At 45.4% G+C, this 71,412-nt stretch overlaps 4 protein-coding genes across 20 annotated transcripts in view; all 4 read right to left on the reverse strand.

The window, feature by feature from the left end:
• LOC103718253 (protein-tyrosine sulfotransferase) overlaps positions 1-455 on the reverse strand; it is an 11,015-nt gene extending 10,560 nt beyond the window's left edge. The window contains exon 1 of the mRNA XM_039115027.3: positions 13-455. Coding sequence (XP_038970955.2) covers positions 13-154 — 142 coding nt within the window. The 5' untranslated portion in view covers positions 155-455. The remainder of the gene's footprint in view (positions 1-12) is intronic.
• A 7,260-nt stretch (positions 456-7,715) lies between these two features.
• On the reverse strand, positions 7,716-12,314 carry LOC103718252 (uncharacterized). Its single transcript, XM_008806979.6, has 3 exons — positions 11,092-12,314; positions 9,820-10,126; positions 7,716-9,021 (listed from the first exon to the last, which is right to left on the reverse strand). Exons 2-3 carry the CDS (start codon positions 10,111-10,113, stop codon positions 8,119-8,121), a joined length of 1,197 nt encoding a protein of 398 aa, XP_008805201.3. The 5' UTR covers positions 10,114-10,126; positions 11,092-12,314; the 3' UTR covers positions 7,716-8,118.
• A 23,414-nt stretch (positions 12,315-35,728) lies between these two features.
• LOC103718251 (Acyl-CoA N-acyltransferases (NAT) superfamily protein) lies at positions 35,729-40,540 on the reverse strand. 4 transcript variants are annotated; one of them, XM_008806978.6, is made up of 4 exons: positions 40,515-40,540; positions 40,038-40,375; positions 38,708-39,104; positions 35,729-36,282 (listed from the first exon to the last, which is right to left on the reverse strand). In XM_008806978.6, exons 1-4 carry the CDS (start codon positions 40,523-40,525, stop codon positions 35,994-35,996), a joined length of 1,035 nt encoding a protein of 344 aa, XP_008805200.3. In that variant the 5' UTR covers positions 40,526-40,540; the 3' UTR covers positions 35,729-35,993. The 4 variants fall into 4 exon arrangements, with proteins under 4 accessions (XP_008805200.3, XP_088569010.2, XP_089784101.1 ...); XM_088712884.2 differs by lacking the exon at positions 35,729-36,282 and adding an exon at positions 36,322-36,483; XM_089927975.1 differs by lacking the exon at positions 35,729-36,282 and adding an exon at positions 36,322-36,486.
• A 1,259-nt stretch (positions 40,541-41,799) lies between these two features.
• On the reverse strand, positions 41,800-56,421 carry LOC103718249 (uncharacterized). Of its 14 annotated transcripts, none has more exons than XM_089927970.1 (20): positions 55,884-56,421; positions 54,258-54,361; positions 51,872-51,958; positions 51,656-51,731; positions 51,474-51,548; positions 51,307-51,360; positions 50,427-50,486; positions 49,958-50,074; positions 48,687-48,781; positions 48,388-48,593; positions 46,771-46,868; positions 46,260-46,363; positions 46,015-46,180; positions 45,793-45,915; positions 44,177-44,259; positions 43,677-43,818; positions 43,548-43,577; positions 42,835-42,902; positions 42,486-42,741; positions 41,800-42,368 (listed from the first exon to the last, which is right to left on the reverse strand). In XM_089927970.1, exons 1-20 carry the CDS (start codon positions 55,920-55,922, stop codon positions 42,000-42,002), a joined length of 2,352 nt encoding a protein of 783 aa, XP_089784096.1. In that variant the 5' UTR covers positions 55,923-56,421; the 3' UTR covers positions 41,800-41,999. The 14 variants fall into 14 exon arrangements, with proteins under 14 accessions (XP_089784096.1, XP_088569007.2, XP_089784095.1 ...); XM_088712881.2 differs by having other exon boundaries at positions 42,835-42,905; XM_089927969.1 differs by having other exon boundaries at positions 42,486-42,744; positions 42,835-42,905.
• Positions 56,422-71,412: the final 14,991 nt, after the last annotated feature.

A 71,412-nucleotide genomic window follows, 5' to 3' on the forward strand; every position in this document is an offset into this window, starting at 1 on the left:
AAGAAGTGTTACCGGCCTCGGAACGGGACACCTCGTGCTCATAAATCCGCGCGGCGTGATCGAAATCCGGCAGACAGGGGGCCCGAGGACAGAGGAGCCGCAGAAACCAACATCCGATGCCTCCTCCTCCTCTTCCTGGGTAGCCGCGCCGCATGCAGCAGTCGATCCCCGACTGGAAGAGAGGGAAGAGAGAAAAGATCGATTGCCATTATTATGGTTTCGGACACAAGGAGAGGCGCATCGTTGACCGGCTAAGGGCATGACCCGGGCCGACGAATCCCCGCACGACCGCGCTCCGACCCAGCCACGTTCTATTACTCTTCTGGCCTAGTCTAGCCTCCGTCCCAGGAGCAGGAGGAGGAGAATTGAGAAGCCAGAAAAAACAAAAAAAAAAACCAAAAAAGAAGCAGTAACCCTTTGACTCACGGTCTTGCCCCGGGTCGCCTCGTTGAACCGAATGACCCCGACCCAACTGATAATTAGATAATTAGATAATTAGATAATAGATGTGGATTTTAGACACTGCAGGAACAAAGGTGAACCGAGGGGCCAGATACGGTCCACCCACTACATTGTGGTTAGAACCAGACCGAACCAGCCCATTCAACTGATTGAACCAGAAACCAGCCAACCGATCCGGTATATACCTCCTAAACCAAAAACCCGATAAACCAGTTCGACCGGATAAATCATAGAAATTTAATATCTAGGCTAGAATTTTGAGCTTAAATATTTTAATCTTAAAACTTGAATTACTAATTTATTACTCCAAACCCAAAAGCCCAAACTAATAAACAAATAGAATCAAAAAAAAAAAAAAACTCTGCTGCACTTGTCACTATAGGACTAGGGTTATAGCATTTTCTTCATTTTCACTTTTTTTTCTATTTTTAATTTTTATGAATTTAGATAATAAAATCTTAAATTATGACATCATGTTCTATGAACCGGTTGAACTTGGAACCGGCCAATAAAACTGTTCGACGTCCGATCTAGTTTTTAAAATATTAATCCGCTCTCAGGCGAGCGAAGAAAATGGAAGAAATCCATTCGCGCAGGGGATACTACCTGTATTTGTTTGCTTGCCCTTTTATAATTATGGATGAACTATTTCTAATATATTATTACCAAAGTTGGGATGCGTAGTTGATTAGTTGTTAGCAAACCCATAACATAACACATACAATACGCATTTCTAACTAAAATAAATTAATAAATTCTACAAATACACAATCTAAATATTAGTAAAAGTTAATTGAAATAAAAATGATAGTAGATAAATATTGTAGAAAGAACTTGAACGTGGCGAGCGTGCTCTCAAATTATCACGCATGCTTGCATAAGAAGCAATACTTGAGTAAATACAGAAGATGTATAGGAAGAGTTAGAAATGTGGATAGTCAAACGCTTGTCATGTGTGACACATCATGAAAGTTGGCATTGCATAATACTACATATGAGGCATCGTGCCTCACTTCTCTATTTTTACGTGTTGCAAGAACACGGCTAAAAATGAGTCTAAGGCTAGCCAATTTGGGGACAGACTTTTGGACCCAACCTTAATGGCTCAAATTGAGCTTGGACTAGATCTATGATCAAATTAAAGTTTAGACCAACTATGAGTCTAGCCTTTGCATAATTTAGAGTCCAGTTGAAGTTGCCGAAACACCCCCTCTATTGCCTATTATGCCCAAACATATTGCTTACACCATATCTTGACCAAAGATTGAGATGTGATGCAAAAGTGACATGTGACCCATCACGGACCATTGTTGAGTCGCAGTATTAAAGCAAGCCAATTAATCTCAGCCAAAACAAGGGGTTAGGTACCAAGTAGACCTGCTTATGAGGCCAAGTTCAGGCTCAGCTTGGCTCGGCTCCAAGTATGACCAAAATTAGCCAAGCTTGAGCCTAGCCGAACTCGGCCTTCGAGCTTGCTTCCTAGGCTTGAGCCTGATAGCTTTGGCTTTTGGATAGGGCCTCAAGTTTTTTGAACCATGTGGGCTAGGGTGATGAGAGATGATCATCAAATAGCAAAAGAGGAGGAAGAGTCGGACCGAAGAGGAAAAGAGAGATTTCTAAGGAGATATTAGGATGCAAGGATTTGAAGAAGGGTAGTGCGAAGCATCGTCATAAGGTCCTCCCTCCTTTGGGACAACATCCACAGCATTTCGCACAGCATGAAGATGTGAAGCGCATCAGCGACTTCATCTATGAGGAGACAAGAGGCATCCTTAAGGTCTTCCTCGAGAACGTCATCACGGTGCCATCAAAGAAGCAAAAGTGAAGGTTTGGGCGCCAACGATGGAGAATGCTGAAATCTGAATTGGCATATCAATGGCTGAAATACTGGATGGTCGAGAGCTCGCACAGTGGTGAAGATCATCAAAGCCTAGTTGGCCTCTATCTACTAGATATAGCAAATGATTGGAGACTAGAGTCTATGATGGCTAGAAATTCGAATCCTTAGATGGCGGTGATTAGCCACACTCTTTGCTTCCCGGTGGTGATTGGAAGATCTAATTTTTCGTGTGTGAGAAGGAATTTGCACCCACTACAGCTTCACAATCCGGCGAACCCCAGCCCGATTTCCATTGCCCTCTAATGCCGTCACAACTTGGTGGACCCTAGCCCGATTTCCACTGCCCTCCATGCCCCAATGCCAAACCCTATAATGACTTAGAGGGAGAGGGAGAGACGAAGGCAAAGAAGAAGAAACCTAAGCTCAGTGGTGGAAGGCACTACCGTGGTGATAATATGCCATCAATCATCATCGAAATAGGCTAGGGCATCAAAGTGATCTAGGTCGAGGTGAAATATATTATTTTTATACACATTATAGGCAGGTGCCATGAGCGGGTTTAGATTTCAAGCTTAGCTCGGCCTACCGAGCTTAAAACCCAAGCCCAGACCCGTCCGGTATTTGAATAGTTCCAGTACCAAGACATCCCAAATAAGGATAAGGTGTGCTAGAAAGGATAGATCGAAAATCTCAGTGGAGGTGTATCAGCCTGAGAGAAATGTTATCTAAGCGTACAAGATAAATGGAGTCATGCATCAAAGTCCAAGCTATATGAGACTAACCCAGCTAGTTGGGAAGGCTTAAAAACTAATGCGCGTTCAGTTCACGTATTATTGAATTGCAGGCTAAATACGAATGCCTACAAGTGCCCCCCAGGCAATTACCTAGTGGTACAATATGATTGGAGGAAGATTGAGAATTTGAAGTCAAAGTTAATAACTGGCGAAGAAACAAGGGGGATAATGGCCGCAATCAACTGGTGTACATGGCAAAAGGGAGAAAAAACATCTACAAACGATTAGAAGAGGAATGTCGTAATTGGAGACGTATTAATAAAAAATTATAATATTGAGGGAGGACCTTTCCTTTCGTCAGCCGAATGAATCTGTGGAATTATTAATTTAATTTTATCTTTCAACTTCTGATTTCTTTTTCATCATACCCATATCTTCAATAGTTTAGGTACTATTCTGATTGTTAAAATTTTTTTTAAGTTGAAGAGAAACGGATCCTCCTATTTCTCCTCTTCATTCCGATGCACGTCTGGATACTTATCCATCTAGCTCATGCATATATCTGTTCTTCTTTCCATCCTGTTCGGAAACAACGAAAAAAAAAACGCATATGCCTCGGAGTGCATCGTAATAATCGCCCATCATGTGCATGATCTTGGCGTCGGTGATCTCAATCAAATCCACACGACCCTCCAGAGATGGAATGGGGTCATAGTTTGAGGTAGAGGCCTCCACGCCTGCGGCAGCAACAGAGTGGTACGCAAATCCATTAGAGCATCATTATATCCATTTCTCGATGTTCCTACTGGATTTCTTTGAATTTGTTAGTTTAATTATGTTACATTTTGTTTTGCCTCATCTCACTTTACCGATTCAAAGTCAAACACAATACTCGAGACTCCAGCATTTTGTCAAGTATTGTTGAAAAGCAGCATAAATCAAGACATAAATAATTCTACCAAATAAATATATCAAAAGGATAGTTTGTTTGGATGCGTGGAGCATGACGTCTCCGATGGATTTGACTCGAATTGTATTAATAAAACGATATAAAGGTAAAAAGAAAAGCAGCATGCAGATCTGTATTACATATTTCATGCTCCTTTAAAATAACAATACTTATTTTGGTGCCAACCAGCATGATTCTCACTTCTTTGCTGTTTACCCAATAATTTATATACGTGGCTATGCGACTAATGAAGCTTAATTATGAAGCCACGATTAGGATATTCGAGTTTGAGATCGATTAGTGTTTGGTGTAGAGAAACAAGTTATCAAAAGTTAGCATATGGGTGGTGAAGTGGCTCAGCAACTAACTGGAAGTTAAGAAGGAATGTGACCTTTGATAGTAGGTGAGGCAATCACCTGTAACTGATTTCTTGCAATCTTCGAGCTTCAAATGGAGTGAAGCCATAATTAGAGCACCATCTCCCACACTTTAACAACTATCTAGATTTTCATGGTGCGAGCTTTCCATAAATCTCTTGTATCTTGATTCTTTGGTGTGATGATCATTTAACTCTGAAAGATCCCTTGTTTTGGACTCAATTATCCTTGTGATAGTTGGTCTGTTACACTTTGCTATAAATTATTGCTTTTCTTTTCGGATGATTTTTTTTTTTATTTTATCCTCGTCCTATAAGAAATTTGTAAAGTCATTTTACCAAGGCAAGGTTGATCCCTGTGTCTTGATAAACCAAAGTCATTGATTGATCAGTTCGATATGACATACCAAACGGATCCAATGCACCATCATTTTAAATCTCTAAAAAATATTTTTAGCACAACCAGTAGGATAGAATGCCAAAAAATCTCTAAGATAGTAAGTTAGGGTGAAACTTTCCAGGAGAATGACTACATGGAACCCATTGAACCATCAATTAATAGACAAGAGAATCCTCTCTACTAGGATGATCTGATAATTATCGATAAACAATGCAAGGAAAGGACTTTTGACTTGCAAAGCTATCACCGTTGACCGGGCGATTCCTATTCAATGGAAAGAAATGCCCATCAGATGAATTTCACAAGTTTTCCAGAGCAATTATCTTCTTTTTTTCGATCGGAAGGGCATAGTAAAAATTTGTCCACCTTTCGCTGTTTGTTCCAGAAAGTTCTAACTCTCTTTTTATAGAGAGATACCTCTTTCACTCCGGAGTTACCCCCCCTCACAGGGGGAATAAATTGAAGAATGAAGTGCTTCCCACGCACCCGCGCAGAAAGCACTTCCCCCCTTCTAGGTAGACTTATTCACCGGAAATCCCCCCGAGGGGGACGAGGCCGCAGGCCGAAGGGATGTTCCCCAACACAAGGCCATGAAATGGCTGAAAATTTTCAGCCTAGCTAAACCATGGCTATACACAAGTGTTAGAATTAGGGTGCGTTCTAAAAGTAGTCTGCATATATAATATAAAGAATACTTAATTTCTCCTTTGAAGTCCAAATCCAAGAAGAACTACATGAAAGTTCTGACTGAAAAGTAACTCATGGCCAAATGTAAGCGACCAGCCAAGCTGAATCATTAGAGCTTTGTCCAACGGTCTTGAATTTAGGAATACGCAAATAACCAAAGCTGCAAAAAATAAAGTAGACCACTAACCACATTGTCGAGTTCTTATCAACCATGCTAGATAATGATCGATAAGAGCTTGCAGAAGAAAAGGAGCTAGAGCGAATCAACATGCTGATGCCAAAGTGACCACGATTTTCACATAAGTAATTGTGATTTGAAAGAACATACTCAAAATACATACTTATACAACCGCATCAAATCGAAAGGGCAATGTTCGAATTCAATTATCAATGGGTCCCCTTTCTGGATATACTCTAGGAATTGCCATATTCCTGCATCTTTGGGATTTCATATGAAACATCGTGGATCATCTCTAAGGCTGGAAGTTATCTAAATTCTGGTCAGAAACAAGCCTTTGAGAGCCCAATTTATGGCCGGACCCATCATGCCACAAGAGAGAAGGAAAGGACTAACATATCGAGACCAGACATAGATCACTGCTGCAATGATATCTTCATTATGACTGATCGAGTATTTTAACATGTAGATGAGCTCATAAATCCCGAGCAATTTTCACAAATCGCTTTTAGCTTTCTTCATCTTTGTAACTAGGACCTCCAAATTGCTAGAAAATTTGGCTAACTCTTAGGTTTCGGCCATTATGTCTCATTGTAAATATTTTTTTTTCCTTCGTAGAATTTTTTCTTCTTTACATAATCGATATGCATTTGAAGCCTCTAGAAGGTGTTGTACCTGTCAAATGTAGGCCAATGCAATCCCCGAACTCGCCATCAATTCTGGCAGGCGACCTCTCTAGTCATATTTACTGGGAGAAACAAGAGACTGAAAGTAAGCATGCGGGTGGTCAAGCGATTGTAGAAACTAGATAAAAGTTAATAGGCCAATAGGGAGCGTGGCCTTCACTACTTAGTGTGGCAGTTCTTTGAAATTAGTTTCTTGCAGTTGTTGAGTCTAAAAGGTGGAGAAGCCACGATCGGAGGGACATCTCCAATACATGAACAACCATCCAGATTCTGTGCAAAGAGTTTTCACGAAGAATCGAACCTATTGTATCTTGATTCTTCAGCATGATGATCGCTCTATCTTGAAGAATCCCTATCTCTTATACCCAACTATCCTTATGTTGATCCATCTGATTAGTTAGTTTTACTTACGCATGAATTAGTAATCTTCTTTTTTACTTGGTTTTTTGTGTTATTCTTGTCCTACTAGAAATTTTGTGACATCCTCCTTTTGAGACAAGACCGAATCACAACTCCTAATAGATTGAGAGTCGATGTATTCAACCTAGCAAACTTGCAATCCGATCGACTATTATTTTAGTTTCCTCGAAAACACATGCATTTTTCACATTTGAATGGGAAGAAGCTAATTATTCCGAAGGGTTGGACATGGACCTCTGAAAGCGATTCCGCCCCCGAAAAAGATACCTTTTCGTAAAACGCAGCGCTATAGAAAAGAGCTGACAAGGAAGGTGCGATTGAGCAATCATCCGCGGCTGCATTAGTCTCGACTTTCATGCGGGTTATCGTGCACTTTGAGATGTCATTTGTTTTCTAAGCGATCGTTATGCCTTTGTTAATCTTTGTCTTTTGGTTTGCTCATCGCCATTTTAGGCGACACCATGAGCTAAGAAGAAAAATATTGTTTAAAATAAAGAATCCAATGAAATAATATATGATAATAATGCGGGATCTAGCCATCTAGGTTAAAAGCCTAATGTCATTTCGAAACATACGCAGGCCATGAATAAGGATCATAGAATTCTCAGGTTATTTCTATAAAACCCGCACGCAGGAGAACGAGAACGACGCCCCATCTCATATCGGCAAGAGCGGCTTTAATATATGGAAGGTTCATTTTCCTTCCAATCGCAGAACCAAGCTACCGGCGGCCATGAAAACCTTGCCGATATATAAAGCAACGTCACACACTTTTGCGACGCAGCAGCTCCGTCTCGGAAAACTTTCTTGGCGACCTACTTACGAAGCCCCATCATGCACGGTGCTGGATGTTTAAAATATATATATATATATATATATATATATATATATATATATATATATATACATGTGAATATGGCCGCTGAGAGCTAATAATTATTGAGATCAAGGGCAGTCGACAGCAAGGGAAAAAAGCAATTGAATGGAGGTATAATCAAACCATTTATAGTGTTCCTAGTAATCAATCGTTCGACTGCAAAAAGAATTCAATACAACAAGCTCCATTAACAAACTAGACCCCTCCTCCTTAATAGCCCCCTTCTAATTAAGACTCATTTGGCCCTCCCTGCCTCTAACTACCGCTCAATCTAATTATCTCTCCCCCCCCTGCTTCATGTCTCAGCTACCTAATGGTAGTGGGTCGCCTATCACTCCTCTTATCCTCCCTCCTCTGTACAAAGATAAAGGAAATATTGAAAAAATTAAAAGAAAAAAGAAACAATGAACCAAGCCGACTCTGGAACTAAAAGGAAAGGAAAATAAAAAAAATGAGAGGAAGTTCACACGAACCACGGCCAATGTGGCTCATCCTCCTCCCTCTCTCTTTCACACCCTCCTCCGGATGTAAGCAAGGAGATCGCAGCTGTCCCCAGCGGCAGACTCGGGCGACAGCATCCCAGCGGCAGCGGGCTTCTGGCTGGCTTTGATCCGCAACTCGACCACCTTCTTGTGAGAATTGGAGTGGACGGAGGGGACGAAGGTGGGGCTGGCGGCCGGGCGGTACTCGGGGAAGAGCCTTCCCGACTTGTAGCGGACCCCGCAGGCATTGCAGAGGGTCTTCGGCCCCATCGGCCCCGCCCTCCACTGCGGGGTCTTCTGGATCTCGCAATGCATGCACTTCCTCGCCGGCGGTGCCTGCGGGCCCGCCTCGTCTCCTCCGGCGGCAATAGCAGCAAAGCTCTTCTTCTTTTTCTTCTTCTTCATCGGAGCAGGGCTCGGACTGGACTCGCCGAAGCTCTCAGGATCGGAAGAGGAGGAGTCCACGGGGACGCCGCCGGAGGAAGGGGGAAGGAAGGGGATGGTGACGTGGGGGCGGGCGGAGAAGGTGGCGGGACGGGGGCGCTTGCTGCGAGCACGGGCGGGGACCACCAGGACGGGCTCCGGATGGCTGACGGGAGGACCCTCGAGCGCCCGCGCGCCGCTGCTTCCTCCACCGGTGCCGGAGCAGGAGGAGGAAGATGAGGAGAAGGATGACGAGGAGGATGAGGAGGAGCCACCTCCGCCGCTGCCGCCAATGCTATGGCTGTTGGGCTCGAGGACGGAAACAGGGCTGGAGGTGCGAAAGAGTGAGTCCTCCTTGCCGTTGCTGTTGTTGTTGCTGCTGTTGGTGGCGCCCATGGCGGCAGCGGTAGGGGTAGCCGTGCACTGGGGCAAGTCGAGGGTGAAGGAATCATTGTCGTCGAAGAAATTGGACAGCCACTCCAGTTGGCTCATGTCAATGTCGTCGCACTGGAATGGTCAAAAAAAAAAAAATTGTAATAAGAAGAGGGAAAGAAAAAAAAAACAACACGGAGAAAATAGACTAGGAAGACAACATGGGTTATCAAATCGAATCGGATTTCCATCTAGTAGAAACTTCTTGCTAAAGACAACAAACATTGCCGCCGTATAAGAAATCATATAAATGTCCTGTTCAATGACAACTGGCTTTTTAAATTCTAAAAAGAAGTACATTATTTTTTTCAAATTATTTCATAATAATATGTGATAAATAAATAAAAATTGATTATTATTTTTTTACTGTCAAGTGTCAACCCATACGGGTTCCAATACGAAAGCATTAGAAGCCTCCTACCTACCTACGGGATCCACCCTTCTGTAGAAAGAAGGTATTGTTTGTGACGTCAATTTCCGATCACGAAACTATATTGATGGAAGACATGCAACACACCTACTTGAATATTCGAGTGCCCATCTCGAGCACCGTCGGGCCCATGAGAACATACCAGCGGGATTGCGATGGGTGTCGGTCTGGGTGCCACTTTGAACGGGACTTATAGATATTTCTATTATTAAGATTTGGTCACACTAAATGTGCGGGCCCTCGGCGACTGCACAAAGCCGGCACAGTAGATGGTGGATGGATGCAGGACGGGTGCGATCGAAGGGGCCCGGAGGTCTCCGCTAATAATCTCCTCTACCCATCTTTCTATTTATGATTTAAAATTTTAAATTAGAATGACGGGATGGCATGGTAAAGTAACAGGCCGAAAAAGAAAAAAAAAAGGCAAAGGACCAGAAACGTACCGGACCAAGCTCGGCCACCTCACGGTCGCCGCTGCCGGCGACGTCAACAGAGCCATTGGTGTAGTGCCCTCGGCCGCCACCGCCGCTCAACAGGTCATCGGCCTCAAGGGGAGGGAGAAGCGGAGCGAAAGACGGAGCGGGGGCGGGTCCACCATGGGGGTCCACCATCCCCAGCACGTCATCGTCGTTGGGGAAGTCCAGCAAGTCGTCGATGTGATCGAAGAGACCGCCGCTCATCACGTCCACCGGCTCGGGCATGGCGTCATCCACGTACTTCTTCATCGCCGTCGCCATTCCACCCTCCAACCTTGAAAATAAATCACGCAAGGAGAAGAGCAAATGAATCGTGCAGCAAATCAAACACGTTTGCGCCAATCATATATGCGCATCTACGCCCACATTATGGAGATGCGTGTAAGAGTATGTAGGGGAACAAAATCTTATCCGTAAATTTCTTGCCATTTTGAATTGTTCCATAAAACTTTTATGCACATAGGAATTAGGCCTCGCACCGCGATTTGCAGAGACGCCGCAGCAAACGGTCCCGTTTTCGGCCAAAAAAAAAAAAAAAAGCGATTTTTACACCGGAGATATGCTCAGCTGTCTCGCCGCTTAAAAATTAATAAACCTCGCGCGGGGCGTACGCGGCGGACAATTATTGCCCGGAAGGCGCTATCGATAATTACAGCGGTTGCAATCTCAGGCGATCAATTTTGAAAGGACTGATTTGCCCTAACATAATTGGACATGTTGGTCCAGCGATAGGGAGAGAACCGCTTCCCCTCTTAGGGGTATTTATGAGAAACAGAAAAGAATTCCTTTTTATTCTTTTTTTTTCCTTGAGTAAAAGTTGAGTGTACAGCATCTAGCGTGCGACGATCACCATCTAGTAAGCGGTGATGCAGCGTCTCGGACCAGCGAGAGGCCGCGGAGGGAGAAGAGAAGGAGATCTCCTTCCTTCAGTTGCTCCTGCCCTACCCACCGATCGGTTCGCGAGTGTATTCCTCCGTTCTTTTCATATTAAAAATTTTAAAAAAATAAAAATAAATAAAATAGTTGGGCAAAAAAATCTCTCGTATCAAATTGAGCATATAAAATGCAAGACATCTTAACAAATTCAAAAATGAGACACTTGGAGAAAAATTCTCTCTTCAAAAAAAAAAAAAAAAAAAAAAAAAACTAGCTTTTGAAATAGAAATTTTAAGAAGACGAAGGCGATTTTATCGGGAATTGAAGAATCGAATAGGAAACAAACAGAGAAATGGTGGATACCTTTTTCCTTCTGGTTCGAATCGAGTACGTTCGACCTTGATTCGAGAGCAGCAGCTTCAATTCAAAACAGGCCAGGAGACGAGAGCCAACACGAATGATAACAAGAGTAGAAAAGAAAAACCAAGTCCACCACTAACACCTAATGGCGCGAGGCAGAGGAGAAACAGGGAGACCTATGGATGGTGAAACAACTCCTGATGATTGACGATGGTGCCCAATCAGCGGACGAGAATGCTAGAATTCGAAGTAATTGAAGCGAAATTGAACCCCCCACCCCACCCCCCGGTCCTCAGAGGAGAACAAGAGAGAACTGATTGCAGCTGCCTATCTAATGTATGTATCACCTTGCAGAGAGAACGAAGGAATACGAGGAGATACGGGATGGGGGAAGCCTGGAAGATGTACCGATGCTCTTTCACTTTCTCGGTTCTGCGGTCGGGCGGTCCATAATTGAGCAGCAGCAGCAGCGGAGACAGATGAGAAAAGAAGGCAATCCTTTGTATGGTGCCTACGCTTCCATGGTGGAGGGCGAGCCCAAGTGGAGGCAGCAAACTAGCGGCAGAGAAACTGGAGCTAGCGGAAGATGGAGACGGAGAAAGGAAGTGTGGGGGTGGGAAGTAAATAAGAAGATTGTGCCGGTGGGGGGGGGAAATGGGTTGGGGAGAATGACACGGTGGGGGGGGGGGCAAATGGGGGAACGCCTAAAAAAAGAGCTCGAGGAGGAGAACGTGAGGGAGGCGAAGTCGAAGTTTGGGGAGCTCCCACTACTCGCCAGCACTGCTAATCACCGCTCCGCTTCTGCCTCCTCTCTTGTCAAAGACCCAGCTGGTATTACTACCGCTACGGTAGGTGAGCCTGCCTCTCTCATTGCTAGCTGTCCTCGCGAATCCGCGCTGTCGTGACGTTGAAGTCTTTCTCTCGGTTGCGGGGCCCACACGAACCGCACCGCGGACTCCACCGCTCCCCCGGGTTTTGATTTTTATCTCTTTCAAGTTTTCTCCCCTCTATTTCTTTTGGCGCTCCGCCTCATGGTTTCTCTTCTCCTGCCGGCTTTAAGATTCTAATAAAAATTAGAAGAAAAAAAAAAGGAAAAAACGGCGGCCCAAACCCGGGACCCGCCATCCCGCCATATGCGATGGAGTGTGGGATTGCGACCGCGCTTGGGCACCACAGCTTGCGAGGGTGAAAAAAGGGATGGCGGCACGATCGCAGCCTTTCTTCTTTTTTTCTTTTCCTTTCCCGTGGTTATCGTATTTACGGCTAAGACTGTCGGTTCTCCCGTGGGTTGTCGGTCCTCTCTGCTATGTGGTGCGGTGGGAACGTGATGACCGCCGATGCGGGTGAGCCCGTTGAAACACGGGTCCGTGCGCGTTAGGACATTAGAGGGTTAGGACTCCGGTTTATAACTCTCTACCAAACTTTTATGCCCTGTACACGTGACAAGTCATTCTGGTTCTACCGCGTGCTGATCTCGCTCGATTCGCTCGGTCACGATAACTTTGGTGGTTCTATTTCTCTCTGACTTCCATGGCATGGTAAATCGATCGGCATAGCATAAGCTTATTTTTCAATACCTCTATCAATCAAAAGAACGAAATTCTTTTACTATCCTGAAATACGGGAATAGGAAAAAGAGGAAAATGACAGCAAATAATGTTATGTCCAAGAGCAACCTGTCATATTTTTATTTTTATTTTTATTTTGGTTGGGATAGATGTGCCGTTCAGACAATAAATAAATAATTATAGATAACGACGCGGGCCTAACATGAAATTAGTGGAGAGATGGCAACTGATATTTGCTTTAAGGATTTGTAACAGGAAAGGGGGATTGAAATAATTGTCATTTACCACTCAGTCATTATAAGATGTGGCTACTCATGTATGATATATATTTTAAAAAAAAATATGGCGGTAATTCACTGCCGCTCGCTCAAATTTGAATCCTAAACATCCCACTTGAAAACATAGTTGCAATACATATCTATTGATTTTTTTTTATTGTCGTTGAGATATCCATCGGCATGATTGACTGGATAAGGAATCACTTACGTCGAGAATATGCCCGAAAACAACTTGTACTGCACTTTTTTTACTAAAAAAAAGGACATCAACCAGAGCAATCCAGAACTCACATATAGGAAACCCCTTTTTTAAGGTTCAAAATTGCATGGATACATGTTTTCGGTATATCACGCAAATGAAAATTTGATTCAAGCACTTCGACTGACTTCACTTTATTTTTACACAATATGATGCTGGGCTCCATGAGTGCTAAATCCAAATTAAAGAGGTATTCTGGCTTGTAAATGTAGTAAAATAATAGATAGAGAGAAGGAAGAACTTATAAGTTGAGGCGTGATTTTACTGTCCTTAAGAATAAGATGGCGCCCCTCCTCTCCCCCCCCCCCTCGCAGGCGTGATAATCGAGCGCGACGCACCCGGTTAAACGTTTCCAAATCGGATTCGCCAATTTTGGCTTGGACCTCCATTGGGCTCATGCACGCGTGGGCTACTTTCTTTCTTTGCTTCACGAAGTTAAAAGGTTGAATACTATATAAAGATCTTTTGAGTTTTATTCCTTTCCAATGTGGGACTAAAGAAAGTACACTAGACAAAAAAACAAAAGACAAAGAAGGACAGACTCGGAATTTTGAAATATTCCAACAGGAAAAGATCTAGCTGCATGATAAAGGTAGCACGTCAACCCCATATTCCCTGTGCTGGCGCATCCACAATGCATGCGGATCGATAATTTATTAAAGTTAATTTCATCGTTACAGGACAAAACTTCAACTAGATCTGAGACTTCCATCTTGATCTACCGCATGCTCCGCCACCGAATCGCCATGTGTGATGCACGGGCGGAAGACAAATTTTAGCTTCTCCTTCCCATGTGGACAGGGCAACGAAGCATTAATAAGGCATCAGCATATGCTTAGGTTTCCAGCATTGCGTTGGCCGTTTTCTCCGTGACCGGTGATGACTCATGATGGTGCCAAAGCAGCGACTCTCCGCTTCTAGATTATTTTATGACCGCTCTGTGAACTGGTGCTTTCTTAATCTTTTCCGACCCGCAGCGCATCACCGAACCCCTCCATGTCTCCCCAAACCCCGCTTTTACGGGATCCGGAGACTTCGAAAGATGACAGCATGGAGGGAGTTTGGTGTAGAAGGATGATCGGAGATGGTGCGCACGGAGATAATAAGATTATTGTGTTTGGTTGTACCATCCTGATTTTCCGAATTACCATCTAATCAAATTGCGGGATATTTATTTTTGAAGCCGAATGTCTAAAACCATTTGTTAAAAATCAAGAACAAGAACATCCCTTAATTTACCAAAAAAAATATTGGTATGTGGATATACCATTAGTATATTATATCAATATTATATTATATTATACCACTAATTATATTATTCAATGATAATTTTAAATTAAAATAAAAATATATTATTATATTTTATTTTTGTATAATGAATTTTTTAATACATTATTTCTGTTTGCTTTATTTTTCTAACCAAAACATGTATCAGTATTAAAATTAATATATTAATGAGTATAAATAAAAATATTATTTTTAATAACTACTACTATATTTTTAGGAATAATAAATATTTTTTTTGAAATATATTAACAAATATATTAATTTTTTTAATAATAATAAATTTGTATGATTAATATTTTCTTAAAAAAATTGGTACTACATGACTGGCGACCTTAGATTCTTAGTGAAAGACCATATAGATTATTTATGAATACTTGATAGTTTTTAATTAGTGAAGTATAGCATACTGAATATAATGATCCGAGATCATTGAGGATCGAAGGTCAGCATGGATGAGCAAATGCCACCGTAACGAATCAGGAACGGAGAGAGATAAATAATTTAAAAAATAATAATAAATTAAATGGTAAAGTGACCGCACAACCGATGGTGGTAGTGCTTCTCGAAATGATGGCTCCGCTCCCCTGCTCCCACTTTCTTTAACTCATAACTTGAGTTGTGCTCCATGCATCGATCCCTTCCATTCTACGCGCCCTTTTTCCCTTTCCCAAGAAAATAATTGTTCCTAGGAATGGGCGAACTATAGTCCACACGATTCGGGAAGACCTCCAAGCGGAGAATAAAGGGCGAGAGGCCGATCGGGCTTGCCAGTCCCTCTTTTACCTGGGCAAGAGATTGGAGGAGGAATTAGCCCACAAGCACGCAACTCAACGCTTGCACGATCCCAGAAGGAAGCTCCTGGGGCATTCTTTTGGTGGAGCCGTTCCATCGCACGGCGTCAGCCAGAGAGGGCCCAGGTTGTCGCGGCCAGCAACTAGAAAGAAACTCATAAATAGGAGCCCTGGAGAAGGAGAGGGATTGGTGGAAGATGCGGGTCCTCCCACAGGTGCCACCGACTGGTTTGAAAAATTTAAAATGATATATAGTGGGAATGAGTAATCGAAGATTTTAAAATCCAGAGACCAGGCCCAGCTACTGAATATCATGCGAGCAAGGGGACATGTTACTTGCTCAAAAAAAAAAAGAGGAAAAAAAGAAAGAGAACAACTGAACAAGGGGACATAAGAGAGCACCGACAGAGTGCATGGTGGATTCAAATTCACGCCTAGTGTCTCCCGCACAATTAATGGAGGCAATTAACGTCCATGTCTTCGCATGTAATTGCTGCATGTGCTGCGAGGAGTCGCAAACCGGATTCACGTGCTCTCCAAATTGATCGAATGGTGCGTGATTAGTCGGTGGCTCAATTAGACGTTGCGGTCTTGGATATCGGGCTACTTCTTAATTAGGATTTTTTTTTTTAAAAAAAAATCTAAATCAGCTCGCGTTGTGGCTCTTCCTCGGGTTTAATGATCGATGAGTCTAGGACTCTAGGCTAGCCAGCAGCGGAGGAGTTGCGACACATGTAGCCACCCGGCCGGGTGTTCCACGAAAGAGGCGGGAACATGGGACTGCTCAACTGCAAATTGTTAAGAGAGAAACCTCAAGCATCATGCTTTGGCTTTAAAATGCGAGCAGGACTTGATTTGGTAACTCCACAATCTTGGCGACCGCAACTATTCAAAGATACAAGCTCTAGTATTAAATTCTCATACTTAGATCTCCTGGAATATATAGAATAATCACGACGACTTCTCAAAAAAAAAAAGAAAAAAATAGAAAAGAAAGAAAGAAAAAAAACAGATCATGATGCTGTTTATATTAGCAACACGCCAACACAAGCAATGGTTTATTATAAAGTAGTCGAGCTCAATGCCGACTGCTCATCACCATGTGGTTGCAAGCTCATTTTCGCTCGCTGCTCTCGCACCTTCCCATCCTCATTCTCAGGGTAGATGGCTGATGGGAAACTGTGACCTCTCTCTCGCCACGAAGATATCATCCGAGGGCATTCCCGTCTTTCTACAGGAATGAGTTGCCGAGTCACGTCACGGCCGTTCGGGAACAGCCATCGCCCCATATCCCCCATGTGCACCGGGGTCCACGAGGATCAGCGCCGTTCAATGGCAGAGATTATATATCCGACCCTGGGCGCACCGGATGGACGGTGGACGTGGCGCTCGGGGGCACATGGAAGGAATCCGGCGCGAAAGACGGGGGGCATGCTGGAGATAAAAATAAATAAATAAATAAATAAAAGAAGAAAAAGGTGCAACGTGCATGCATGAAGGGCAGAGGCACGTTCCTTTCCTGGAGGGCCCCAACGCACGTTCCGGTAATCGCAGCTGACACGTGTAGTGTAAACGGTGGGTCCCATCAGATAATGTGTCCGCCTTCACGGCCCACGACCGTGCCAGCTGGGTTCCAGGGCCGCAACGCGGTTACGGCACGTGATCGCCGTCTCATGACTCACCTAGCGTCCATCTCAATTACATGTTGGCCTGCTCCCCCTCGCCGCTCCCCGACCGGATGGTTGAGCCCCCCATCCGGCATTAGAACCCAGCAGGGGAAGAATCCACTTCCTTCTTATTTTCAGGGAAAAAGAAGATAATTTAAAAATTAAAGGAGAGCAGGGAGAGTTGAATCCCATTTGGGATTGCTTTTGGAAGGGCCAAAAAATATTTTTCTAGGGCCCAAAAACTACTTCCAACCGATATACAGATGTTTGATAAAAATATAAAATAATGTTATGATGTTTCGACAAGCTAAAAAAAATACTTAGCAAAAGCTTTAATTTGAAGCTTCCTCCCAAAAATATTTTCTTAATATCAGCATAATTTTAGGAATCACGTAACAACCTTCGTTAGCCCATAATATTTTTCTTTGTTAGCGAGATCCTGTATCGGTTAGTATTATTTTTTTATATTAAGTTTGTACATGAGTTTATATAATCTTAGAGATGTATCGAATATGATGGAACAAAAAAAAAATTCTTTCTCCCTCTCTTCTTCTTTTATTTTCTCCTTTTCTACAAATACATTAATACTTAAGCCTGTCAAAAGCCGTTTGTAGGAACAAAATACCCCCAAACTATACACTACATCATATTAGTATGAAAGTAATATCATAATATAATACTATTATAATATTATACTAATATAATATGTGCTATGTGATAATGTATTGATGTGTAATAATAGTATTTGTAATATTTAATATCAAAACATTGTATTATAATTATTAACTAATAATACATGCATTATATTATATTATATTTTTATACAATATTATAATATGCTATATAATATTATATTATATTATGTTGTAATATATTATAATATATTATAGTATAGTATATAATAGTATATGTCGGGGGGAAAAATAGACCACCCCACACGTACAATTAAAGCACCCAAATCTGACAACAAGCCTGAGCTCACCATACAGGCCGAGCTCATCATGCAGGCCGAGCTCAGGGAGCCGAGCCGAGCTCATCATGCAGGCCGAGCTCAGAAGCTGTCGAGCTCATCCAGGCCGAGCTCATCCAGGCTGTCGAGCTCAGAAGGCTAAGGCCCAGAAGGCCGAGCTCAGAAGCTGCCGAGCTCATCCAGGCCGAGCTCAGAAGGCTAAGGCCCAGAAGGCCGAGCTCAGAAGCTGCCGAGCTCATCCAGGCCGAGCTCATCCAGGCCGCCGAGCTCAGAAGGCTAAGGCCCAGAAGGCCGAGCACAGAAGCTGCCGAGCTCATCCAGGCCGAGCTCATCTAGGCCGCCGAGCACAGAAGGTTGCCGAGCTCATCCAGGCTGCCGAGCTCAGAAGGCTAAGGCCCAGAAGGCCGAGCACAGAAGCTGCCGAGCTCATCCAGGCCGAGCTCATCCAGGCCGCCGAGCACAGAAGGCTGCCGAGCTCATCCAGGCCGCCGAGCACAGAAGGCTGTCGAGCTCATCCAGAAGGCTGCCAAGCACAGAAGGCTAATCATAGAAGGCCGAGCACAGCAGGCCGAGACCAAAAGGCTGAGCTGACCTCAGAAGGCCGACCTCGTCGTCTATATGCTGCGGCCATCCCCTGCAGCAGCCTCACCGCACCATGCTTTACTTGCCGGCCACGCCACGACATATTAATCAGGGACCATACCCTGCTACGACTGTCAACACCTCACCATTCCCAAGAATGTACTGCACTGCACGCCACAAGCAAGCTCTTGCTGCACGCAACCTCCTCCCATGATGGGAACGGGCCGTCCACGGCAACTCATTACTTCACACGCCCACGTCCAATCGTGACGGTAACCCATTAATTCGCCCAGTCACATCACAGGTAACCCTGCTACTCTTCCTATAAAAGGGGAGCTTCTCCCTCTAAAAAAAAGGGGGCTGGAGGCTTCTTCCTCCCAAGGGAGGCTTCGGACTTGGAAATACAGTCCCTCTCCTTCTCCAAAATTAAGCCCCCCTCTGACTTAAGCATCGGAGGGCCGGCGCCGGAAACCCCGGCCACCGGCTTTTTGCAGGCCCCCCACGGAGGACGCCGCTCGCCGACGGATCACCGCCCGCCTCCTCCTCGGTTCGCGGCCGCCCCCGGGTCCAATTTCCAACAACAGCCCCCCACGGAGGACGCCGCTCGCCGACGGATCGCCGCCCGCCAGTGTTCGCCGGAGCTCCTCCTCCTCCTCGGTTCGCGGCCGCCCCCGGGTCCAATTTCCAGCAACAGTTGGCGCTAGAGGAAGGGACCGAGTTGCGGCCATGAAACTAAGGAGCAGAGGAGTCTTTAACGCCTCTCAGCATCATGCTCCAAGCCCCGGGCGCTCAGTCCAGAATCCACCACCAAGACCTCCGGCAGATCAAACTCCACAAGTCCAACCCGAGCACTTCGACGCGCTAGTGCAGCAAGTCCAAGCGCTAGCCATTGCAGCCCAAAGCCTGCAACAAGTGGAGGCTCCTCCTGTGCCGCCTCCACGGGTTCATGTTAAGCAGAGGAAGAAACTTTCTCCCGAGCCATCTCGAATCAGGCATGGCTCCCGCTACAACGACGTACGTGGGGGCAACTAGTGAGAAGTAGTAGCCCAAGTCTCACATCAACGAGTTGGAGGGAAAGAGAAATAAAAGCTGAGGTCTGGAGAAGGAGAGTTATGTACTCCCTCCTCATGGGTGTAAGTCCTTACGACGGCGCTCGTGACGTTGCTCTCCTTCAGAGCGTCGCCATCACCGAAGCCCCGGCCGTGCACAGAGGGCTGCCGAGCTCATCCAGGCCGAGCTCGTGCAGGCTGAGCCGAGCTCAGAAGGCCGAGCTCGTCATCCACATGCTGCAGCCACGACCTGCAGCAGTCTCATCCAGGCCGAGCTCATGCAGGCCGAGCTCAGAAGGCCGAGACCAGAAGGCTGCTGAGCTCATAAGCCCGAGCTCAGAAGCCCGAGTGCAGAACACCCCTCCCAGAAAATCGAGCCAAAGAAGGCCGGTGCTGAGCCAAGTCCTGAGGGACTTCGAAGCTCGAGAGCCATCAAAATATCTCCAAAAGGTACAGGATGCCACTTTGGCTTCAAATAATTTCAATATTTCATCTATTTTCAGGTCGGAGAATCCAAAAAACGACCTACGGGTATCCCTATCTCCAACGTCGCCCCGCTCCGAATAAGGGCGCACGATCGCCAACGAAATCCATCTCCTGTATGTATCTCCAATGATGCCCCGACTAAGTTCGGGATGCCCCGACTAAGTTCGGGATGCCCCGAGTGTCGACAGTGCGTGCCCAGACCCCTCGACACTTCGGGAAGACGGGGTAGTACCTTCGCGGCCCTCCGTGGCGCTCAACACCAACAACGGGGTAGTACCTTCGCGGCCCCCCGTAGCGCCTCCTCGACTAAGGTCGAGATGCCCCGAGTGTCGACAGTGCGTGCCCAGACCCCTCGACACTTCGGAAAGACGGGGTAGTACCTTCGCGGCCCTCCGTGGCGCTCAACACCAACAACGGGGTAGTACCTTCGCGGCCCCCCGTAGCGCCTCCTCGACTAAGGTCGAGATGCCCCGAGTGTCGACAGTGCGTGCCTAGACCCCTCGACACTTCGGAAAGACGGGGTAGTACCTTCGCGGCCCTCCGTGGCGCTCAACACCAACAACGGGATAGTACCTTCGCGGCCTCCCGTAGCGCCTCCTCGACTAAGGTCGAGATGCCCCGACGAGTCGACAGTGAGCCCGAGCTCCCTCGACCTCGGGATGACGGGGTAGTACATTCGCGGCCCCCCGAAACGTTCGTGATTGACAACAAAGCACCCTCAAAATGTTCGTGGATAACAACAAAGCAACGCCCACACAGATCTCCAATGCTGGGAGAAGTGCGACGCGGAAGATCTGCCGCGTCGTCTCGACGTTCTCGAGAGCTGAGTCGACCACAAGCCAAAGAAGGCTGCTGAGTCGACCTGAAGCACTTGACTCCAACTGCATGAGAGGTACACCCTACTTGGCACGCACATCTCCATATATATTTGGCTATATCACAGGATGATCAACGACTGGACTACTTCCTTCGTCCGAGCCAAAAAGCAGCTCGAACTCGGAAGTCGGGGGGTAGTGTTGGGGGGAAAAATAGACCACCCCACACGTACAATTAAAGCACCCAAATCTGACAACAAGCCTGAGCTCACCATACAGGCCGAGCTCATCATGCAGGTCGAGCTCAGGGAGCCGAGCCGAGCTCATCATGCAGGCCGAGCTCAGAAGCTGCCGAGCTCATCCAGGCCGAGCTCATCCAGGCTGTCGAGCTCAGAAGGCTAAGGCCCAGAAGGCCGAGCTCAGAAGCTGCCGAGCTCATCCAGGCCGAGCTCATCCAGGCTGTCGAGCTCAGAAGGCTAAGGCCCAGAAGGCCGAGCTCAGAAGCTGCCGAGCTCATCCAGGCCGCCGAGCTCAGAAGACTAAGGCCCAGAAGGCCGAGCACAGAAGTTGCCGAGCTCATCCAGGCCGAGCTCATCTAGGCCGCCGAGCACAGAAGGCTGCCGAGCTCATCCAGGCTGCCGAGCTCAGAAGGCTAAGGCCCAGAAGGCCGAGCACAGAAGCTGCCGAGCTCATCCAGGCCGAGCTCATCCAGGCCGCCGAGCACAGAAGGCTGCCGAGCTCATCCAGGCCGCCGAGCACAGAAGGCTACCGAGCTCATCCAGAAGGCTGCCAAGCACAGAAGGCTAATCATAGAAGGCCGAGCACAGCAGGCCGAGACCAAAAGGCTGAGCTGACCTCAGAAGGCCGACCTCGTCGTCTATATGCTGCGGCCATCCCCTGCAGCAGCCTCACCGCACCATGCTTTACTTGTCGGCCACGCCACGACATATTAATCAGGGACCATACCCTGCTACGACTGTCAACACCTCACCATTCCCAAGAATGTACTGCACTGCACGCCACAAGCAAGCTCTTGCTGCACGCAACCTCCTCCCATGATGGGAACGGGCCGTCCACGGCAACTCATTACTTCACACGCCCACGTCCAATCGTGACGGTAACCCATTAATTCGCCCAGTCACATCACAGGTAACCCTGCTACTCTTCCTATAAAAGGGGAGCTTCTCCCTCTAAAAAAAAGGGGGCTGGAGGCTTCTTCCTCCTAAGGGAGGCTTCGGACTTGGAAATACAGTCCCTCTCCTTCTCCAAAATTAAGCCCCCCTCTGACTTAAGCATCGGAGGGCCGGCGCCGGAAACCCCGGCCACCGGCTTTTTGCAGGCCCCCCACGGAGGACGCCACTCGCCGACGGATCACCGCCCGCCTCCTCCTCGGTTCGCGGCCGCCCCCGGGTCCAATTTCCAGCAACAGCCCCCCACGGAGGACGCCGCTTGCCGACGGATCGCCGCCCGCCAGTGTTCGCCGGAGCTCCTCCTCCTCCTCGGTTCGCGGCCGCCCCCGGGTCCAATTTCCAGCAACAGTATACATTAGTATATTATAGTATGCTATATTATGATTGGAATATTCTTAATAAGTAAATATGGAAAAAAAAATCTAATAAAGATAATTTGGTCACTCTTAATTAGAGAGCGCGAAAAAAGTGACCAAAAAATATTAGTATCATTTAGGCGCAAGGTCCCATGTTGGAAGTCTATGGAAGGTGCATGTTAGTGGCTAGGCCTTCTCTATGGAGCTTTGGATTTGATTCTTTGGGACATGCGGATTTTTTTTTTTTTTTTTTTTGAGAGAGAGAGAGAGGGGGCTTTCAGGGAAAAAAAATGTTATATTAAAAAAGAAATTAATCTGTATTTTCTTTTGGGAATAGAATTAATGTCTTCATCCAACCATTAATTGTGAACTACTTTAATATTATAATATTTATTTAGGTATATGTTTATCCATGATTGATGATATTGTAGAAGATGAAGGACGGGCATTGGTACATTATTTAAGTCAGTTTTATTGAAGATTGAGTGACTTCTTCGGAGCTTCTTATGGGACTCACATGGAGGGGATCGTGGGGTGCACATGGTGGCATGGGAGCGTATCTGCCTCCCCCTCAGGGAGGGTGGTCTAGGGGTGGTATCTCTTCTGGAGAGACGAGAGCTACTTCTTGCCCAGCATGCTTCCCGTTTCATCCTGGAGCCGCAGGGGCTCTGGAGCCGGATTATGACTATCCGCTATGGGGGGACAGGCCTGGAGGGCTGGGCCCGAGGAGGGCGGAGATGCTCCTTTCTATGGCGTGAGATAGCGACGTACTTGCCATTGGTGTCAAGTCACACCCGATGGCTGATAGGCGACGGACGTAGCATCGATGTAGCTGGAGACCCATGGGTCGACGGCCTCCCTCTGCGGCTTTGGCCGACTATGGTTAGTGTCGAGGCTGGGGAGGGTCTACAGGTTTGTGATCTCATGACCTCCGGGGTGGCTGGCTGGGATGAGATTCAGTTGGCCCGTTTGTTCGGGCAGCATTTGGCGGAGCGGGTCCGCTCACTACCGTTACCACAGAGTGGCAGACCAGATGTACGTGTGTGGGGTTCCTCGACCAGATCCAGGGTCAGGATAGGCGATCTCTCCCATATCCTTCGGCGGGAGTGCGAGCCTGGCCCGGATTTTGCCTGGATCTGGCGATTGGGGCTCCACCCGAGGGTTGCGTTGTTCCTCTGGAAGGTGGCCTGGGACCGTCTCCCTACGAGAGCTGTATTCGCAGGTCGAGGTGTGAGGATCCGATTGGTGTGTGGGGCTTGTGGTGTGGCCGAGACGGTGGACCAGGCCCTGTTTCGGTGCACATGGGCTAGGGGCACCTGGCGGCTGGTAGGGGTCCCACCGGTGGTATGGTGATGTAGGGACCTGTTCTTACAGGCCATGCGTCAGGGATCGGAGTCCCTGGTGCTTCGTCAGGAGGTTGTCCGAGCTACCTGCATTGCCTACCAGATCTGGTTGGCCAGGAATGCTCGTACCTTTAGCGAATGACGTATGTCGCCGCGATTTGTTGTCGAGAGTGCTCGCGTTCAGGCGACAGAGCTGTGTTACACTATCCCTGTTGGAGGGATCTTGATAGCTCGGGACACCTGGGGTTCCCACTCTGCTTCGGCAGTCTCTCGTACGGTCTTTTTCACCTGGGAGCCCCCACCCCCGAGTTTCCTTAAGGTCAACTTTGATGGGTCTGTTTTGGATGGTGGTATGCGAGGAGGCGCGGGATTTGTTATCTGGGACCCGTGTGCCAGGGTTGTGGCTGCCGGGGACAGTCAGTTATTTGACACTTCAGTTCCGAGTGCGGAGCTGACAGCAGCCTGGGCGGGCCTTCGCCATGCCCGGTATGTCTTACGGGCTAGGTCCATTATCCTGGAGGGTGACTCAGCCACCGTTGTCAGTTGGATCCAGAGGGGTCCAAGGCGTGGTGGTTGTGACCATCCCTTGCTCCGTGACATTTAGGCTATGGCGAGGGATGGATGGGCCTTTCAGGCCAAACATATTTACCGTGAAGGTAATGGTGCTGCGGATTGGGTAGCTGCATATGTAGCTTGTCACTCCGGAGGCATCTTGTGTATTGGCGATGGGGAGTTGCCCTTGGCACTCCGAGGTATTCTATTTTTTGACGTTATTGGGTGTATCCGGTCCCGTCAGGTCTGATCCACCCGCATTAGCTAAAAAAATAAAAATAAAAAAAAATAACTCATGGATCGGTTACAACAATTATTATTACAATAGTAAAACAGGCGAGGTGGAGGTTCCTGTCGGTGACCGACGGGCGCGGGCTAGCGCCGACCCAGACCGCTTCCGCTTTTATTTTTTTTTAATTTTTTCCTTCGCTGCGGACCGCTTCCGCTGCCGCTCAAGTAAAGTACTTGCGTACTGTTCTCAGCCCCAAAGGCTGCTTCCCCCATGCCCCGTTGACGTCGATTATCATTCTTTATATATATATATATACATATATATATATATATATATACATATATATATATATATACATATATATATATATATATATATATATATATATATATATACACACACTTCAAATTATTTTTTGTGAAAAAAAATGAGAAAAGGACAGAAGCGCTGCTTCTTTTGGCACTCACTCGCAAGTCGCATCTGGGTTTTGGTTTTGAATCGAACGTTAAGCATCCGATGTTGGCGCATTTGTATCAAGCTTTAAAAATGGGATGTGGATCTGAGAGCACAAAGGCAATAATAATAATAGTACATTGCTGATACGATTACGGTTTAGGAGGAAAGGCATGAACCCGACCATGTGGCGTGGGGAAGCGGGTGGGTCGGTGGGTTTGTGCTCGTGCCTCTCCTCTCAGCAGCGAGAATTCTTCTGGTGCGGCCATGTAAAGCCGCCCCTGCGGCAACCTCCCATCTGCAGGTGATCAATCATCCTTCACTCTCTCTTGATTTGTCCCCAGCCCCTAATATAGGTTGGTCGGACTATTGACAAACAAACTTAGGCCCCAATTGAACTCGAATTGAGATTCTCGCTTTGTAGATTTATCTCTCTCTCTCTCTCTACTCTTTTTAGGGTAGCTGGATTCAGTAGAAACTTTTCACGGTAATTTTGAATTGATCCTGGTGAATGGCCTGATTCATAGTTGTCGGGCGGCATGTTAGCCCCCATCCTAGCCTCTGTCAAATATTGTTAGATTTGATCGACCCTATTTTTGTTAAAACCATCTGTGCCCAATTTGAGCATGATTTAATGAGTTTCACTTTGATTAGACCGGCCGAAGTATTGAGCACTCCCACTTGGTCTACTTTGCGAGGGTGTTAAAATTTAAGTTTATATATATATATATATATATTATGATGAAATTCTAAGAAAAAATATAATTTTTAGTTATTGAGTTCTAAGAAGGAGTTTTGCGATTAATTGAATCTATTAGCTGGACCGTGTTCATAAGGCAAGTAATGTAACATTTTTCTAGATTTATTGATAAATTATAAATATTTTTTGAGTCGAAATATTTTTGATTTATGAAGTTGATGCACAGTATTATATGCTTTTTTTTAGAATATTGTATGATTCTTGATTGAACGTATTGGTTTGGTTATGGATTATGTTTGATTGATTTCGATATTGCATCTTCCAATTTGGAATACTGAACATGTTTTGAAAAAAAAAAGTTTTGAATCGAAACAAATTTGGACTCACAGCCGGGCTAATATGTTTAGCATATAATTTGTCCTAAAGGTTGTATCTAAGATGATTAATGACATACCGCCAGCAGACCAGTGGTTCCGAAGGACCTTTCTGCAAGTTGATGTGCAACTCATCGTAAGAAAATTAGTCAGTGTTTTGAAAATGTCATAGGATGATGTGGTCATAATTTTTGGCGGTCGACTTGAATTTGATGATTTAAAAGCAATTAATTTATAAACGATATTTGATTTTTTAGAAAATTTAAATTTAGCATAAGTAATGCATCACTTTTTCTAAACTTATCAGTAATTATTAAATTATTATATTCATGACTTTTATGTTTGATCTTACACTAATGTTAGAATTGTTAGACATTGTAAGTTGTGTTAATTAAGGAAATAAAGTTTGCATATTATTAGTTAAATTATTCAGCTACATATTTGTGATATCATGTTTAAATACTTTGGATGCTTGTGGAAAGAGTTTTCTATGAATATGTGACCTTCGGCTCGCGGTCTTAGATCGGAGGCGTAACAGCCTCCGACCAATCCTAATAGAAAATCTGGATAGAGTTGCAATCTGCATGGACGACTTGCACGCAGACACATGCAGGAGCAAGGCCGGAGTTTGGGCTACCCGTACCCATGGTGGTCCGTCCCCTGTTCCAAGCAATCCGACGTCGCAACCAGACAGCAGGGCTAGTTGAACCATAATATATTAAACAGTTTATTCTGCATGCATATGGCAATTAATGAGACGAGAAAACAAGTTTATTTTTGCATGCCAAGACGCTGCAGCCTCTAGCTGGTTCGACTGATATAGAATATTAGTTCCCCACGCAATAAGCCACGAGAAATACAGAGCATGCACACGAGAAAACACAAGGACCCATCCGGGCTAGAGATTCAAAATTAATCAACCAATTCTGCAAGACAAAATGTGCTTGCATGCGCTAGAAATTTGTCTTGCTCTCAAAATATCGTAACATTCGAAATTCAATCTCCCTGTACAGATGCATCTTGAAGTCCTTTTCAATGTCCATCGGATTGGGTGAATGAGACAGTAAAAAGCAAAAAGGAAAATACATATATATCAGAAGATGGGATTTTAAACGAATAAATTAAGAAACGTGAAGGAGGAAATGCATCGAAACGCTGGGGACTGCAGAATGAGAGAATGCTTGACCGATTACTTGTCGAGCATATGTATAGGCCGCATGATGAGTATATGATTGAAATCGTCTTCCATGCTCAATTTAAACATGCTTTGACCATCAATGCATAAGACGAAGACGGGACCCCTCGGTGCAAATTACTTGCAAATATTGCTATGCCGGTTGATTTCTCGTTGAGATTTACGAACTTTGCTCCGTTTACTTGCAAATAATAATAAAAAAAAGTCATTATCGATCCAACAATAGGAGGCTTGCATTCGACTCCAACTTAAAAAACGAGCTGGATGGGGAGGGTGGAGAGGAGAGGAGGGAAATGGAGGGCCCAAATAAAAAAAACGCGTGTTTCTTTTTTATTTTTTCCCACCTTAATAATAGGGGGTGGTTGATAGGGACGGAGGGAAAAGGACGCAAATGATCATGACAGTGTTAGGTGGAACGCAGGACTGCAAGGCTCTCACGTGGCCGGTCCCCGTCGGCAACTGAAAGAGGTGGGTCCCTGCTTCGACCGGGACACCTCGCCGGACAGGGGTTGGTAGTATATCTTCCGGGCGAAAGGAGGATTCGCCTTCTTCCGCACGAATCCAACGTTCCATCGCACACAATGTGCCATCCAACGGCCGATGTCGCGACAAAATTAAGGTCGATCATTCTTTCGCGCTTCACTTGATGCCAGCTTTACGGATCAAACTAAAAGTAACCCAGCTGGCAAGATGTCCGTGAAAGCCAACGGTATGGCTATAATTCCAGTAATTTTTTTTGGGTCAAAAAAAAAAAAAAGAAGAAGAGATTTGTTGGATCTCAAGTAATAATTTAAAATATAAACAATGGTAACAATAGGATTAATTATGCGCGAGTTCTTATAGTTTGTTGCCAATTCGCACATCAACTTACTGCTATTTTGCTCCTTTTTTTTCTGTATATATCGGTTGCTCGTACTAATTTTACATAGAAACTATTCTAATACAGAAAATTGTATTTGGACCGACAATGACGTGCCTGTAAAGATACGGACAGCACGGATGAGTATGCGGGCCTGTATTTGGACGCGCCGGCCTGGCCAGTCGTACTCGTCTTGGTTTGGGGCGTGCGACACGAGGCCCCGCAAAGCGACGGGGGCTTCAATTTGAATGGTACTCAGTTGCCCGTCCAGTGTTTGGCATCCATCACTCCATCAGTGGGCGGCGGCCAGGGGTTGATCAATTGACTGGGGGGCCTAATTCCGCCTAATATTATTAGACTTTGCGTGGGAGTCCGAGCCACCACCTCCGATCCGGCCCATTTTAGGTCGAACAAGGTCCAATCACAGCCCGCGAAACCAGGAGGTCCACTTTCTTCGAATGCTCGCTTAGCTGACCTTTTCCTTTACTTTGCTCTAGGCTTTAGCCAACCTCCTGATAAGGTCATAAATGAAGGAAAATTGTCCACAACGAGCTCATCTTGGCATCTAATGAAATGTCGGCGTTACCGAGCTTAGGCTGGTTATAGACCTCGCGATATCTAGAATGCTAGCCTGCGTCTGAATATCAAAGTTTCGTTCTCTAATTGACACAAAGTGGTTGGATTTGAAAGTCCTGTGCTTTCTTACCTTTATCATATGGGCATTCTTAGATTAAAAAATAAAATACTGACATATAGTACAAACTAAAATCGTACAAATTAAGTCAAGAAAGTTGGTACAACTTTTAAGTTACAATGCAGATTTTAGTCATAATACCGTTATAATGTGATCAAATTATCCGCACGATATGGCCATCCCATTAGGATTCTGAGGCTTTTAATTATCTTATTTGTTTCAACGAAAATAAGATATTTTTAAGTTTCTCAGGAAAATGGGTGGCCGCCATTTCATTAAGGGACCGGGTTGCATCTATCGCGCGAAAAAAGGATTCATCAAAAGATGTTCCTTATCTTCCCCTCACCTCAATACCAGCTGCTATTCTCCTTTCCTCGTTTGACAGGAAAATAGATTGTGTTAGGAACACTGAAGGCAAGGCTCGCATTTCAGAAATGAAGACATGCATGTCATCATGCTATAAGCTTTTCTGTATTAGTCAGTAAGATACATGATAATACTAATAACCATCAGAACCAGTTAGCATTATCCCAACCATGCTTCTGTCATTTATTCCAGTAAAATGCTGGATTTTCTATTAAATGCAAGCTTCTTTTAGTATCTATCATCACCAATCTCCTAAGTTATCTTGTCTTTCACTTCCTTTCGCTAACTCCTTAAACATGGCATAACTCCTATACTTGCTGGGCCGTCCTTAAAATTGGTGGCCTTGGTTTCAATGGAAATATTTACATCTAACCAAAGAGTACCAAAATGCGACTGTGATTTCCAAAAGAATGTCTTTACATTTAATCCTTTAAGAATTAGCTAAACAATTTACATAATTTACCTTAAGAATAGAGTATCTGAAGCAAGAATGGTTTTCCTTCTCTAAGAAGATTGTGCGAATTTTTCATGATAATTTCAGCCAGACTCATTGTCTTTTTTGTGTATGCTTGTGTATTATAAGCCAGAATTAAGGTGTTAAATACCAGTACCACACTACATGCATTTTTTCCATCAGAAAGGTATGGTATTGCTATGGTACTTGTACCGAGAATACGTAACAAAACTAACAACATCGAAAATAATGAAAAATCATTACTATTGACCAGTATGCCAAAATACAAAGCAATACGATTAATACGGTGGGTACTGGTACAGATGGTTTTAGCATCCCAACACCTGTAATGTTGCCAGTTTTCTATCAGAACGGTACAATACCGATAGTACCATCATGCTCCTTCAGTTTTTGAATCTATGGGTTAGAAATATTTACACTATAATGAGTGAAATTTTCAGCATGCATATCGTCCATGCATCAAATTAGCAGTAATTATATCCACATGTAAACGTTGTAACACTTCATCTTTATGCACAGGATCTCGCTACAAGCTGTAAACAGTGAACGCCTAGTGAACTCTATAACCAAGCCCTGATTAAAGATGCAACTAAGTTCTTATGAAGTTCAAAGGCAGAGAAAGGTTTCATCTAACAAATGTAAATAAAATAAATGCACAGACTCAGAGGTGTTCGAGTGTGCGTTAGGGGGGGTGCACATGCATGGTCCGGCAAGATAAATTTAAGAATCTGAGCATCCACAGTTTTTTGAACATGGAAATATGACCAACCTTCCTTGTCGAAGTGGACCTTTTCTAGGAAGGAAATCAGCCACGGTATCTACTGTCAGAATTCCAGCCACCGATCCCCTGCTAAAGCTGAATCTTCCCTCAAAGCCTCCTGTTGCTGGAAATTGGACCCGGGGGCGATTTTCGGTCGAAGAGAGGGAGCAGCAGGTTCTCACAGGGGAGCGGCGATCCGTCGGCGGGCGGCGTCCTCCGTCCGGGTGCCTGCAGACAGACCGGTGGCCGGGTTTTCCGTCGCCGGCCCTCCGACGCTCAAGTCAGAAGGGGGGCAAAATGTATGAGAAGAGGAAGAACAGTGTTTGTAGAGTGCGGAATCTCCCAACCCCCTCTCTGAGAAGCAAAGGCTCCCTTTTATAGGGAGAGTCGGTTTACCTGTGATGTGATGGGGCGAGGCCATAGTACGGCTCGGCATGTTGTTCGGATCGGCGTACGATCGGGTGAATTATTGTGCTGATGTCGGAGGTGAGGTCGTCGTACGACCCGAGCTGGCACGCGATCGGGCGAATTATTGCATTGGTGTCGGAGGTAAGGCCGAGATCAGAGACTTATCATAGTCGATTGGACTCTGCTGGGCTGACTTGCCGTGGAGAGCTGAGGGTCCATAGATGACAGGAGCCATGCGCATTAATTGTGGAGTAAACCGGAGATCCGCATCAATTGTGGAGTAAGCCGGAGATCCGCATTAATTGTGGAGTGAACTGGAGGTTTGCAGGGGTCATGCGCAATAAATGCTGGGGCAGTGGCAGGATATGGCCCTTGGCCGGACCTCGGAGGGGTTCGGTCGTAGTGGGTGGCTGACAAGGATAGACCTCGGGTGTCAAGATTTTTCCAGGTCGGAGGTTCTGAGGTCGGACGCCGACTTCGGCTGTCCAAGGTCGACGGTTGTGCGACTTCTTAGGGGTACTTGTGTCACTGGGGGAAAAACCTTATTCCCCCAACACCTCCAACTTTGAAGTCCTCGCATCCAACATTTCATTAAGGGACCGGATTGCATCTATCGCGCGAAAGAAGGATTCATCTTCTTAGATCACCCACCCCACAGAGCTCAATGCGCTCCGAACTCTGGCACTCATCCGTTGGCGCACATATCAAAGCGAGCAGCTGATGATCTGACGGTGGATTCGCGCTAAGGAAGGTGAAACGATCAAGTAAATCCAGGGAGAGTAGAGGGGTGGGGGGAGGTGGGGAGAAAGAGGGAGAGGGGAAGGAGGAGAGGAATGGAGAAGAGGAAGCCCACAGTCACAACCCTGCTGAGGAGCCTCGAGCCCAAGATTGATCGAGGCAATCTGATAAGAAGACGTTATATATATATATATATTGATGGAATCAGAAGAAGTTTATGGTGCACTACGTTCAGTAGGCAGTAGCTCATGCATGTCAACTGTGAAATTCCTCTTTTTATTTTTTTTTTCAATGAAAAGGGAGGCTTGGCCGCCCAAAGTTTTATCGAAACTGAATGATTCACATGACAGAGCTGATGGAGGAAGAAGAAGAGCATATACAGGGGTCCATCTAGGATTCAGAACATAAAGGAACATGCATAGATATGCAGCTGAAATTTCTGTACAACCAGAAAACTACGAAGATATTCAGCTGAAACTTCTGCTAGCAATGAGGCAGTGAAAATGTGTATGAGAATGAAACCACATCTCTCTGCTAGTAATGAGTACGTATGAAACACCGAGAAAGGCTAGCTCGAGAGCAGCCGAATGGCAGAAAATCAGAAATGTGAGACACGTTCAGACATGCAGCTGAAACTTCTGTTAAGGCTTGAGGCCTGGGCATTTGAGCCAATTTTCAGCTGAAACATGTGCAGAAACCTTGATATACGAACATCTGAACCAGGGGTACGTCCGCTTCAACTTTTCCTGCTGGAGCATGTGTGAAACTTCTCCCGAAACTTTGGGCCTGGACATCTGAGCATCGGAAACCTGTACACAAACCTCGAAGTCTGAGCATCTAAGCTAGAAAGAAATCTTCACCGAGGTTCCTTTCTTTTCTAGTTTTTGTGCTCTTTTTAGGTTCAAAAGGTTCATAATCAAAGTTAGACCTTTTTTTTTTTCAAGAATCACAAGAAATCTCTGATTCAACAAGGTAAGGGTTAGATGATAGAACACAATGAATTTGATCAGGTATTTCATTTCTAAAAGAATAAATACTTTCAAAGTAAATAGCATCTCTAACCCCGATGAGAGTATTATTAGATATGTCACTTATCTCAGAATTAATTACAAGGAATCTATTTGTGCTACCATCTAAGGAATACACTACAAAGATTGCATCAATGGTTTTAGGGCCAATTTTTCTTTTCTTAGGTTTAAGTATAGCTATTTTAGTTGGGCACCCCCATATTTTAAGGTAATCCAATATAGGAGTTTTACCCTTCCAGAGTTTACAAGGTGTCTTATTATTATCTTTAAAAGCTATTCTATTTAAGATGTAACGTGCTACTAAAAGAGCTTCCCCCTACAAATTTTCGGATGCTCCTGAACTGATTAATATTGAATTAACCATATCCATAAGGGTCCGGTTCTTCCGTTCCGCTACACCATTTGATTTTTGAGAGCAAGGAGTAGTAGCCACATAAATGATCCAATGTTCTTGACAGAATAGGACCATTTGATTTGGGGTATATGCATTCTCCACCTCGATCAGATCTAAGTCTTTTAAGAATTTTCTTAGCTTGGGTTTTAGCTTCAGCCCTATAGATTTTAAACTTGTTTAAGACTTCATTTTTAGATTTGATTAGATATGTATAACAATAATGGGAGAAATCATTAATGAATGTTACAAAGTAATGATTTCCTTCTCGAGTTAGAATTTTGTTAGAGACACATACATCACTATAAATTAGGTCAAGAAGATTAGAACTTCTATTAATAGATTTGAATGGTTTTCGAATGCTTTTGGCTTGAACACAAATTTCACATTTAACCTTTTTATCTAGATAGATCTTAGGGAATCATATTCAAGTTAGTCATGTGATGGATCCGATCAAAATTCACATGACTAAGCTTACCATGTCAAACATTAGAAGATTCAAGATTTAGAATAAAAGGATGATTTTTATTAGAATCTTTAGGAATTACACTCAATTTGAATAGGCCTTCCGATGCAAAGCCTTTTCCAATAAACTCGTTATTATGAGCGATTACAAGCTTATTGGATTCTAATAAATCTTATAGCCTCTAAATACAAGAAGAGATCCACTAATGAGATACCTCCTAACGTTAGGACAAACAACGATGTCAACTTTAGGTCCACTCATCCTTTTTTAACACTTATGCTAAGGAGTCATTCCCAAGTGCTGCACCTCCTCCACTTATTTCTGGAGCTAATATTTATATTTATTTTCATCGCTCAAATAAATAAACCAATCTTATCCCCTAAATTTTAGATGGTTTAAAAACTTCAAAATACTTATCCTTTTCTTCAGACGCTTCTTTCGGAAGAGTTGTGATTCTTTAGAAAAAATGTTGATTCCGATTTTCGTAGAGATGTGATGTTTTCGAAACATCGCATACCTCGAAAATGCTGCACCGTATTAGTTACCGGACAATGTTTATAAATAGGCTTTAGGTCCAGTGTATTGGATCACTCAATCCTCATTATTACTTATTTGTTTCCCACGAGACAGCGAATTCTTTCATTTTTTTTCTTTTCTCTTCTCCCAAGCCTCTTTCAAGTTTTCTTTTTTCTCTTTTTCTTTTTCTTTTTTGCTTTAAAAAAGGGGAAGGGGGGAGGAAGGGACAAGCCCACCCCCACGTAGCGGCCCTCATTGGGCTCCCACCCCACCAGAAGAATGTTCGATGCGAGCAGAAATGACCGTGTGTTGGGCACCCGGGCCGGTTTTACTCATACCCTCCCCACCCGTGGACCTGGCTCGGTTACCCCTCTGGGCTTTGGTACGAATACCACGTATGAGTACGTCACACCTGGCACCATCAAGGCTACTAGCAGAGCGATACACCCTTCCAGACCCCGTGTCCAAGCAGGGAGTATCCGGTCTCCACAATTTAATCGACGCCCGTACGTTTCGAACTTGGAACCACTTGGTTGGAAGTAAGGCCACGATCCCATTGGGCTACCACCTCAGTGGTTCAAGTTTTCTTTTTCATTTGGAAGGAGTTGATCAGATCAAGCCTTCCTAGCGATTATGCTCGTTAGAGAAGGATCGGGCTAAACCGCTTAGAAATGAGATCGTTGCAGACTTGCATATAAGGAGCGAATTCTTGAAGCAGGATATATATATATATATATATATATATATATATATATATATATATATATATATATATATATATATATATATATATATATGCGCCTCAATCCACGCTAGTGTTTTTCAATCTTCTAATTTTATACTATTAAATTATTTTTTATAATAAATTTATAAAATAAAAAATATAACAGTTTTAGGCCGAATATTTTCAACACTTTCGCTGTTTCCCATGGCCTGCAAAAGATGGTAGGGTCCCGTCCCAAAGGCCGTACCGGTCTCTCCCGCTGGATTAACTTACTGAACCGAGGGTGGCTAACAATTAAAGTTGGTATTCTGCATTCCAGTCACATTGAATCTGGTTCCGTAGGTTGCCCTGTTCTAGACCCATTCTGAAGTTTCTTGAAAGAACATGGTTCAAGTAAAAGGGTGGCCAGGTTCCTTAAATTCAGTTTGGCAAGAGTGGAGAATCAGGAGAATCCAGAAGCTTTGTAAAGCTGGATGTGATATGATTCTCATGGCTTTCTAATGGCATATCTGGAAGGAGAGGAACATACGGACATCTGGAATGACCCTTTCTTGAACTAATGAAGTGGCCAAGGCTGCATGCGGGCATCGTATATGCTTGCATGTACTGAGGGATATCCCCTTGTATCGTGCTGAGAGGTGCAGCGAGGGATGTTCTGGTTTATACTCCCATCTCTCTTGAAACGACGCTACATGGTGTACACCCATACAAATCCAAAATCTTGGTCGAGCAAACAAAGTACATATCCACACAGACGAAAATACATAGGACTGATGAAAACCTAGTCGATGCGGATGCAGGCGCAAAGAGACATGGCATGCAAAGTCCCACTCCCACCAGGTGGCCAGCGGAGGCCGTGGCCAGTCCAACCTGCAACTACGTACACAATCACAGCCATGCTACGAAGCAGCTCGCTGCCTATGTCAGAAAGGACAGGTGCAGCAGTGATTAAATTTATCAAGCGATGGAATGTCTCCTCCTCAATGTTAGTCTCCCTGCTCTGGACTGGCCCGAAGAGCGTTAGACCAGATTAACGAGCAGGCAACAAAAATGACAACGCACTGGGACTACGTTCAGTAATTTGAGCTTTTTAACCGCAGACCAGGATCATAAGCATACAACATTTTCATCTTCCTCCGCTGAGCAACATATGACAAGAAGCTTTCGAGTACAGGGTAAATACATCGACCACTGAATACGATCAAGGAGAACATGACCTATGGCAATTCGACTTGTCCACTCCACTAGTACACAATCCACTGAACCCATTCTGCAACCATGAAGAGCTGGGCCGACAGCAGCAAATGCAGCTGTAGCACCCACACCTACTCCATCAGCTGGCTCCTTTTTGGGACAGTAGTTTCATCATAAAGTTGAATTTGGTACCCGGGGAAGTCTTTGGCTGGGGCCACCTCGCGTGTTCTGGCACGCTGATGCATTTAAAGCCCTGGCCTTTGTACAATCTCATGGCGGCCAAGTTGTTTGCGTCACAATGCAGTGCAACGGAACGGCAGCCCCAGCTCCGGGCTCGGGCCTCTGCCTTGGCAATAAGCATTTTGGCGATGCCCCTCCGCCTGTCTGCCTCCCGAACTGCAACATTAGATATATATGCTATCCCACTTCTGCATAAACTTCAAGATTAGTTCAAATATTGCCCGAATATATGCGCAACTGACTGCAACAACTGAGACTTGAACCTCTGATGTTAGATATTTAAATTATTTCACCTGATGTTTTGAGTACTTCAGCTGGAAAGATTAAACTCATGCAAATGCATCAAAACCACTGACATCAAGAATTCTCCTGTCTACAGGTCATCCATTCTGCTGTTAAACAGTCAATCAAACAACACCTAGTCATCTGTTGTACTCAAACTTTGTCCATTCTGAATTCTCATACAAGATGTATTACAAGATAGAGTTTATCTCAAGAACGCTATCTGGCTTCTGAATCCAAAAGGTGGGTTACCAGCCAAATAAAGCCAGTAGAATGGGACCTGTTTTCTACCCTACTAAAAATGTAATCTCATGAATAAAGAAACTATGGAAGTATGCCTACATGGGCAGAAAACTCCAAAGTGTCAATGGTGTAAAGGTTATATATACGTTGAATGGTATGAGAAGACTCTCTTAGTTCTGAGCTTATCTGAACCATCAAACGGGTGTAAAACTATCAAATGGAAGCACACAAGGAGGTACAGATAGACAATGCATTATCACTGCATAAGCACTCACCCTCACAACTGTCAATGGTAGCTGTAAATTTGAACTTGAACTATTACATATCGACTATAATCAACATAAATAAAGGTGAGGGGAAAGAATAACAAGGAGAAACATAAATAAACAGAGGTAGAGTTTTTACTAATAAGGAGAAGGGAAGGAAAAAGGAAAGAGCAGGAAAGAAAGAAAGAAAGGGAATGATAATATTGGAGAAAATAAAAGAGCGGTTGAAGATGGGGGCATAGCTGCCAAAGAAAAACTTTTAATTCCATTAGAGGGCTCTCATGGATAAGTCAGTGTCATTTAAAAGCAACACTAAACTCAGTAAGTCAATTTTTCTTCTTCCCCCTGGGAAAGGCCGCTGATCAAGAGGAGCGTGAAAACCTAGTTAAGAACTCAATAAGTTTATCAAAGAGAAATCTCTGTCTCTCTCTCTCTCTCATCACAAACATTATCCCAATCACTGAGTAACAAAATTGTCTAATCACAAACATTATCCCATAGTTAATCACTCAAAACAGCTTTGATCATCAAAAGATGTTCCTGATCTTCCCCTCACCTCAATACCAGCTGCTATTCTCCTTTCCTCGTTTGACAGGAAAATAGATTGTGTTAGGAACACTGAAGGCAAGGCTCGCATTTCAGAAATGAAGGCATGCATGTTATCATGCTATAAGCTTTTCTGTATTAGTCAGTAAGATACATGATAATACTAATAACCATCAGAACCAGTTAGCATTATCCCAACCATGCTTCTGTCATTTATTCCAGTAAAATGCTGGATTTTCTATTAAATGCAAGCTTCTTTTAGTATCTATCATCACCAATCTCCTAAGTTATCTTGTCTTTCACTTCCTTTCGCTAACTCCTTAAACATGGCATAACTCCTCTACTTGCTGGGCCGTCCTTAAAATTTGTGGCCTTGGTTTCAATGGAAAAATTTACATCTAACCAAAGAGTACCAAAATGCGGCTGTGATTTCCAAAAGAATGTCTTTACATTTAATCCTTTAAGAATTAGCTAAACAATTTACATAATTTACCTTAAGAATAGAGTATCTGAAGCAAGAATGGTTTTCCTTCTCTAAGAAGATTGTGCGAATTTTTCATGATAATTTCAGCCAGACTCATTGTCTTTTTTCTGTATGCTTGTGTATTATAAGCCAGAATTAAGGTGTTAAATACCAGTACCACACTACATGCATTTTTTCCATCAGAAAGGTATGGTATTGCTATGGTACTTGTACCGAGAATACGTAACAAAACTAACAGCATCGAAAATAATGAAAAATCATTACAATTGACCAGTATGCCAAAATACAAAGCAATACGATTAATACGGTGGGTACTGGAACAGATGGTTTTAGCATCCCAACACCAATAATGTTGCCAGTTTTCTATCAGAACGGTACAATACCGATAGTACCATCATGCTCCTTCAGTTTTTGAATCTATGGGTTAGAAATATTTACACTATAATGAGTGAAATTTTCAGCATGCATATCGTCCATGCATCAGATTAGCAGTAATTATATCTACATGTAAACGTTGTAACACTACATCTTTATGCACAGGATCTCGCTACAAGCTGTAAACAGTGAATGCCGAGTGAACTCTGTAACCAAGCCCTGATTAAAGATGCAACTAAGTTCTTATGAAGTTCAAAGGCAGAGAAAGGTTTCATCTAACAGATGTAAATAAAATAAATGCAACACAGACTCAGAGGTGTTCGAGTGTGTGTTAGGGGGGTGCACATGCATGGTCCGGCAAGATAAATTTAAGAATCTGAGCACCCACAGTTTTTTGAACATGGAAATATGACTAACCTTCTTTGTCGAAGTGGGCCTTTTCTAGGAAGGAAATCAGCCACGGTATCTACTGTCAGAATTCCAGCCACCGATCCCCTGCTAAAGCTGAATCTTCCCTCAAAGCCTCCAACTTTGAAGTCCTCGCATCCAACATATATGTTATCATTGACTGAAGTACCCGTAACAGCAACAAGGCATGTCCTCATGCAACCTGGAGGCACTGAGAATCCAGATAGCAACGCCACAAATCGGTCGATCCTCAGAACCAGATCTACTGGGAAAGTATAATCTGGAAAGAAGGAGCTACAGTGAGTGTCTGCCACTTCCCAACAATCTTCCAATCGTGCATCTCGAACAACCACCTCGGGGCAAATGGAGGGAAACAAATCAACCGATTGACTGGCTCTGCAAATTCCTACATAAGAAAGTAAGATGATTGAATGAATTTTCAAAGAGCATATCAATAAGGCAGTTGGTGAGACGGAACTGAACGCTATTGCTCAGATCAGACAAAGTTCTTTCTACATTGATGAGCAAATCCAATTCCATTTATCTAACATGACGTTCAAAACAGACAAACGGTTGTGCCCCAGATGGACGAGAGGCATGCTATGTTGCAACAAGTGGTATTGGGTGATAAATTGATAGACTGCCAGACACATTATCTGATCGTATTCTGATATACATTGAGACTTTCAGGATAAGTGTAGAAAAATCACCGTCTGTTTCGACGAGTTTAATCAGGAAGGACAACGAAGTAAAACAAGTTGTTGCAAATAATTTGAAATCTCTTCCCTAAAGTTGCTAGCCGCTAACCTCCTAATTAAGTGAATGTTACCTAAATTCCGAGGCACGTAGGTGGAAGCAAAACAACAACCAAATCATCAGCCGCTCCAGTCCCCGTGCGTTATCCTTCATTGCAATACCATGTGAAGCCGAACAAACCCTTTTCGCCCTTAAAAAACATTAAGATAAAGAACATAGAAACTTGACCAACCCTAGGGCAGCTAGCCTGCCTGCTTGCCGCTTCGTGCTCAATGATCCGATCCGAGAATCGCAGATCCACAGAGCCGGATGGCTCTTATCCGATCGCAAAGAGAGATGGAGAACTATTCTGTGCGACGAAAACATGGAAGCAGCGTAAATTCCAACACAGATCCAACAGGAGGGGCGCGAATTTTTTAGCACTTCGATTCAAAGAACGCAGATGTTCATCATGTCGAGCGAATTTCAGCGATATAATAACAATAATAATAAGCCAACCATCAAATTTGAAAACCCGCAGAGGAATCGGAGGGGAGGAAGAAGGCCATACAAAATTGGATTGGTGGATGAGATAAGATATTACCTGCTGGTCTCGAGGGGTTCCGGATTCCGAGAGCCGGAGAGGAGGAGGGAGGGAAGCCTCCGCCGCCGCTGCTTCGAGAAACTCTAACCCTTACCCCGAGCCCAGGAGGGACGCGGAGGGCAGGGATTTGGGGGTTATTATTGTTACCATTGAGCACGGGGGAAGGGGAGAGGGAGGGCGAGGAAGAGGGAGAAAGGCCCAGCGGAACCCTACTGCTCATCACTCCTCCTCTATTACCTCTCTCTTGCCCCGCCTCCTGTACCCCGCTTCTCGCTCTCTCGGTCCTCGTTCTCCCTCGCTTTCGTGCCGCGTCGCCGTTATTAAACAACCACCTCCACCTTTGGTAAAATTAACAATGGAGGGCAAGATGAGCGTAATTAAGAAAAAAATTGCAGAAATTTCTTTCCATTGAGCTATTTGCACTCAAAGCCTTAACAAATTAAAAAATATCAATTAGCATCAAAATTTTAAACTCACCGCAGCAACATGTCCTAGTCATCTATTTGGATCATAACATCGTTCATAGAGAATCGGATCATAACTTTCAAACCCTCTCAAAGTTCTTTATGTTTTATTATTCATTCATCTGCATGAATCTCAAAATGCTCCATCCATTATCATCCATCAACTTGCACAGATCTCAAAATACTTCATCATCTGCTTGTTTAGATCTCAAAGCACTCCATCCTTTATCATCAATCCATCTACATAGATCTTAAAGCACCTCTTTCATCCATTCACCTGCACAAATCTCAATACATCCATCTCTTTGTCAACCATCTGCATGCACAAATTTTAAAGCATTATATCCTTTGCCATTCACCCACCTGTATAGATCTTAAAGAGCTTCATCCTCTATCATCCATCCCCTTGCACAGACATCAATATGCTGCATCCTCTCTCATCCACTTGTATGGATCCCAAAGCACTTCATCTTCTATCATTTATCCGTCTACAATGATCACAAAGTATTTTATTCCCTATCATCCATCCATCTATATAAATTCCAAAATACTCTATTCTCTATCATCCATATACTTGTGTAGATCTCAAAACACACCACCTCCATCATTTATCCACATGCACAGATTTCAAAGCACATCATCTTTCATCATTTGTCAATATGCACAGATCTTAAAGCACACCATTCTTTATGCCTAGTTTGTTTCTACACGCGACTACATTACGACTTACCCGCAAAACTGTGTTAGACGGCCATCCAAACATGCCCTAGACTTCCGACAGCCTCACTTCATTACTCAATTGGAACACGGGCGGCAGAGTGCAATGGGTCCGGCAAGCATCTCATAAAGCGAAAAAAAAAGAGAGAGAAGATAAAACAGGAGAGTCACAATCTAGGTATGCATCGTCAAATGAGTAAAGGATATGAACAAAAAATTAAATAAATAAAATAAAATAAAGGAAACGACAAGGAGGGTAGCCGTACAATGAACCACCAGATCTCCCTCTTTCCGAAACGAGGGCAACCCATGTTGATGAAGGTACGATCACATACACAAAATTATCGTGCCAATGCCAATCAATTCTGCTAGACTCGACCGGATCACATAAACAACTACGCTGATTATTTAACAATAAATTTAAAGAAGCAACCGGGTTTCACGCTGCAAATCTGAATCGCTGGATGAAACCAAAATTCCCCTCTTTTAAGAATTGAACATGCGGAACTTGACCAAGATTTAGCTCCTCATACTCCAGCAAGAAGGAACAAGAAAAAAATTAAAAAAAAAAAGAGCGAGAGTGCAGGATGAAGGCTATCAATGATTATGATAATGAGTAGAAACAACACCACAAATCACATGGCATACCCAGCCATTTCCTACAGGAGCAGAGTTAGAATATGATACAGTATATGTACATCTGCTGCCAGATGTACCTCTGAATTGATGATACTGTACATGTACACCAGCCACTGAAGAGACATTGCTAGATGGGACTCGGCTATTCCTGAACAACACCCATTTCTGGCTCTACTCGCCAATGGCTCATCATCCCCGCTGCTTCCTCGCCAGGCTTCTGCAGTTCTGCCACCTTGAGAACAATGTTCCTTTTCATGGTGCTCGCCTCTCCATTGATGCCTTCTTCGAAAGCTCTCTCCACCGCCCTCCCTACTCCCTCCATATCTACGCCTACAAACTCCGCATCCTCTTCAAATAAAGAAGGCATTATCGCGTTGGCCTTTTCCGCTTTATTAAACTCTGACGTAGCAGGGCTGCCACATGCAAGGGCTCCAGTCATGCCATCAGTGGTAGGAATTACAGCAGCCTCCACAGGATCGGATGTGGTTGAAAATTCACCAGAACCATCAACCTGAATATCAGAAGGTTCACGCCATCCGACCCATTCAGGCAGTGAATGATCATTGAACAGGTCCTCATTCTCAGTTGCATCAAACTGAAAAAGGCCCACATCATCAAGGACATTTACCTTTGCTGCATCTGTTAACCCATTTAGGGTAACTTCCCTCTTCAAACTTTTGTTGGTCACAGGATACTCATTTTGAGAAGACACGGACTTGGCCAGCTCGTCAACTCCGACCACCACCTCATCATCACTACTGTTACCAGCATCAGTAGTCCCCTCAATATTGATATCATCCATTTTATCAAAAGCTGATGTGCTCACAGGCTCAGTGATACCATCTTCTTGGAAAGCAAACCAGTTGGAATTTGTGAAAAGACAACTGCTATTTTTTTTAGGGAAAATGGTGGAAATGTCAGCAGAAATGATCCTCTTAAACACAGATAGACACAGACAAGAAAAGTATAAAATATACCTCTGATGATCACCTCCAAGTCTCAGAGAAGAGATGACAACTTCAGCAGATTCATCATCAAAGTACACCTCCTGCAGTTTTTCAGGATTGGTCAAAACATGACATGAGGATAGACATTCAAACTTCCATATCACCTTTCACACTCTTTAATAATCCACGTGAAAATAAAGAGACTTTTATTAGCTATGTAGGACAGTATATTATCAGCGACATCATTTGCTTGACTAACCATAATTTATTTAATTAAACTTTACAATTAAACTATCTGTTTTCATATTGTTACTTTGCCAAATAAAAACTTGCTAAATATTCAACTTTTGGTTTCATATTCTACCATCTCTTTTAAATTACATTTTCCCGACTTTTCTGCCTCAAGTCAATGACCTGAAAAACACCCAGCCTAGTAGAAACAAAAACCCAGAACCTTAGGAACCTTAGGGCCCTGTCCAATTCAATAGCCTATTTTGCTTCTTAGGACAAATCAGTTGAGCAGTTTCCTGATCATCTGACATACAAGAAAAGATTTGACTGTAAGGAAAACTATTGTCTGCTATCAAATTTTGCAACATTTTCAAAAAAAAGGGGGGACCTAAAAAAAAGAAAATGAGGAGGAAAGAAGCCACACCAATGGGTTCAACCGAAACATGTTTTAGTGATACTGTAAATCTGATATATAATTATGCTCCAGGAACCAGAACAAACCAGGTTTTTACCTCATCATCTTGATCAAGGGACCCCTGGACCTGGAGGCAGAATCACCTCATTACCACAATAATGCTAAAGCGCAGAAACAGTAAGGAAGCAAAAATATGCTGTTCAAGGTATTAGCCTCAGCAGATTACCTCATTCGCATCATAATTTTCATAAACATTGTATCTAAATGCCTGGCTTAAATTATTTGCCAAGGCTGTAACATCATAGTCTCTTTCATGAAGTTCATCTTCATCACTATCTCTTGTTCTTTCCTGCAATGCTGTTGGACGGCTGCATAGATTACGGAAACAACTTGCTGAATTAGCCAAAAATGTTTTAAAAACTCAACTTGCTGAATTACCCAAATAAGGTTTCAAAAGCTCAACAAAGAATTAGCAGATAGATCATTATGCATTGATAATTGAAAAGAAAATGATTATTTGAAAAGTTAAATTGTTGCAGAAAAAGTGATAAGAATCGAAAATTATCTACATCCACAAAGCCAATTCAAGTGTAGTTGTATATTTTTAACCAAAAAAGAAAAAAAATCAGTTCTTCATATATTTTCATGCCTTCGGAAAAAGATTCTCCATCTAATACTTCATCAACCATTAGAAGAATAGTATATTCTATTGCAGCATTTACATACCCACAGGCCCATTGGTGAACATTTTCCATGACATTTCGTTCACGTAGTACTGTACTTTGCCAATCTGTCCACTCTCCAGATTCCTACAAAAGCACAAAAGCCATAGTCAATAAAAGCTTTGAACCTCTAAAGATAATATATTGTAATATTCTCTATAAAGGCAGTGTTATCTGTATGAAGTAAATCATATTATTCGAATGATAGCTTTCTTAACCATGATAAACAAGAATTATTCCAAATATTCCATTTGGGGTCAGTATTACATATTCTTTCTTGAGATTCATCCCTATCATCTCCCACTACTAGCTTTTCCCAAATCCTTTCTACAGCTTTAATCCATGTTAACTGAAGTCTTTTTCTGCTTCTCTTTCTGATATTTAGTCAATCCAAACCATCCAACAACAAAAGCCTTAAGAAAAAGGTGGCATGGATGTTGCAATAACTTTAAGAGAGAAAAATTATATACATAAATTGGATGCTTGTGACTAAACAGGATTATGGTAGTTTTGGTATTCCAAACTCAGTTATTCGCCACAAAAATGTACAGAATCAACAAGATAGATACGAACTAAATATGGAACATAGATTCAACAATCCATCCACAAACAAGATTATGAAATGGCATTCACTTATTGGCCATATTGTATACATGAAAGACTGAAATTATCCCATCTTAGAATATCTACTCTCCCAGAGTATGTAGTTCAATAATGACAGAAGAATTACCCCCTTAAGAACTTATCTAGTAAAGACACTGCATTTACATATAAGTGTGTAATACATTAATACGTCCATAAATTACCACTCATTACCATCAAGCCAATTCGCAACAATTGCAGTAGGCTTTCTGGATAACTGCCAATGATCTTTATTATCTTGGTCAGCCATCAATGACTTTTATTAAGGATATCCTTCAACTTTTTACAATGATGTTTTCTAGATCCCTCGCAACTTCCATGACTGCAAGGCACTGTAAAACAGAGCCTTTCCTTACTAGGGCCCCCTCATATCTTTGTTATGCATGTCCATATCATCTCACATTATTATCTTTTACTTTTCTTCTCACTTGGTTCCAGTTCGGTGAACCTTACTAACAAAGATAACGGTCCATACATTCAGAAAATAAGCAGTTGTCCCTGCCTCCTATGAGGCTCCTTAACCTTGAATAGTTACATGGCATCCCTTGATTGGTGGTTAGTATTATTTTTTACAGCTCCCTAACTTTTTAAGTTAGGGCTAAGCGAAGTATATGCCAGCAACCTGAGTTTTCAGTGGGTTAAATGAAGACATTGGGAGCAAGTGTGTAACATTTCCTCATTCAAGCTTCATCAATCTCCAAGGAGGGTCCTAATTTCTGAAGGAAATATCCACTCCATACTTTCCACTATCTTTCACTAAGAATGTACAGCCCTCATAAAAAAATAAAAAAAAGAGAAAAATATACAGCCCTTAATGCAGCTGATATGAAAGGTTTCCTCACCATGAAAGGTTTACCATAGCTACTTAACAAGCTTCTGCATGATATATGCCAGGCACAGAGAGAATAAGAATGATGAACAACCAGATACAATGAAACTAGCTTTTTTCAGATACAAGAAATCCACAAAATAGTTAACCTGTAAGTAAGCCCGAATATGATCATTGCTGCTTCCAAGTTGAACAAGTTTGTTGCAAATTTGTGTAATGTGTCCAATGTAGCCAGCCCGAGGTGGCTGTCTTCCGGCAGCAGGTATGGTAACCTGTAAAGCCATATTTTATTTAAAAATCAAAAAAAGAAAAAAATTTGATGGCATCATGTGCTACAATAACTGTGAAAAAGAAACTACACCAATACTTACCACACTAGAATCTCTAGAAAGAAAAGGAATTTTGTCTGCTTGTAGAAATTTCTGAATTATATTACATTCACAAAAGAGGTGATCAACAATCGCACCATGCTTGCTCTCCAGACATGACATTATCAAGCTCTTTACTTGATGATGCAATGAATTATTGAATGGATAGCTGCACCAATCATTCATAACATAATCAATACAATAAGCAATGTGCATAAGTTGCCAAGAATTCAGATAATATAGCTTACTCAAAAAAGAGATCTAGAACACCATTAATGCCCCCAGATCTAATCAATTCCTTCCCGGCAGCTTCGCTACCAGTCTCCAACAACACCGTAATGAACTCCACTATCTGGAAATCCAATATACAAAATTTATACAAGCAATGTTTAAATCTATAGCAATACACAGAGACCTTTTGGAAATTGCAAAAGAGGCGTGAACTTGTTTTATTAATTTCAAAGAGTGCTTTTATTTTCAAATTAGGTGAGAACAGAAAATACGACAAAGAATAGGCCAAATATTGGTGTATGAAAAAAAATGTCATACTCAATACAGAATCAGTTATTGGTATATAAGCTGAACTGTTGTATGCTATTTTGTTGCCACTACAACTTTTGCTCTTTTTTTGTTATTTGCAATTAGTCAACCATTTTGTACACAACAATCCATAACTAAAGCACGGCTATGCTCTAGAAGGCACATTGCCTACACAAGAATTAATGATTAAAGCATAACTATGCTCCAGAAGGTACATACTTTTAGGCGATGCTTCCCAAGTGGAGGATGTAGTCGACCATAAGTAGTAGGCAGGGTATTCACATCAGATGATACATCCAAACATTTAAGCAAGTCACCTGCAAAATAACATGGTCAAAGGTGTGCAGTTAACAACCAATAGTAAACCAAATGCAAGCTTATGATAGACTGAACTAAATGGATTGAACTAAACAAAGCTCCTGAAGAACATGTGAATACTGACAAAGAACTGAAATGTAATAAGCTATTAGTCATATAGGAATCACATTAATTGCAGAGCCCGAACAATGAGTTATTATTGACAATCATAGAGCTCGATGGTTCCAAGATTATAGGTACCACAGGACTTCAAGATGGACCAAAGAATACCCTACAATCCACACAACAATCTAAACCTCCAAAATCAATAGTTTTCAAAAAGAGAACTGTACATAAAATTTAGTAACATTTAGAGAGCTCAATATTAGCAGAGCTTAGAGATCTACTAGAAAACTAGGTAACTACATGGAATCAACAATACTACAGTATCTCTGCAGCAAAAATAATCTTCTGACAGTTTTCTATCTATGGTCCCATGATGTAAGGAGTTGCAAATAGCCTGGTCAACCAGCTGATGAACAGCTAGAACTTCATGACATGTATACATGGGGATCCAATCATTTCTCTCTCCTCCTTTGGACCATCCACCATCCACCAACCAACACCCCCACGCTCCAAATTCAGACAGACCAATCCAGGCTTGGATAATGTTGTTTTGGACCAGGATGAGCTTGGGCCTAATCTTCAACTTTGAATTTGAACCCAAATGAAGTGCAGGCTTGGGATGGCCCGTCCAGAGAGTGGTCCATGGCAGGCCTATCATTGATCCTTTGAACATCAGAATAAAATGTTAAATTGATTCTAACACTAAGAATTTATTCAAAGAGAAAACACTGCATCCTATCAACTCCCTCCGCCCCTGTGGGCACGCGAATATGGTACTCTGGAGAGTTCCAACCTCCATCCGTCAGCCAGTGAACTATTTTTAAATGGCATGACACGTCAGAAGTCCTAAGAGCAAAGAGACGTTTCCATACCTATCCCTAGATCTAGTGGACAGCCCAAACTTACACCTGAGTAATAGCCTAGGGACTCCAAGTTGCTTCCATATTGGATTTAAAAATAAAAAAAATAAAACAACCCCATTACTACATGACATTCATTTCCAACCCCTATTTTTTTAATCAATTTTTATACCTTCGCAGGCTAACCTAAACATCTTCAACTTCTTCCAAGACAAAGTCCCCAAGTGAAGTCACAGCAACATCACTTAACTATTAACACCCAAACCCTTCATTTCCTCCATTCAGTTCCTCAGCATGAAAAATCTCACTCCATGATACCAAATGATGCTACTGAAGTCCTCATTGCCATTCAATCTAAGACATGCAAAAGCCTTTTGAAACAAGAAACCGCAACCACCTAAAACTTGAGAAGTTAAGAACACACCAACAAAAATGACAAGTTTTTGGGCAAACAATAATAAATAAGGACAAGATAAATTATGAGAATATGACACTAGTTAGCAGAAAATGGATCATGCAAACAGAACACATAAAATATATCTTGCTAACGTACCCAATTTTGGTAGCATGGCACAAACAATTTCAGGATCAACATGAATAGATGGTTCATATATATGCTGACTTCTGACAGAATGAATAATAGCAGAAGAAGCAGATCTTTTAGGATCCAACAAGGCAATGCATACTGATAATGAGTGGACAAGAGCAGATTTACACAGCAAATCTTCCAGCATATGACCAAATATCCTTGCAACAAAGCTGCATATAAACATCAAGTGAAACCAAACAATTAACCAAAATAGAAGAATACATCATAAAGAATAGAGGAAAACTGATCATCTAAACAAATACCTTTGACTGGAAACTTTGGCAGCTAGAGCGGATGGAGCATTTCGGATGATGACCCAGAGCACCTCAGCAGCATTTGCATGAACTTCAGGTGAACTCTGGTTGACGCAAAAGATAATAAGACAAACAAAAAGCAGATGACCAACTAGGGTATGAATACGAGAATTTATGAGAACACATTACAACTTAAAATGCAACAATGAATAGAGACTCTGGTGCCGAGCTTGATTTGAGAATAGCATGGTGAACAGAGTGAGATAAACCATACCCCACTAAAAACACATAATTTCATACCTAGACAGTGCTAGAATATTTTTTCCTGGCAAAAGAGCCCTACCCTGGAGTAAAAGTTCCAGGGCTGGGCAGAGTTGGCTTATCCCTGTTCCCTAACCTGTTTCCTAACTTCCATCACAATCCTTGCCCTTTATGGAACTATGTCAATTGAATCCAGTTTACAGAGTTATCCCAAGTAATAACTGTTAAACTAAAAAAAAAAGCAACAAAATAGAAATGGTGAAGATTTCAGGAATATCAATTCTAGCTTCAGATAATCATCTCTTACATAAAAATCTGGATATAAAATATTTTGATTGTAGAAATCTCCATTTTGTCTTAGAAAAATATCGACATTGAGACCTGGACCAGTACGCATATCAGCACCAAACATTGAGCTGGTATTGCTAGTCCTTAACTAATTTAGGACCCAATGCATGGATATTGCATGCATTATGCTTAGTCTTAATACATGGACAGCATGACTGGATAAGAAAGATGGAGGTCTTCCTTTAGGTTCAGAGCTAGCGAGGAAAAAAGAAAAGAAAAGAAAAGAAAAATGAATGTATAGCATTAAAATTCCATTTTTTCGGGCGTTCCATGGAGCAAAATAGCAACATAAGCCACTCGCTGTGAGAAACAAGCAAAAGGCCAACATAGACAAAGGATGTAGGTCTTGGAAGGAATTAATGGTGAAAGAAAAGGTCATGAAGCTGACCACTTTTGGCAGGAGGATTAGTTTTATAGCTACAACTAGTTCAATATACAAGATACTAATAAAGGAGTTATGAAACCAATCTCCAGAAGCATGTCTTGGACTATTATTAAGTACACCATCAGTCATATAACAATACGGGCATATTATATACGGGCATATTATATCAGTCATCTCCAATATGAATGATGGGTTGCTTCAATAGAATGTCTCTATGTAAAAGGTACCTGTTACTTTATTAAGACACTTCCAATATCACAGAAAACAAGTAATTTGATGCACTTACTGATGGGCTCAATTTGTCCACAATCATTTCAAGAAGATTAGTATCAGCCAACCACTGCATGATATCCGCATAATTTGGATATATATGATCATCAGCACCAACAAGTCGAATCAAAATCTGTTCAATGAAAACAAAGAAAAGCATAAAATATATAATCTGCAGTGGAGGAATATTCACTCAGGTTAATGCCAAAGAAACAAGAACTAAACCGAACTGACAAAAACAAAAGTATGTCAAACACCAGGATTTCATGGCATAATTCCACAATGATATAATAACAAGAGATTGGTACAATGACCATGGAAGATCATTTCCAGTTGCTAGAACATAAAAGATAAAATAGTATAACTTGAACAGTATAACTTATGGAATATAGTATGAAGCTTCCACTCTTCTGATAAGAAAAGACTTCATCTGGGATTTTTTTTGAAAAAAAAAACATCAAAAAGCAACTGTATGAAGTACTAACCTCCATAATCGATGTTGTACCTATCATATCAACCAATTGGCAGAAAATGGTGTTATGGGCCTGATTGATAAACAAAGCATAGAACATGTTAATATAAATGGGGAAAAATATACAGAGGCTTTGCCTTTAAAAGAATCATAAAGAATAACTTAAAAGAGATTGCATTCACTCAACACAAGTAAGAAGACTTTTCAATTAGTAATATGTTTCTAATTCAAGAAACCATTTCTCCATTAAGTAACGAATTTTTATTAAAATGAATTAAAAAATGTCACTATATGATGTGTCAATTCAAGTCTTAAACCCACAAACAGATCAAGTAAAGATTGGCTTTATGAAAGCACTTATTTTAAAAACATAAGTGCAAAAAAGTACAAGCATCATAGCACAAATATAAATATTAAGCTTCTACGTTATTGACTTCAACAATTACAGCTAATAACAATAAAAAAGGTAAGAGATTAAAGAATAGCTTCAGCCATACACATGCATGACCATTTACATATCAAAAGTTTCTATCTACTGGTGTTTCTTATCTATTTTGTTTGTTGTTTACGTATTATTTTAACAAGCTGAGAGCAACAAGGAGGCCACTTTGTGAAACAAGTCCAAAAACATTACAAAAATGGTGGGAAATGAACTAACAGGAGATGATAAGAATTTTTAAGATATGAGTGCATTTAAATATGCTCAGAAAACCATTCAAGTAAAGGTCTTTCCTACAAAGCCTATTTGGGCTTCCCTGCAAAGCCTATTTGGGCTTTCTATTCCTATAATTAGCCAATCCAAGTCTGGGTTGTCAATATAAAATCCACGAACTGACATAAATCAACTTTCTTTTATTTTTGCATAGTATGTCAGGAGAAGACTCAGAACTTACTTGGACATATTTCATAAGCTGTGTTGTCTTCCGTAACATAAGGCATATTACAACCTAGGAAAGAATCGCAGGAGTTTTGATCAGATCATTAAATAGTTAAGTACAGAAGATACTAAGCCACAAACAATCAAATACAAACAAAATAAAAAAGAAATCTTCCAATAGACCTTGCTAAAATACCCAGCCAACATCGAACCATGTGTGTGGTTTGGCTCAAGAAAAGAAAACAGCATATTCATCAGCTGCAACAGCAAAAGAATAGCCAACAATGAGTGCCCTTGAGCATATCAACTAATATTACATAAGCCAAAAAAGATGCATGAATTTCATTTGTGAAATATCTACATACCTCCTCATCCTCTACCAAGGTCTTAAGAATAACATCAATTTCACAGGTAAATATCTCACAGGCAATGAAAGGGAATCTAGATCAATGAAAAAAAAAGCAAGAGTCAAGAAAAAAAGGAAATCATGATATTTTTTTATGTCAAAAAATGAACATACAACAAAGAGAATATGCAGAAAATGATAAAACACTGATCAACTTCCCATTAATTGGACTTACTTGAAAGATCGCTTGCTGTCAGCATCTTCAGGAGCATCTTCAACAATATACCGCAGCAACTGTTCCACCTGAGATCTATCTCTAAGACTGGAAATGGATAAAGCATACTATGAGTTCATTGGCATTCGCAATAAAAGGACCATCCCTGACTTAGAATTCATGAAAACTAGTTTGCATTTTCACGATAATAAATCCACCAATTGTAGATATCCTCAAATACAACTAGTTAAATGCATGGGTGCTTGTTATGTTTCCACCCAATAATTCAAACATTTAGACATAAAAAGGGAGACATCAGGATGCTTATATCTTCCATGTTATAAAAGACAGCTGTGGTAAGCAGGTGGTCAGGGGTGGGCCACATGGTGGTGCATATGTCGTATGCAGGCAGTACAGGTGGGGGCATATACAATTACCATTTTTTGCTACTTAAAAATAAAGAAAATATGTTAAATACAATAAAAATAGCAATAGTGATCGTAATATTTTTTTGGATAAAATAACAGCAATGTCGATATTAATAACAACAGCAACTAACATTTAGTGCTTACTACTTGTTAGCACATAATTAATGCATAATGTTATTATTGTATCAAGCCTTCTTGAAACTCTCGCATGAAACCTAGTCATTATTTTGAACCTGCTTCGTCTGCATAGCCTACATAAGAGTGGGTTGCATTTGTGACCTGTAAATGTTTAAGCAGGCCACATATGCAGCCCATATGCAGTATGGCCAAATATAGTAGCCACAAATAGGCAACTCAGTGCAGTCAAGGGACCATATTCATATATGCAGGCATGCATACAATCACATATACTACATTTTAAAACATCGTCTATTCTCAACTATGCCTAATGATTTTCTTTATAAATGTATACTTCTAAATAGAAAAACTAGACATGAAGGGCTCGTTTGGTTCGCGGGAAAAGAAGGGGGGAAAGTGTGGTCAACGGGAAAGTAATGAAATGCCTCTTGTTTGGTTGGAGTTTTCAAAGGAGAGAGAAGGAAAAGTTGTATTCCCATGGGAATGTGATTCCCACATTTCATGGGAAAGTCTTTCCCATGAGAAACATGGGAAAGTTACTTTCCCATGAGGCGGGAATCGCTCCATTTTTACTTTTTCCCAAAAAGTCCCTTCAGCATTAAAGAAGCATTAAAGAGGCATTAAAAACCTAATTTTTATTAAGGGCATAATAGGAATTATATATAACTTTCCTAGGAAAGTGGATGGCCAACCAAACATAAGCATCTTGGAAATTTGTCACTTTCCCATGGTCAACCAAACATGCCAAAAGTACTTTCCTAGGCATCCTCTTCCTAGGAATTTGTTTCCCAGGAATCATATTCCTAGGAAGGAAAATGCTTCCCGCGAACCAAACGAGCCCGAAGAGAAATATGTTTTCTAAGTTAGAAGAGTTATAGCATAATGTAGTCATTGCCCTGGTTTTTTAAATCTCACAAATCACAATGTAGATCTTATTATCCAGATCAAAATCGACTCAAATGATCTAGATCTCATCCTCGGATCAGGATCAATTAGGATCATAACATTAAGATTAGTATTATAGATTATATAGTCCCTTGGACCATAAGACCCAAGCTGATTAAGCTATTTACATATTAAATTATGTCCGATTCCATTTCTTATAAGTATGGCTTTACTTATGGCTAATAAGTCTTGAGTAGTAAAATTAGCAAACCAGTTATTGGATTTTATGTAGTTTTTTTAAAAAAATGATTTTTGTATTTTTACAACCATACATTGAATTCCTATCATTATTCTTTCCAAGACATTCCATCTAAAAAGACTGGATAACCAAACACACTGTTTGCTTCATTACACCTGCTATTTATGAGCATATGTTGATCCCATTGAGTTATGGGCTTACATTGGTGGAAAATAGGCTTTTTGTAAGTGTGGTTTTTTATTCTCTATTTATCCACCCACCAACTAGTACTTTTATATGTATAGCCTTTTATTTTCTATTTGTCTATTTTGTAGTTGACTCATATTTCAATTTTCATATTTTCGTATTTTAAATTTTTTTGAAGGAAATAAAGAACAAAATCTTGTGACCTGTGATCCGATCTAACTCCCTCTACATTTTACAGCTCGATACCAATCTTAACAACATCGGTAAGTGTCATACAAGGAACATGCAAAAGGTACAAACTTTATAAGAAATGAACAAGATCTTTAATTTAAGAACATATCGATGTGATAAGGCTTGCAGATTAAGTTAGTAATGTTCCCTAATAGTAAAAGATAGAGATAGGCAATCATAGACGTAAAAGCCATCTTTTTCATGCTTTCAGACTGCATTTCTTTATATTGCCTAACACTACAAATATGATACAGGACTGAAATAGAAAATGATATATTACAAATTTATCAAGCGTGTGTTTAAAGCTTTGCATTCTTGGATTATTTCTTCCTCATCCAGAAGCTCTTCCAATGTGAAGTTCTCTTTGTCCAAAACGAACTCCACCTGCAAAAATAATATAAACTACATAAGAAAGAACAAAATAATTCAAGTAGTGTGTTATTTGGATAATAAATAGAATAGGAGGCTTTGTTTTCAACTGTAATCATTAACTATCACAAAATAAATAGAAAGAAAGTAAATATATTTCTGACAAAGTCATGGACATGGAATATAGCCAGCAGAAATGCGTGATAATTACAATCAGCAAGTTCAGTAGGGTTTACCTTGGGCCCACAGTTTGCGACTCTTTTTCTATAAAGGGTTAGCGATTTACAATTTTTATGACATGACAAAAAAGGGCAATGTTTTACTGGAAAGTCAACAAGTAAAAAAATTGATGTCTATCTAGAAGCTTTGACATATAGTCAAGATCAAATAATTAGATAAGGAGCAGCATATGACGTACTCTAGTATGCTGGATGAAATACACTTCGTAGCAAAATTCAAGACACCCGTTCTTCCCTCGCTTAGTCAAAGGTTCACATGACCCAATAATCAGAGTTATCCAAGTATCTCCAAATTAGATTTACAATCACAATTGAAAAAGGAAACGAGAAGATATTACTGCACCATGGGGGAGGGGGGTGGCGGGTTCTTGGGGCAAATTTCATAAATTTTCCTATCCTATTTAAAACCAAGGAGTTTTGCCAGCAAAGTTCAGCATAGGACATAAAATACTGATAAAATACTGAATTAGATATATTGATGAATCTTGCTTCAGGTGCTTTCTCGATCTCATTATACAGAACGATGGTATTGTACATACTACAGCAAATGCAATTGTTTGCTTTAAGTTTTCAAATTAGTTCCACTGAAATGGTTAGTAAGTTTTCTTCTTTCTTTCTTGGACCTGTCAGCTGGCACAGTGCACCAAATAAACAATAAAGAGCTTGTAATAGCAACTTTTTATGACCCACGGAACAGTCTTGACAGAATCCAACATACGTTGGTCCACCTGCTCATGTTTCCCAAACAAGCTTCAAGCAGAGCAAGAATCGAGCTCCGCTGCAGCGAGTGCATGACTTGGCTCCATTAATAGCCGCCGAGCAAAGGTTATTTATCATTTTTCTTTGGGGAAAAAATGGAAAAGATTGTTACAAATTGGTACTTTCAGAAAAAGCGTGAAGAAATGACAGCTAAAACTGTGTCCTAGGAGAGCAACTGATGTGGTTACAAAACAAATCCATACCAAATTCGACATGCCTCACCAAATGTTGCCCGAATTATGGCATGCAGTGATTATCTAGCAAACCAGAACTCGGTAACTTGGGAGGGCAGGCGAACAAAAGTTATTTAGCAAGCGCTCGCTAGGTAAAGAACGACTAAGATTATTGTGAGAGCGAGGAAACAAAAATTTCGACCAAACAGGAAGTAACACTGACTGGAGCAAAAGAAACAGGAGAGATGGAGACATGGAAATCCCATCAGTCTTTTTTTCCTCCCACTCCGTCAAATCCAGCAGAAGAATGAATTTCGACCGCATTAAGAAGTTAAAAGGGAAATTGTAGCTAGGGTTTGCACTCACTGGAGAGGAAGCGGAGAAATTGGGGATTCGCCAGAACATCTCGTCTCGCGGCTTGGCGGGGAGGACTTGCTCTCAGGATCCGGTGGTGCTTGCGGATGGCAGCGGCGAAGGAGAGTCCGGCCCGCTCCACTGGCAAGGAAGCGCGAGGAGATGGAGAGAAGCAGAAACCCTAACAGCAGCAGCAGAGGAGAGGAGATGCGGGACTGGGAAGAAAAACCCTAGTTGAGCGGAAAAGGGGGTTTGATTGTTCTGTATGTGTGCTTTTGTTTAGAATTTAGAAGAGCAGTGAAAGGAGAGGAGCGGGGAGAGGAGGCGCCGCCGCGGCTGCAGCTGACGCGACGAAGGAGGGGAGGGCTGGGTAGGATCGCGAAAGATTCCAAAACGGGGTCGACATTTACTAGCCAAGGAACAATAAATAAAATAATAAAATGTTAGCCTGAAAGCGACAAGCGATGAGTTTGACTATGATCGCCTGGGATCATAAACGCTTCCGTCGATCTGCTCTGGCTGGTTGCCCTGGTTTCCTGACTGGCGCCATTCACGGTGACTCAATTGGCCAGGGTTAGCGCAGAGGGTGCGTCGCATCGGACGCCACTCAGAAGAGCGAGTTATGGCAGAAAAATGCACGAAAAAAAAAATGAATTTATAGCGTGGTACAATATCTTTTTAGGAAAAAAAAAACATTATCTTTGCTTTTGTACTATATTTTGAATAGAAAATAATCATAAGTTAAGTTTACCACGATGATTAGAATGTTGCTAGTTCGTGCCTGAAATTAGGGTTGAATGGATATTCATATATCCATATTTTTTTAACAAATACGGATATCGATATTAAACAGATATTAAAATTAATGTCCATATTTGCTCTAAACGGATAGAGATATGAATCATATATTAAGCATATCCATAATTGTTATAAACGGATATGGGTACGAATCAAATATTAGATATATCTACATTTTCTTATCCGAATACGGATATAAATCATAGATCGAGAGTGCGATCTAGCGTGCAAATCTCAGCTAGTCTTGGTCATTTCTTGTTCTAATAGCTGATGTGGTCGGCTTCTTGTGCTCAGAGCCATTAAGGCCGGCTCTTCAACTTGGGAGCTGTTACGGGGGAACTAAGCCGCCATGCTCCACGTGACCGGCACGCGCGCCCATGAAGACTACGGCTGTCCTTTGATCCAGCAATCCGACCCCGAGTCGGACATCTTCGGCTCCACAGCCCGACCTCGAGTCGGCTGCCCTTCGATCCAGCAGTCCGGCCCCGAGTCGGACATCTTCGGCTTCGCAGCCCGACCCCGAGTCGGCTGCCCCTTAATCTAGCAATCCGACCCCAAGTCGGATATCCTCAGCACCGCAGCCCGACCCCGAGTCGGCTGCCCCCAAGAGGTATATATGCGGCTGGGGGGAGAAGGGGGGGTAAGCAATATCTTCCAGAGCACTCTCTTGCTTGCTATTATCATTTCTCCTCCTCCTCCAATCTCCTCTGACTTGATCGTCGGAGGGCCCCCGCTACCCCAGTGGTGGTGCGAGGCTTGCTTGCAGGTTTCCCGGTGGAAGGTGGAGCACAATCAACATCGACCAAGGCAGCTCAGACGGAATCCCGTTCACACCGCTGTGCCAATCGTTCTCGGTTTGGACCACCAGCAACAGTTGGCGCTAGAGGAAGGGCCCTGATCTCAGAGCGATCGTAATGGCACGGCGAGGTGGTCGTGGAGCTTCCAATGCCTCCGGTCGCGGGGCCTCTCGCGCCTCCGGCCGGGAGGCCGCTGCGTCTCCAACACATTCTCAGCAACACTCCACCATTCCACCCCCCCATTCAGATGGTCGAAGCCGCTCAGTTCGACCAGTTAGCCCAGCAGGTTCGCACCCTCGCGGAGGCAGTGCAGAACCTGCAGGGTGTGATGTCTCGAGCGCCACAGCGGGCCCAGGAGCCGCTGCCCCCCGAGCGCTCACCTGTCTTCCTCAACCCGCGCTCCTTCCTCTTCCATGGGGAGGAGCGCCGGCGCGAGGAAAGTTCTCGAGCACGGTCCATCCTGCCAGGACCTTCTCATCGAAGCTGCGCGGGGTACGAGAGGCGGACCCGGGCGCGTTCTCCGACCCCCCAGTCCTCGAGGGGCCCGCACTCCAGTCGGTCCCCCTCGCGCCGCTCCTTGTCTCCCACCCACCGGTCGCGCTCCCTGGACCGGCGGGTGGACGATCTCCACAGACAACTCCAGGTCCTGAAGGGCCACTCCAAAGATCTCTTCGCCGACTTGGAGATCTCCTCCCAACCGGCGCTTGCCTCGAGGATCCTGCGGACCCCAAATCCGCCGGGATTCAAAATGCCGGCGATCGAGCCCTATGACGGGGCGGCGGACCCGCGGGATCACGTGGAGAGTTTCAGGACTCTTATGCTCCTCCATGGAGCATCAGATCCCCTCCTCTGCAAGGCCTTCCCGGCGACCCTCCGTGGCCCAGCCAGGGCGTGGTTCGCCGGCCTGGAGGCTGACTCTATCCAGTCCTTTGACCAGTTCACTCGCCTCTTCATCAGCCATTTCGCCGTCAGTAGCCGGCGGCGATTGGTTTCCGACTCCCTCTTTGATGTCCGGCAAAACGAGGGAGAAAGCCTGCGGGATTACCTTACCCGCTTCAACAAGGCTACATTGGAGGTCCGGAACCTGAGCCAGGAGGTGGCTCTCTCAGCCCTGAAGCGTGGCTTCCGGAAGGGCAGACTCACCTTCTCCCTGGACAAACGCCTGCCGCGGAGCTTCCCGGAGCTGTTGTCTCGGGCGAACCAGTATGCAGACGCCGAGGAGGCAGCCGCCCACCGGAACAAGGAGGCCGCCGAGGCCCCTCTAAAGCTTGGGAAGAAAAGGCGAAAAGAGGCACCCCAGAGGAGGAGCCCGACGCCTCAACATCGGCGCAGAAGCCCATCACCGGCGAGGAACCACGGCGCCCCACGCCCTCGTTCTCCGCACCGACGCTTCAACCGGTACACCCCACTCCTGGCCCCCCGGGCCCAGATCCTTATGGAGGTCAAGGGGCGGGAGAACCTCCCGGTCTCGAGGCAGATGAAGAAAATCCCTGGGAGGAGGCCCTCTCGGGCGTACTGTGAGTACCACCGAGACCACGGCCACGACACCGAAGACTGCTTCCAGCTTCGGGACGAGATCGAGGCTCTCATCCGCCGAGGGCGTCTCGGTCGATATGTAAACGACCGACGTCCCCCCGCAGACCCGCGTCCGGCCGACCCGGCCCCTCCGGAGCTTCGGGAGCAGAATCGACCCGTCGCGGGCGTGATCCATACTATCACTGGGGGCTGCCCCCGGCCCGAGAGGAACGCGGGGGGCTCGACTGAAGCATCAAGGGCAGCCGTCGCAAAGAGGCAGAGGGTCGGTAATGTAATTACTTTTTGTGATGAAGATGTAAAGGGGGTTCAGACCCCCCACGACGACGCCATGGTGATCTCCCTCACTATGGCAAACTATGATGTAAGGCGTGTTCTTGTGGATAGTGGAAGCTCAGCTGATATTTTGTTTTACGAGGCCTTCCAAAAGATGAGCTTGTCCAGACAATTGTTGCACAAAACATCCACCCCCCTCATAGGATTCACTGGAGACGCTGTCTCGGCCGAAGGTGTCGTTGAGCTGCCTGTGACTGCGGGCGTTGCACCCGCAGAAGCCACGGTGCGGCTCGGGTTCTTGGTCGTCCGTGTTCCCTCGGCCTACAACGCTATCCTCGGACGACCCGGACTGAACGCCCTTCGCGCGGTGGTCTCAACGTACCACTTGCTCATGCGGTTCCCCACGGCGGCCGGGATTGGAGAGGTCCGAGGTGACCAATCGACCGCAAGGCAATGTTTCTTAGCAACTCTCAAAGGGAAGAAGCCCGTAGAAGCCTTAAGCGTCGAGTCCCTCGACGCCAGAGACGAGGTGGCCTTGCGGCACGGGGGGCCGGCTGAAGGTGTGATCGAAGTTCCCCTCGAGGAAGGTCGCCCGGACCGGACGGTCCGGGTCGGCACCAATCTCGACCCGGGAGCTCGGGCTCGGTTGGTGGAATTCCTCCGAGCCAACGCCGATGTATTTGCCTGGTCGGCGGCCGATGTACCTGGGATCGACCCGGAGGTCATTTCTCACGCCCTCAACGTCGACTCAACCCACCGACCAGTAAAGCAGAAGAAGAGACACTGTGCCCCGGATCGGATCCGAGTGGTCGACCAGGAGGTAGATAAGCTCTTGGAGGCAGGATTCATAAGGGAGGTCAGCTACCCCGAATGGCTGGCAAATGTCGTACTTGTCCGGAAGGCGAGCGGAAAGTGGAGGATGTGCGTCGACTACACCGACCTGAACAAGGCATGCCCCAAGGATAGCTTTCCGCTTCCGCGGATAGACCAACTGGTCGACGCGACTTCCGGATATCAGCTGCTGTCTTTCATGGACGCCTTCTCCGGCTACAACCAAATAATGATGGCTCCACAGGACGAGGAGAAAACTGCCTTTATAACAGACCGGGGGCTGTACTGTTACAAGGTAATGCCCTTCGGTCTGAAGAATGCTGGCGCCACTTACCAGCGCCTGATAAGTGCTAAATAATGCATAAATTAATATCTTATTCATAGCACTTATCATTATTTTAATTGACATATTTGGTCAAGTTAACCATAAAAGATGTGCTACCCTCATCATTGCATTTTAATAATTATAAGAGGTGATTCGAGTTGATTTAATTATTTAATGATTAAGTCTAATGTGTGCAGGTCACGTCTGCAGCTGAACCTGTGCTTAGTAATTAATGCTCCAAGTTTGATCCCAGCTGTCCCATGTTGATCTCCCAATATCTTAGCTCACAGATCCGTTTCATTACTCTCCCAACTTCCTTATTTCTTTCAACATTGGGCTCAACAACCGACTCCCTTATTCCTTCCAAACCAAGTCCCTTCCCCATTTAAAAATAAAAAAATAAATAACACTCCAGCCTTCATTCGGACCCAAAACGGGACTAAGGAACATAACCACAACCCAGCATCCTCTTCCTTCGGGATAAAGCTCTAGCTCATCCCATCTTTTCCGTGATCACTTCCCAGCTCAGTCCTCCCGTATTTTCACGTCTAATCCTCCTAGCGGAACAACCTTGCATCCTTATCCCCTGTTTTGGAACAGAGTAACAGCCTATCCACGCTCATTTCAGCCGAGAACCTCTCACGTCCAAGCTTCCGTTTCTCTTCCAAAGAACAAACCCACCGATCCTCATCTTCTTCCGTGATTCACCCTAATCTACTCTCAACTGTGAGCAACATCCCTTCCGCATACAAAGCCCCAACGCATCTTCTCGTTGCTCCATTTCTTCCGGATCGATCCCAACTCCCCATCCGCGATCATCTCCCAGCATTTGTTAGCAACCCGAGCTTCACGTTTCTCCCTCCCGTTTGCGGATCAAGCCAGCCTCCATCTCTCTCCGCGTCTGGAAGCTAACAGCTCCACACTGATTCTCCATGAATCACGGATCCGATTCCATCATCCCAACTCCTCTGTTATCAGCCGAACTCCCATCCTCATACCGTTCAACAACCGAGATCCCAAAACCAAGCACAGCTCCCAGCTCACCAAACCAACCGAGTTCCGAAATCCTTTCAAACGCTCATGAGATAAGATCAAATCCCATGCATCATCCTCCCCTGTTTCAGCAACAAAACAAAGCCAACGGCAGCATCCACCGAATCTCCCGCGTCTGCAGTTCAAGGGATCAACTCCCAGTTCTTCCCAGCATCCGCAATACAAGGTTCATCAGCTATATTCCGTTCCCAACCTCTTCATCTCCGCTAGATCTCCTCCCAGCTTCCGCTAGATCCCGTTCGACAACCACCCACGGATAGCTCCTTCCGAACTCCCCTGCATTCACGAGATCCAAACAGAGTCATCCTCATCCCGCTATCAGCCGTGTCCACCGTTCACAGCTCCGAGATCTTCTCCAAATCCCAGCGTCTTCTTTCCTTCCGCGTCCGAGATTTTCTCCGCTGCATCCCAACGCAGATGAGCTTGGATCGGATTGATCCCAATCATCTGCGGTTCATCTCCCAGCCATCAACCGAATCCAAACCCCCAGCCGCGTTCTCCTCTTCCGAACCAAGCTAACCTTCTTTTGGATTAACCCCAACGTCCCATGATCCTCTCCGAGTCTCCTGCTCCCAGCCGAACAGAGCCACGTCGCCAGCCGCGTCCGAGATCCTCTCAGTCCACGTCCTCGCCATCCGAGCTCCAAGCAACCTCCTGCGACTTTGGCGGGATTCATCCTCATCTCAACCGAGAAGAGAGAAGGAGGGAGAGCCTATATAAAGAAGAGTTCTTCTCTTTCGGAGGCATGAATTCCCTCACAGGCCAATCCCACGGGAAGAAAGAAAAAGTAAAGGGAGAGAGTAGTTTGGTTATTTTGGGAATAACTTCCCATGTATATAAAAATATAAGATTGAAGTGCTGAGGGAGAAAGAAAGGGAGCTGATCATGAAGGAAGAGACGGGAGCCCGCTGCTGTGCTGCTGCTGCCGCCCACAACTTCATGGAAGGCTGATTTCTTCACTAGGGCTGGATGTAGCCCTAACAAAGGGCCAAGGGTTTTTATATTTTATTTATATTCTTGGAGTTGTATGAACTTATTGTTTATAATGGATATCTTCTTTTGAATCATATTTAATTTCTGTGATTTTAAGTATGATGTTCGTACAACTGTTCTTCATGATCACTTAGTAAATATAAGATAGTCCATGCTTAGGGAAGATGCGATGTGCTACCACCTTAGATTAGGGTAGACATTTCATACCAACCGAAGATGGATTATGCCCAAATTACTTTTGTGAATTTTTATTTAAATGCTTATTAGGCTTGTAGCCAATTTGCATGTTTATCCAAGAATAAATTAAAATATAAATAACCCTTGTTCCGATATTAGTGGTGAATTCCTTGCCCTAGGTTCTCCCAAACTGATATCTTTTTAATTGCATTTTGCTTTATTAAAATTCCTTAGTTTAATTTTCTTCACCAACTCTTCCTTTTTAAATATTTTATTTTTTTTTAAAAGAAAAACAACTGTACCCCAATCCCTGTGGATCGATACCCGTAATCACTATCCTACTAGATACGTGCTATTGCGTGGTCTTTAAAGTTGACTATCAGCGCCTCGTCAACAAAATCTTCAAAGAGCAAATCGGCCGGAACATGGAGGTGTACGTGGACGATATGCTGGTGAAGAGCCGCCATGCAGACCAGCACATCGCGGATCTGGAGGAGACTTTTGCCACCCTGCGGAAGTTTCGCATGAAGCTGAACCCAGCGAAGTGCGCCTTTGGCGCTTCGGCCGGGAGGTTCCTCGGTTTCATTGTCAACCAGCGGGGGATCGAAGCCAACCCTGACAAAATCAAGGCCATCCAAGATATGTCCCCTCCGACCAAAGTGAAGGAGGTTCAGGAGCTCGCTGGGAGGGTCGCCGCGCTCGGACGATTTGTGGCAAAGTCGGCCGAACACTGCCAACCGTTCTTCAAGGTGTTGAAGCGCCCGAAAGACTTCCTTTGGACGGCCGAATGTCAAGTGGCATTCGACCAACTCAAGGAGTACTTGGCGTCTCCTCCCCTGCTGTCCAAGCCGCAAGAGGGGGAGATGCTCTACCTCTATCTGGCGGTCTCCCCAACCGCAGTCAGCGCAGTACTGGTTCGGGAAGAGGCAAAGCTCCAGAAGCCTGTGTACTACATCAGCCGGGTCCTACGGGATGCCGAGACGCGGTATACGAAGGCGGAAAAGATCGCCTTCGCGCTGCTCACCGCGGCCAGGAGGCTTCGCCCCTATTTCCAGGCTCATCCTGTCACCCTCTTGACCGATCAACCACTGTGGCAGATCCTCAGCAATCCTGAGAATGCGGGACGGCTGGTGAAGTGGGCAGTAGAACTTGGTGAGTTCGACATCCGCTACCAGCCCCGACCCGCCATCAAGGCCCAGGTGCTCGCGGACTTCCTCGCTGAGTGCACTGTGCAGGAGGCGGAACCTAGGCCGCCGGAAACACCCAGCCTCGACCTCCCAATCTGGACGCTTCACATTGATGGGTCGTCGAACCCCGAAGGTGGAGGGGCCGGGCTGGTCCTTACCAGTCCCGATGGAGTGATAGCCGAGTATGCCTTGAGGTTCGGATTTCCAGTGACCAACAACGAGGCGGAATACGAGGCCCTAGTCACAGGACTCAAACTCACCAAGGAGCTCGGCATCCGGCGTTTGAAGGTCTTCACCGACTCCCAGCTGGTGGTCGGGCAGGTCCGAGGGGAGTTCGAGGCTCGGAGCCCGACCATGCAGAGCTATGTCTGGAAGGTGCAAGCACTCATTCCCGACCTCGGCAATGTTGACATTCAGCAGGTCCCAAGAAGCGAAAATGCCAGGGCCGACAGGCTGTCCCGCTTGGTGGGCGCAGACGCGCACAACTTGTCGAGGGCGATCTACCTGGAGACCCTGGATGCCCCGAGCATCGGCGAGGCCGGAGCGGTGATGGCGATTGATCCGGAGCCATCTTGGATGGACCCGCTCGTCGCCTACCTCGCCGAAGGAATCCTCCCAGAGGACGAAGATCAAGCTCGGCGACTCGTCATGAAGTCCGCCCACTACGTACTCTATGAAGGGAGGCTGTATCGGACCTCGTTCACCGCCCCCCTCTTAAGGTGCCTCCGCCCCTCGGAAGCGGCCTACGCCCTCAGCGAAGTCCACGAAGGCATCTGCGGATCGCACCTGGGGGCTAGGTCCTTGGCGCATAAGATCATGAGGCAAGGCTATTATTGGCCTACCTTGTTGGAGGACTCAAAGGATCATGTGCGGAAATGCGACGCCTGCCAGCGCCACGCCAACGTCCAGAGAGTCCCTTCTGTCCCCTTGGCACCAATCACTGCACCCTGGCCCTTCGCCCAGTGGGAAATGGATATCCTCGGACCATTCCCCGTCGCTTCAGCTCAGCGGAAATTTTTGATTGTTGCAATCGACTACTTCACCAAGTGGGTGGAGGCAGAGCCGCTGGCCACTATCACGGAGGTGCAAGTCCGGAAGTTCGTGAAGAAGAACATCATTGTCCGATTTGGGGTACCTCGGGTCCTCATCTCGGATAATGGGCGACAGTTCGACAACAAGCATTTCCGTGACTTCTGCGAGGAGTTCGGGATCGAGCATCGGTTCACATCTGTGTCGCATCCCCAAACCAACGGCGAGGCCGAGGTCACAAATCGGACAATCCTCCAAGGAATCAAAGCGCGAATCGGTCGGACGGGGCAAGCTTGGGTCGAAGAACTCGAGAATGTCCTTTGGGCGTATCGGACCACGCATCGGACCCCTACCGGGGAGACGCCTTTCAGCCTAACCTATGGCACGGAAGCCGTTGTCCCCGTGGAGCTCGGACTCCCCTCACCTCGGGTGGCCACGCACCGACCCGAGGCCAATTCGAAACAACTCCGAGGGAACCTGGATCTCTTGGAAGAAGCGAGGGAAATGGCACAGGTTCGGATGGCGATGTATCAGCGGAGGGTGGCCCGATATTACAACTCCAAGGTCCGACCGAAGCTTTTCAGAATCGGAGATCTGGTGCTAAGGCGAGCTAAAGCATCTCGACCTGCGGAAGGTGGGAAGCTAGCGCCAAATTGGGAAGGCCCATATAAGGTTCGCTGGGTAAACCGACCTGGCTCCTACCAGTTGGAGGCCCTAGATGGTCGAGAAATTCTAAGGAGCTGGAATTCCGCTAACCTGCGGATGTATTACCAGTAGAACGACGATGCCAGAAAGACAGTTCAAAAATGTATAACGTTTTGCATTTCAATAATTTCTGGTTACAACGGCGTGCTCGTGTGATTACAAGAAATTCCCAGAGGGGAATTAGGGTGTAAAGAAAGTAAAGAAGAGGTGGAGACTCCGAGGAGCTGAAGATCTGGGATCCCGAAACCTCCATCTGAAGCGGTTGCAATCCCGTCGGAAGTGGGTGCTTCCAACCGGAGGCGCCATCGGCGTCTCACGAAAGAGACGAAGAGCCGGCGTGGATGAAGAAAAAGTGGACGAAGGAGAAGTCCACACTGCCTCCAACCGGAGGCGCCATCCACGCCCCACGAAGAGGATGAGGAGCCGCCGCCGACGAAGCTCCCGCTGCCTCCAGGGGAACGCCACCTCCAAGGGATATTCCGGTCCTCCCCAGTGTTAGGGGAGAGAAGGAATACAAGGGGGAAGAGCATATGGAGGCGCGGTCCCGGATCAGGCACCTGGTGCGGAGCTCAATCGGGACGCCGAACTTCAAGGAGGGGAGACGTGATCCCGGATGAAACGCCTAGAGCGGAGTTCCGCCGGGGAGAACCTCCTTGTTGATCCCAGATGAAACGGCTAGTTGGCTGAAGTCGCGAGGGGCGCGCCTCCCGTTCCTTCGGCAGGAGTCTCTCAGCCATGCGCCAGAGAGAAGGTCCACGATCCATGGCAACTTGAACAGCTCCGGCTTGGCAAACTCCATCGCACCTGCACCTGTATTTATAGCCAAACTGCAGCCCCCCGGTCGTTCCGATGCGGGTGGCTCCCATAAATGCGGACGCATTGAATCCGGAGCCGTTCTGGCTCTCGAGGCGTATCTTCCCGCGATTTCCTAAGCGTCATTCTCCTTAATCGCATTCTTTGTGCAGGACACTCCGGGTGGCACGTACCCCTAGGTCCACATATCTCCGCTCGCGCCCAGGTCGCGTCCGCCTCGAAGAACGCGCGCATCGCGGCCGCTTAACTGACACTCCTCGCAAGCAGCAACTGGCGATCCGATTTCCCAGGTAACGCATCAATTAGCGTTTAATGCCCTTCTGGTGTTCCCCAGGCAACGCTTGGAGAAGAGGAGAAACACGATCGCAGCTGGCCACGGAGAAACCCCGTCGGGCTGCAAGCGACAGGCGCATGGCCAACGAGCGGAATTTCCCGAGGCACGGCCCTCGGATGCCAGGCTAACCCGATGATCATCCCAGGAGCAGACTAGCCTGAAGCCCCGGCCGGTCGCCTTGGCTTGCGCCAGCCTTGGCCGACCAACGAGCGGAATCTCCCGAGGCTCGGCCCTCGGATGCCAGGCTAACCCGATGACCATCCCGGGAGCAGACTAGCCTGAAGCCCCGACCGGTCGCCTTGGCTTGCGCCAGCCTTGGCCGACCAACGAGCGGAATCTCCCGAGGCTCGGCCCTCGGATGCCAGGCTAACCCGATGATCATTCCGGGACCAGACTAGCCTGAAGTCCCGACCGGTCGCCTTGGCTTGCGCCAGCCTTGGCCGACCAACGAGTGGAATCTCCCGAGGCTCGGCCCTCGGATGCCAGGCTAACCCGATGACCATCCCGAGAGCAGACTAGCCTGAAGCCCCGACCGGTCGCCTTGGCTTGCGCCAGCCTTGGCCGACCAACGAGCGGAATCTCCCGAGGCTCGGCCCTCGGATGCCAGGCTAACCCGATGATCATCCCGGGACCAGACTAGCCTGAAGCCCCGACCGGTCGCCTTGGCTTGCGCCAGCCTTGGCCGACCAACGAGTGGAATCTCCCGAGGCTCGCCCCTCGGATGCCAGGCTAACCCGATGATCATCCAGGGAGCAGACTAGCCTGAAGCCCCGACCGGTCGCCTTGGCTTGCGCCAGCCTTGGCCGACCAACGAGCGGAATCTCCCGAGGCTCGGCCCTCGGATGCCAGGCTAACCCGATGATCATCCCGGGAGCAGACTAGCCTGAAGCCCCGACCGGTCGCCTTGGCTTGCGCCAGCCTTGGCCGACCAACGAGCGGAATCTCCCGAGGCTCGGCCCTCGGATGCCAGGCTAACCCGATGACCATCCCGGGACCAGACTAGCCTGAAGCCCCGACCGGTCGCCTCGGTTTGCGCCAGCCTTGGCCGACCGACGAGCGGAATTTCCTGAGGCCTAACCCTCGGATGCCTGGCTTAGTGCCGGAAGAATTTCCTGAGGCCTAACCCTCGGATGCCTGGCTAAGTGCCGGAAGAATTTCCTGAGGCCTAACCCTCGGATGCCTGGCTTAATGCCGGAAGAATTTCCTGAGGCCTAACCCTCGGATGCCTGGCTTAGTGCCGGAAGAATTTCCTGAGGCCTAACCCTCGGATGCCTGGCTTAGTGCCGGAAGAATTTCCTGAGGCCTAACCCTCGGATGCCTGGCTTAGCGCCGGAAGAATTTCCTGAGGCCCAACCTTCGGATGCCTGGCTTAGTGCCGGAAGAATTTCCTGAGGCCTAACCCTCGGATGCCTGGCTTAGTGCCGGAAGAATTTCCTGAGGCCTAACCCTCGGACGCCTGGCTTAGTGCCGGAAGAATTTCCTGAGGCCTAACCCTCGGATGCCTGGCTTAGGGCCGGAAGAACTTCGAGAATCAGGAGTCGGCAAGACGCTGCCAAGAGTTAAAAAGAAAAAAAAAAGAGGAGGACGAAAGCGAGATGAAGAAACATTCGACTTGTATTAATTTTCATTGTTTCAGGGCCAAGGCCCATACAATTTGGCAAAACGCCGACATACAAAAAAAAGAGGACAACGAAAGGTACAAGAGGTCAGCTTGGAGGAACCCCCGGGTCGGGAGCGTCGGGCTCGTCCGCAGGGGGTAGGGAGGCGGTAGGAGAATCAGCAGGCGATGGCGCCGGAGAGGAGTCGAGAAGGGAAATCCCACTCAGGTCAACTTCGGGGTACTTAGCCGACACCCTTGCCAGGCCCTCCTCGAAGCCTAAGATGAAGGATTCGGACCCCGCGTCCGACGCGTCACGGACAAACTCGTCAGACTGACGATAGGCCCGTACCGCCTCCGACATATCACGGGTGAACTCGGCGGACTGACGATAAGCCTGTACCGCCTGGCGCCCGATCTCCGCACTCTTCTCGGCCAGCGCCGCCTCTGCTCGCTCCGTAATCTGAGCCTTAGCCTCCAAGACCTTCGCCACAATCCGGTCTTCAGCCTCGGAGGAGACCCTCAGCAGATTAGCCTGAGCCTCCTTATGCTTCGCCTCGGCAGCAGTGCGAGCGGCCTCAGCTTCCTCCAGGCGCGAACGGAGCTCTTGGTCGTTCGCGCGGGACCTCTCCAAGGCTGACTCCAATTCGCCCAGTTTGGCTTCAAGAGACTGGGTTCGGTTGCGGGCGCTGTCGGCAGACCGCTGAGCCTTCTCCCACCTCTCTCGATAGTCCGCGACCTTTTGGGACTGCTTTTCAGCTCGTTCCTCCGCCTTCTTAACCCTGCTTTCGAGGCCCGAGGCGACTTTGAGTTGCTCCCGAGCTTCCAACAGTTGCTTCTCGAGGGCGGCGAAGCCGAGTGCCCGCTCTTCGGCCTCCCGGAGCCTCGCCTCGAGGTCCCCGGTCGTCCTGCCCGCCACAGCCTGGCCTCCCTCTTCCACTGCTTTCAGTCGGTCCTCGGCCTTCGCCAGAAGCCCCGCCTGTTCCTTGTAGCACTCCTCTAGACGGATCATGTACTGGGCGAGCTAAGAGATAGGAAAAGTGAGGGCGTCAGGCGGAGAACAACAGAGCTAATAAATGGTGAAAAGCGGCCAGAAGAACACTCACCGACATGAGACAGACGCAGCTGGCAGCCCCGACGTCAGAGACCCCCAACTCCCGGACCCGCCGACGGTCCTTCTCCAGCAGCACTGTTTCGATGAGGTTTCGGGCGCCATCGGTAGTGAAGGCCGACCCCGATTTCTCCCCGGAGCCGGATGGTGGTTCTGCAGCCTTACCCTTATCCATCGCCTGGGGAAGAGTCCTGCTGATTGTGCTCGGGGCGGGGGTCACTCCAGGAATTGATAGGGCCCCGCTCGGCCGGGGCCTCGGCGCGTCCCTCCTCGAATCATCAGGAGCCGGCTGAGTCGAAGGCCGGGCCGGGGACCGATCACGTCCGACCCGTCCGTCTCGAGCGGGCTCGGATGATACCTCCGGAATAGCGGCAGTCTCACCACCGGAGGGCTGATACAGCGTCAGCTGCCGGTCCGTGCCCACGGCGTCTCCCTGATCGGTGGGCCCGGACTCGTCGGTCGGCGTCGAAGGCACCTCCTTGCGGGACTTCTTCGCCGGCGGGGCCCCGCTCGGAGGAGCTCGTTTCCTCCTCCGGACCGCTTCCAGTAGGGACGACCTACCAACAGCCGGTTCCTTGTCCGACCGCATGACGTCGTCAATCTCTGCAACAAGAACGAGATGGTCGGGCTGAGAAACCGAAGGAAAGAACGAGACGAAAGAGGAGAAAAGAGTCAAAAAAGAAATGGTGGCGGGCTCACGGTCGGTGGGGATCGAGCTCAGACCGACATTCACCAAGGTATCCTCGGAAATAAGGCGGGCCACCGGGGGGAGCTGGCCCTCGGCAACCAACCCCTTCAAGGCGGCCAAGCCATCGGATTCCTCCCTCGACAGTCTCGATAGGCCGATCGGAGACTTCATCGGCGTCTCCCAGGTCGCCCTAATTTCCCAAGAGGGATCTACATCGATGAAGAAGAAACGCTCCTTCCAGCCGTGAATGGAGGAAGGAGCCTCTTTGACGAGGCCGCACCCTCGCCGCGCCGCAAAGCACCACCACCCTTTGTCCTGGGGGTGGCCACTCAGGCTGTAGAACTCCCAAAAAACATTCAGAGTGGCGGGAATCTCGTGCATGCGGCAGAGAACCTGGAAGACCGTCAGGGCACGCCACGAGTTCGGCACCAGTTGCGTCGGCGCAACTCTTAAACCCCGGAGTACCTGCACGACTAAGTCCGAAGGGGAAAAGCGGAATCCGGCCTGGAGAATGCCCTCATTGATGGCGATATTCCCTGGAGGAGGATGGGACATCCTCTCCTCAGGCCCCGGGAGCGTAACGTTGCAGGCCTCGGGAAGGTGGTACCGAGCCACGAGTTTGTCTAAGTCTTCGGCGACCAGCTCCGACTTAATGTGGTCTGCTCTCACTTCGCCCATTCCTAATGGCCAATAAACCTACGGTCAGGACGGGGACAAGAAGGGGGGAAAGACCGGGACGACTGGGGTACACTAGTACAAAAGGAGAAAGTATGGAGAGCCCTAAGTAGAAGAATGGGGTAACTCACCGGAAGAGAAGGAAGAACGGCTCCGAGAGCGTCAAAGGAGAAGTAAGCGAACAGTCCGACGGCAACAACGACAGCGCAAAGGGGAAACTCGAAAATGTCTGTAAAGAGGAAGACGGACGGGGGAGGGCCCCCGGTTAAATAGGCGGAAAGGCGGGTGATGCCTCGATGACGCCAGAGGACGCCTGGCCGCCGAAGGGTCGCTCGCGCCCCAAAGGCGAATCGACACCATTAAGGAAGGATGTCCGCCGAAATCCTCAGACTGCCAGGTCAGCAACAACCGCCATACGCCATAAAGAAGGCGGGGAGCTCGAAGCGCGCGCGCCTCTCCGAGGGATGGCGGCAATCTCGAAGCATCACTCCCTTCACCCGTTCCCCTTCTGGTTCCAGGCTCGGAAGTGGGGGGCTACTGTTACGGGGGAACTAAGCCGCCATGCTCCACGTGACCGGCACGCGCGCCCATGAAGACTACGGCTGTCCTTTGATCCAGC

Source organism: Phoenix dactylifera, chromosome 16, assembly GCF_051530095.1.
Source record: "Phoenix dactylifera cultivar Ajwa chromosome 16, Ajwa_hap1_PhDact_Kaust_v1.1, whole genome shotgun sequence".
In the NCBI taxonomy this organism is placed as follows: domain Eukaryota; kingdom Viridiplantae; phylum Streptophyta; class Magnoliopsida; order Arecales; family Arecaceae; genus Phoenix; species Phoenix dactylifera.

Bases quoted from the DNA above. Each gene is read 5' to 3' on its own strand.
- LOC103718252 (XM_008806979.6), bottom strand. From the start codon at position 10,113: ATGGCGACGGCGATGAAGAAGTACGTGGATGACGCCATGCCCGAGCCG. The intron at 9,022-9,819 runs GTACGTTTCTGG...TGACCATTCCAG, and splicing joins AGGTGGCCGAGCTTGGTCCG to TGCGACGACATTGACATGAG.
- LOC103718251 (XM_008806978.6), bottom strand. The intron at 39,105-40,037 runs GTAATATCTTAT...TTTCTTATGTAG, and splicing joins GAACCCCTCGAGACCAGCAG to GAATTTGCAGAGCCAGTCAA. The intron at 36,283-38,707 runs GTTAGTCATATT...AAGTTTATGCAG, and splicing joins GGCCCACTTCGACAAAGAAG to AAGTGGGATAGCATATATAT.
- LOC103718249 (XM_008806968.6), bottom strand. From the start codon at position 55,922: ATGTTCTGGCGAATCCCCAATTTCTCCGCTTCCTCTCCA. The intron at 43,819-44,176 runs GTATGTAAATGC...TAATCTATGCAG, and splicing joins GTTCACCAATGGGCCTGTGG to CCGTCCAACAGCATTGCAGG. The intron at 42,906-43,547 runs GTAAAAACCTGG...GAAAAACTGCAG, and splicing joins CCCTTGATCAAGATGATGAG to GAGGTGTACTTTGATGATGA.